We start from the raw sequence: 60,948 nt of genomic DNA on the forward strand, positions 1-60,948 counted from the left end.
TGCTAGTCACAGTAAGACAATGTGCAATAGCACTTTCTGTTAGTGGAAGGAGCGTATTCCCTTTCCATCCAAGTCTATTTTATTCAGCAGGCTCGGGTTGGATGTAACTCTCACAGGCTGCAGCAAGGAACCCAAGGACAGCGCACAAAGAGAGAGCAGACATCAACATTGACCAGCAGCAGGCAAACAACATTTCACACAATCAAGCCATGTGCATGAGCCTGAACTCAATTCCATCTCCCCATTCACCCACAATTCTCATTGAGCCATGGCAGCTCTGCTCTTTGTCAAGGCCATTTCTCTACCTTTCCTTTTGACATCATCACAAGACATCATCCATGCCGTCTATGTGGCCCTCTGCACTTTGAAGGTCTGTTCATTTTCTAGTCTTACGGCACGGCCACAGAGAGCGGCACACACTGATCTTACCATTAGTAATTATTTTGCTTTGCTTGAAAAGGAATGAAAATCAACAGAAGAATTCAAAGTGTGTATACCTGCATTTGAAAAGGTTCAAAGTATTGATATATTGATGTACTACTAAAGCTACTGTGTTGTACAACTCTCATAAATCAAATCATCCAAACAGCCACTGCTGCCTCTAACATGACCAAATATTACAGAGAGAAACAAAAATAAACGGTAACACTTTATAATTACTGCACGCTATGAATCATAATATAATACTTCATTTACAAATGGTGAATCCATCATTTTTAAAGTGTGGATAAATGCTTTATAAATAATGAATTAAGTGTTTATTTATACTTAACTAATGATTCATAGCGTGCCGTTATTATAAAGTGTTACCGGAAAATGAAAGTCCAACCGCTAAGATAAATGTACAATAGGTTTAAATAGTTAAGAAAACTCCCTCAAAGTGCAAAGTAGATGGAGAGCAAATTAGGTTTAGGCTTCATACAATTGTTTGACATCCCATAAACAAGGGGATTAATCTAAAATAAAGGGGAAAGCAAAGAAAAGACGGTGTTTCTGAGAAGGGCTTAGAGCACAGCTGGATCATCTTGGCTGGCCACTGACCTTCAGGTGCCATTTGAGGGACAAGTCCATGATGCTACTTTTATAGCCAAACCCCCCTTCCCCTCTCTACCTCTGCCTGTAATAGCATAGCTTATAGTCATTTTCAGGCATAGGACATTTTATGACAGCCATAGCTATGATTGTAGAGCGGGCCAGTGGCAGCAGTAGAATGGCTGAATACGTGAAACAAGGTGCAAGCTGACCCTGAACCAGCAACCACACTATTGGCTCAGTCATGTAAGGCAAATATTATGGCAGGAGAGGTGCAAGTGTGGGTTAATCTCAGGTGTTGTGAGCAGGTTTTAATATAGATGGTCAGCAAGGTTGTGATAGGGGATAATTGCTTCTGGGGATGTCACAGATGGTGCTGGTTGATCTGTTAACTATGGCCAAGCCAGAGAGCTCTGTCAAGGACATTTTTACTGCTCTGATCTCCTTATCTCACCCTCACAATGTCGATCAGAACTAGTCCTGAGGTATGGCTTCATGTCTAGTTCATTCCATTTGATGTGGTATTTTCTTCGCTGAGCATTGACCTAATATAAATATATATTTTGAAATGGCTGATAATCAATCCAATGCGAAACAACATCTTGTTCAACAACAAGTCTCATAGAGCAGCAACGATTTTGAATGATATTCCCATAATAATTGGATTGTTCTTTCTCTAATTGACTGATCATAGTAAATCATAGTAATTCTAGAGACCAATGTCCAAAAGCTGAAAGTAACTGAGTCAAAAAAACAAGGTACAGACTAAATTGAGCACATCTGTCAGATATCACACGATTTACCAAATGTTGGCATCTGGTGAGACTACAAAGCAGTAACTGTAGACAGCAAAGATGTATAGATTCTTCACTGATATCCGTTTAATCCGTTTAATCTATTTAAATCACATGCATATCACATGCATATCACAGGGAGGGAGAGCGAAAGAGAGAGAGAGGAGAGAGAGAGAGAGAGAGAGAGAAAAAAGCTTGTACTAGCTTGTTTATTTTCAGTGATGTTGCTCATTACACACCTTTTTTCTACCTGATAATCAGAGGCACTAGATACTGTTTTAGTCACGTTGTGTGTTTGTGATAAAGGTTTCACATAAATCTGACTAAATTACATTTCTTATTATATCACTGGAGGTGCACCAATTCACTGGCCGCCAATCAAAACTGGCTGGTTTTCAGCTGGTCAGCCATGACGATCATATTACCTTTTTTTAATTGGCGGAAACACTTACACACGTGCCGCCGCATGATAGTTAACGTTGGTATACAACAGCACAGACAGTAACGCCACAGCTAAGATCAGAAAGCATGTCTGTGTGAAATAAATGAACGTCATCAGAGTGCTGCTCAGAGTAATCACATGTAAATTATAACTATAATGATGTGTTCAAATATAATCTTGTAATTGTCGAGAAAACTTCAATTAAGGTTTGGAGGAGATACAATATAAAATAGATGGATGACCTGTTCAACTTCCGAACACTAGCAGCTTTTAATACATAATTAAAACTACCAATGCCAAGATCTTTTTCATTCAAAGCAAGTATTTAAAATGATGTACAGTCATTTATTTCATAATCATTTTTAATTTAGTTTTTAAAAGTAAAAGGATAACATTTAGAATTTTTGACAGTCAAAACAGACGCTAGTGAAAAATAGAGCCTTGCTGTCAATTACAGTACTTGTTGTTGACATAATCGACAAGTCAGACTTTTAAATCGGTGCATCTCTTTAAATACAATTTGATTTGTTTAATTTTTTCATATAATGTTTTCATATTTAATATTTTACTCCAGATACATTTTCAACATACATGAATATAACCATAGTTAAACCATATCACATCAAACACTACAATTAGTAAAAAAAAAACATTGTATCGGGGACCCACTCATATGACCAGTCCCTGGAACTTACTTCATTGAAAACCAATCAACATCAGTGTAGTTTATTTCATCTCATCTGGAGAATCCATTCAGCATCAATACTGCTTTCCAGGGACTCCTTGGTACATATATTCAAAATATAAGTAAGCCCGTTGCATTCACCTACTTTGATATTGCAGTATTGATATACAAGTTAGACATAATCTGGCATGTAATGGTGATTTTCTTTTTCATTTTCTTTTTGCAATGATCATAATCCTTTTATCTAGTTTAGTAAATCACGCCTTTTATGTAGTTCATCAACCATGATTTCTCTCAATTGTTGTGCTCAACTGTACATGATTTACATTTTAGTAATGGCATTAAATAACTCCAGTGAAAATCTATCTATATATTTGTCTGCATGTAAACTGTGTTACTGTATAAAGCAGTTTTATTGTGTTTTTTGTGCATTATCACAGCTTTTTTTCCAGATGCTATCACAGATAAACCAACAAGAGACACACAGAAAAAGAGACAGAAAGCAAGAGTGACAGGGAGCAGCAGCAGAATGATAAAGGTCTATGCTTGCCTCTCATCAGAGCTATTCCAAGCGGCCGCCCTGTCAGAACTCGCCCCAGATGAGGTCTCTCTAGGCGGAGAGAAAGCTGTCATAACAGGACGCCTGGAGGGCCGTTCGATCAGACAGACAACTCTGAGAGGTGTGAGACGCACACACAGGACCTGTCTGCATGTGAGAGGTCCTGGTTATAGCCACAGAGTACAGATCTGTTGACAGACAGACATCAGTCAGAGGCCTTTATCTTTCTCTCTCTCTCTCTCGCTCTCTCTCGCTCTGCCTTTTCCCCATTTTCTCTCTTGTTCTGTCCATCCTCTGAGGGAGCACGGCGAGGGAGGCAACACTGACAGGTTTACTTAAATATTTATGCCGACAGGAAAAATACAAGTATGTTATCGCCAACAAGACGTGCTTTCATATCAACACATGCTCCGTCTCAGCCACTCACATGAAACATTTGCTTCCTACAACCCCTCCACCTTCTTTTGGAGCTAATAAAAAAGGTATGTGCACTAGTGAAAAGATTGAGGATCCGAATAAGACAACCCCAAATGTTGCTGCTTTCATCGGGTGCTGTGAATATTAGCAAGCCTATGTTATAAAATGACTGCAAAAATGTCAACGCAGGAATCAAGACACAATATTTTAGAACACACCTCCGAGCTCCACTCTCCCACCCTGTGAAATGACCTGCACCACGTTCCCCTTAATTCAGGTACACTCCGTCCTATTGTTGACTCTTTGAGTTCATTTGGCTGTTCACTTACACAACACAGATGGGCTGGCGTTACAGTGCGCTGGGCCCCGGGGACATGTGTGCGAGAATGAGACAGCACTATAGACGGATGTCACATTTCATGTGATGCACGTCCCATTAAAAAGGAGGCTGGACAGCTTCTCCAATCAACAGATCACCTTTTCAAACAGCCCTTTGTTCTCGACCCCCAGCAGCTGGCAGCAATTAGCTGCCAGGACAGGACACAGCAGTCCAGCTTGCCCGCCGGTCCATTATGATGCAGGGTGAATCACAAGCACCAGAAGCTTTGCATTAGAACTGTGATAGAGGCTGTGCAACTCTACTCCATAATCATACACACCTGACTTGGACATTTTTCAAGGCGTGTCATTCGCAAAGCAGGGCAACGAACATGTTTAGTCAACCCAAATGATGCTTCAAAGGGGTTTTCTGAATACCTTAGTTGAGATATTAGTCTTCATACACAACTGTATTTTGCTTTGTCACGTTGGCACAGGAAAGGTGATGAGTTCAGTTTACCCAGTGGACTGCAAAGTCTCCCCTTGAAAAGTCTTGTTGCTGACAGCAATAATAAATTGCAATCTGACCAATCAATTGTAGACCAGCTTGAACCCCTTAAGTCCTTAAGAATGAGAGGCTGGGGAAAAATCAATTTGCAATTTACATCAGGCTGATGAGCGTTAAAAACACTGAGAAAGAGACAGCTCCGAGGATCCAAGTATAATTACATCCCAGCCAGTGCAAAGCTGTGGCCCTAACATCATCATGGATTTGATAAGCATTGGTACTGATTAGAAACTCACAGTAAAAAAAACTCCTTTCATTCATGCAGACAGCTCACTACACTGCCAAGTGTCACACAGGGGAAATAATTTGTGTCGCATCAACAAGCAGCAAGTGTGTGATGACAACCTCTCAGTGGCCTGGCGCCCTAGAAACGTGGCTACCTGGCGGAAACAAATGGTGCTGGTGGGAAAAGGACACCATTGAGGTTAAGGAGCATATTGAGCCGGGATGGTGTCTCAAGTGCCAGAGGCTACTGCCATGTTGGGCTGAAGCCAATGGACTCACATGTCATGTGGCGAAATCAGATCTGTTGAAGTGTTAAGGGAGCACCGGATTGTGAGGCTTTTATTTTATTCCCATGCACAGAACAAGCTATGGAGTGCAGTAATTATTTCCATCCTCTGTCACTCATTTCTCTCAAAAACACACATGCAACACATAAAGAGGCTTCTCAACACATTCATACAAAGAGCGTAGCTAGAGACAGAGCCAAAAGTCATAATGAAAAACAGAAACAGAGGGAGGTGAATAAATAGCCGCGGATTCAACTATGTTTTGTTTTCCAGTGGAGACAGAAAGAAGAGGCAGAAAAAGGAGCAGACTCGAAGGGTTAAACGTTGGCAAAAAGAGGGGAGGGGACAAAAGGCCTATTGTAAGGGCCAGAAGTGTCCCCGGAAAGGAGGGGAGAGAAAAGAAAGCCACCACTGGCTGGTCCCCGGGTCCCATTGTAAGTGAAGGGGAGTGCATCCACGCATGACAGATGTCCCTGGCCATTGTTTCCCCCTGCAGCCTCCTCTCTGCCTCCTGCTTCGGCGCTGGAATTCCATGAGACGGCCTCAGCCTGTGAGAGTCGCTCCACACGCCTCGACTCCCGCTCCACGTTCCCCACTGCCATCCTGGCTGTGTGCAGTGGGGGTGTTAAGATGGGGATGGGGCAACACTTCTCAGGAGAAGCTTACAGTGTGGTGCCAGAAGTTATCGGTACTAGACGCCGCTGTTCCCACAGGCCTGTCACTAATAGCGCTGCACTTACTAAGACGGGTGCGTGCACAAACCTATAGTCATCACTGGGTACAGAGCAGCTGGATGTACGCACACACAAAAAAGAAATTCACTTGTACTACATAAGTCACTAAGACCAGAACATGAAATCTGACATTCACAAACTTGGAAATCAATAAAACAATCAGATCAATTGTATTTGTAATCTGAATGGCTTCAAAAAACCACAATCACATTTTATTTTGGCCCCGGGACTGTGAAGTAAAAGCAATTACTAAAGTGTTAAGTGAAGCGCAGGTGAAAAGCTTTTTGCAACATAAAGAGTTGAGGTAAGCTGTTTTTACAAAGCACTGACGTTTTGCATTCCCCATTCAGTGGCCCACCATGTGGCAGACCTACAGAGGCGGCTTGTCGGGCTGTCAGTCACAGCAACAGTGTGCCAGTGGGAAGTGAGCGCAACAATGGCCGTGTCTGGTTAATGGGTGAGAGAAATAGCAGACAATCCTTCATTTCTATACCTTACTACCACACTGTCTGTTTTCTGTCCTAGTAACCAATACTCGCTCACTCAGACTCCAATCAGTTACCCAACCCCCGCTCTCCTGTTAACATTCATTTCAAAAACACACACACACACACACACCACACACTCACATTCCAATGCTTAAGTATGAGAATACCAGAGAGAGAGAGAGAGAGAGAGAGAGAGATTTAAACAGAGTGGAAAATCAGTTTGAAAGCAATGAATGTTTACCAGGTGGATCAATGGGTGGCTGTTAAATAATTTGGTGAATCATAACAGTGCTGAAGAGTAGCTGCTGCTGCAACACCCAGTAACTGCTGCACTGAGCTGCACAAACTAAACACAGCATGGGTAGAAAACTACCAACTTTGCCACTTGTAGGAGAAACTTTCAGATCATTATAATAATAATACTTTAATTTTATATAGCGCTTTTCAAAATGCTCAAAACTACACTTGCAACTTAGGGCTGGGAAGTCGATATTCTAGGTAATAGAAAGCTTTCTGACAATGCAATAAATAAATAGTCTATATGAATTAACCACACGGTAAACCCTCATTTTTTATACTCCTGTGTGAATTAAATACTACTAAAAGTAGTGCATATTTCCTCTTTTTTTAAAGAACTTAAGTACAAAATGATCAGCTATTCCGAGAAATTTGAGTTAGTATGTGCTTTTTGACAATTTAAACAAAGTAAATTGGGTATCACATGATTTCATCACAATACATGATATTGAATGATAACTACACATATGAGCACAATAGTCTACACTTCTGACACAGACGCTTAAAGAGAAACTGCACTGATTGAACACATCCTAGTCAGTTTATAGGTCTTGTGGAGTTCTTCTGCTTATGTAAAAAAAGTTGTACATAGCGGTTTGTAGCTCCAGAAAGAGCTGCATGAAATCTGATGAATTGCCTCAAGTGATGTCTCAAACCCCCATGTCAGGTGGGGTTGAAGACTACATGTTTGAAGATGATAAATCTATCGTGATTCCAAGAACAATGCTAAACCGGTGGAGTACTCTATTAACAGCTACATACAGTTTCAGTCTTCAGTATTTTTGTCTTTGTTTGATAGCACTAGTGGAGAGATGATAGCAAATGAGGGAAGAGAGAGGGGAGGGGTGACATGCAACAAAGGTCCCCGGCCGAACTTGAACCGGAGACGCTCCAATTATTCCAATATATTGTGCTGTGGAAATGCTTAATGTCTCTGAACAATTCCATGAAGGTTAAGATATGTAAAAGACATGAAAATAAAACTGTTATTGAATTAATCCGTACAGATAGCACAAAGTGACCCCACAACTGAATGTAACTGCAGAACTATACCCTATAACTATAACTGGGAGTAATTACACCTCCTCTCAGGCACATTAAGTAACGCATTATCTAATTTAAAAGTATTCATTCACCTGTTGAAATTTATGAAAGGGATTTTTAATTAAGAAAAAATAGTCACACTTGCAGAAAGTATCACTGAATTATAGAAGAATGGATGTTTCATATGGACCAGAAAACTCAATGTATGGCAACTTAAAACACAAGCACATTAAACCAAATAAAGATAATAAAACATGTTACCACTTTGACTACATTATACGTTGGCATTCATGTGCTTGTGTTTTCTTAAAAACACACCCTCCACCCACCTTTCTGACATCAGATTAGGGCGGGCTATTTCAGTTACTGTCTGGAAATGTGTGCCATTATCCCCATATTTAAATCATAACACATATTTCCCCTTTCTCTATGATGGATATCTTTCACTCAACCTTTGAATGTAGCCCTTCAGAACAACTATGTACCTTCGACTTGGTTAGACAAACCAGTTCTGATTGAGCATCAACACGAACCGTCGTCAGAGGGGACTTCTAAAGAAATACTATCTTTAAGTATTTTACTTTAACACATTAATCCATGTTCAATAATGAACGTAATGAATGAATGTAAGTGACAGTGATGTAGCATTGTTTGACTTTTCACCTCTACCCTAACTTCAGAAAACAGATACGTTACGTAGCCCAACCTTTTATACCTGGGGCTCTTTTCTTTTTAAAGCTCAACTATTTACCATTAGTGCATCTCTCTTCTTTACTGTCACATTTGGCTCCCCATAAGTGCATAACTGAAACACTCTGTATAATATGGAGGACTATTTTTCTGTCATGATTGTCAGGTTAATCTCAACGTAGAAGCAACAATAGTGTCATACATGTTTCTCAACCCCATCATGTTAAGAGCCACGCCTGGTGGCTCAGCTGAAAGCTCAGAGCCAAAACACAAGGGAAGGACCTGCCCACAAATATTATGTATTCTTCCTAACTACCCTCCATAACCCGGTGGGTCTGACCTTGAAACCAGTGGTGAAGAAGAGCATGACATATGGCCTAGCCTGCCCGTCCACAGGACGACCCTGGATTGGGCCAGCAGACCCCTGGGTAAAGTCAAATGAATGCATGTAAACATTTAGCCCCCTGCGCACTGTGCCGTGATCCCCTGCATGGGCTTAGGTGACCCTAGTCAACATCAATCAGAAAGAACACAATGGGAAGAGGCACACGGAGCAAAAAAAAACGGGGTCAACCGCACTTTAAATAAGCAGACATATATGGCATTGTGGAAGCAGATCGGTCCAGTTCTCCTGATCTTGGGTAAGCTGGGCACTCCTGCCCCTTCAACCGCAAGCGGCAATTATGAGGAACCCTCAATGCATGAGCTTTGGAGATGAGTGGATAATCTACTTGGGCGGATTTAAGTCTAATCTGCCATTTCTGTTGTCCAAATCAAATCACAATAGGATACATATAGGGCTTATGCACTGATATTATGATTTCAAAGTATGGACAGCAGGAGGGCGACTCACCGAATGGCCAGGGGAGTTTAGCAAGGATTTGGCAGGAATATGATATAACAACAAAATGAGATGTTTTTTTTGTTTTGGTTTAGATAGCCCAAATGGTCACCACTTCTACAAGAGCCCAGTACAAATTGTACTACGACGATCCATAACCTCTGTTTTACAGCTTAGCTAAACTCCATCTCCCAGGAAAATGCATCAAGTAAACAGACAGGGAATGACTGTTTTGACATCTGCAGGGACAGCATTACCATATCGATCTGCCTTCTGAGATAAGAACTATCAGTGGAGTGGAAATGCAAGAGCTAATCACGTCTTCACCGCTGTAACATGCTGCAGTTATGTTGTCATGCTGGGGTTTCAATCCACCACTGCGGCAGAGCAACAAGCCCACAGAGCTAATGACAGTTAGCAAACACTAACTCCTGTGATCCTGTCTGACTGGCAGCGGGAGCAGTGACTCTGTGAAAGATATAAACACATGAAATCATATGCATACGTTCCCACACGTGTGAAAAGAATGTACACAAACGGCACACTAGATGGTGTGTGTCCTCTGATGCGGGCGGCTGTCAGTTGAAATCTCTCGCTCTGAATGCCCTGGCCCCTCATTTCATTACCACTCCTCCTCTCTGCCAGACACTTACAATCCCATCACATTACCTTCTACAGCTCAGGCCTGAGCCACAGCCTCCCTACACAGACACAAACACATTGATCCAACATCTGAACCAGCAAACAAGCAAGGGCAGACACAAGACATCCCAGATTCACAACCATACAATCAATAGGAAAGGAAGTGCGGACATCTTCAAAGATAATTCAAATCAGTTATATCGCACACATTTTGTAAGAGGATTTTACTTATGATTAACTGCCTAAAACAGACAGAAAAGATGATTGCCATACTTTTGGAGTGCTGGGAATGAATGGCACAGAATAAACTATTTATTACTCTTTCCCAACTCCTGTTGACAGATGCTTTCAAATATTCAAATCATAAAGACAATCAAAAAATGAATTATCTTAAAATTCAGTGAGATGAACATTCAAACTGTTCTGAAATACCTTCCCTTACTCTCTCTTCGCCCCAAGGAAATGACATGAGGCGATGAAAAAGTGCAATGCAATCACTTGTTGTCTGAGGTCTGAGACCACAGTTGTCCACAAGCATTCTTCAAAACTGCTGTAAATAGACTTTCTCAGCTGCACCACAACCATATCCACCCAAGCTGACTGCTACGCCACACACTCCAACTCTCCAAAGGCCTGACTCCATGCTGCAGAGCATTGTTGAGTATTTAAGTTATAAGGAAGAAATCAATCAAGCCCCTTCAGTTCTACTCTAAGATGGCACAAGACCACCAGGTCTGTCTTTCATTTCCATTTGCAGGGAAATTAAAGAAAGAGGACAAGAGATGGAGTAAATGAAAATGGAAATGGGAGGCAATAACATTTGGTGTGGACGCAGTGCATGGAAGCAAATAATGCACCGAGAGAAAATTCACAACTACGTGAGCTGCTGTGTTCTTGCAGGCTTCCTTACGTCTCGTCCTCCTCCCCACCCCCGCTACCGGCCTTGCTTTCTCCATCAATCGAGGCCAAGTGTCCATGCCCCGAGAGCGCTCGCTGGAGCACAAGGCCCTTCAAGAATGGAGCCCATTCAACAGCCTGCCTCCAGATGCTTGCCAAAACAGTCCTTCAGGCTATAGCAGGGAGCAGAAAAGGGGAGAGAGCAGGAAAGGGAGATAGGAATCTGATAGCCTATCATTAACAGCCCAAATAAATGGAAGGAAAAATCTCAGGCTAAACCACTGCCCTCAGTCGTGATGTTTATAGGTGATAGCCGTATTGTTTTGTCTCCTGTGGCGTTTCAAAGACCTGCGATGCTTCGCCAGAGAAGTTGTTTATTGTTGCAGGTAAATTGTCTAATGTGTAGCATCCACTGTGATTCACAGACCCTCAAACCCCAAGTGAGGCATGATCTATATAAGAGCACTGTGTGAGAGTTTATCTTCAATGTAAACTAATCTTACATCGTATGTAACATCCACCCGGCTGATAGGTATATTCTTTGTCTTTTCATTTAGATGTAGTTTAGAATAATGAGAAAGGGCAACTTTTAAAATGATTGACTGTCTCTCGCGTTGTGTCTCGCGACTGTGGTTAGCATCTGAAACAATATTTTCCCAGGAAATTAACTTAATGAGCAGGATCAAGCTCAACATAACCCGAAACTCACTGGGACACTCTGATGCTGCATCAAAGATCTCCCCTTACCGTAGCTTTTATGTGATGTGATGTAAAGGAGTGCCCCTGAGTCAAAGAAAAGGCACGGATCAATGCAATATTAATGTATCAATCAGCACCAAGTTATGAAGCAGCAGCTGAGAGAACAGCAGTGCAGCCCATGTAAGCATGACCCTCAGCTATATGATCCGGCACTGAACTCCCTATCTTCTGATAGAGATAATATATATAACGAATATAGACTCAAACATTTATACCCCTCCTCCCTGGGGGTAATGTCGGAGGAGAAGAGTGAGAGAGAGGTCAGTGTGTGTGTGTGTGTGTGTGTGTGTGTGTGTGTGTGTGTGTGTGTGTGTGTGTGTGTGTGTGTGTGTGTGTGTGTGTGTATTCCTGCAAGGATCCAGCACATTCCTTATTAATACTACATGACTGCACCATCCCAACATGCTACCAGCTTCTTTAACAGACCAAACTGACCAGATACTTGCCTCTTCCATCAGCGCCTTTATCTCATTATGTCAGGCATCTGAAAGTCTTTGTACCTTTTAGGCTGCAGATACAAGAGCAGAGTTTCTCATGCATCAGGTTTGGCATCCACATGGGATTGATTGAAAAGTGGCAAAGATTGTCGAAAATGTTTTCTTTTTAACAACAGTAAGTGAGATGTGGAAATGTATCAATATGTGTTTCTAATGTATCTGTAGTATCAGCTAGATTTATAATCTGAAAATATAAATGACATAATTAAATAATAATTAAGATTTGCCAGGTTGTTACAATTGCTAGGGTTTTAGTCTAGAATAGGGTTAAGCAACTCTAGACAGGAGGTCACTTTGAAAGGCTCCTCAACATGATAGCGGAGGAGACCTCACTGCAGTGCTGAGCTCAAGTCTGACACCTAGTGGCCAATGCCTAGAAGTACGCCACATAAAGACAGCAAACATTTGAAGCAAGAATGGAAAATGTCTACGATGTATGTCAATCAAATACATAAAAGGGTGACTATCTTTTGCCAGAAAATGATCTCTGGCTTATAGCGTATTTCCACCATCTCCTGGTGTCGTTCAACAGACAGCAATGACTTGACAAGATCTGAACAACTGTTAACCATTTAACTTTAACAAGGCTAAGTTGATGGTTTAAAATGTTGCGAACCAAAATTAAGATTAAAAAAAAGTAAATCTTCAAAGTGAATAGTCAGGTGTAGCAACTGCCCTCACAGGCTAGCCTCGGTAGAACTGTGAACATTGGATAAATTATATAGCTAACCTTATATTATTGTGGAGATTTCACTAAGTTTTAGTGTATTTTGGACAGAAAAGTCACACAAACCAGAGAGGTAATTTGCAAAGATCAAAAGTAGTACAAATATTGAAAATATGCTGAAAACGCTCAAGAAACCCCAATAATTAGGTCATTATAACTTTCTGCAACTTCTCATTGGAGTAAACAGTATTTCTTTTTACAATTTTAACCATATAAGCAGTCAAACAAAACCATGATGTGATACACTATAATTAAAAGTAAAATCAGACATGACAAAGACAGGGCTTTGTATCTATTGCAGATGGAGACTCAGAGAGTGCAACTGAAATGTGATGCCTTATTTTGTCTTTTGATTTGAATGGCCTTGCTGATTCCCACTCTTCTCTTCTTCTCTCTGTCTCTCTCTCTCTCTCTCTCTCTCTCCTTCTGTATAAATGCATGCCCTATTAATGCACATTACTAACTTTGCTTCCTCTCCAGAGTCTTTGTGCTTTCTTGCCTCACAGGTTAGATCTTGGTGATATCTGGACCGGATTCCTGCCTGCCACCTTCTGCTACTATCAGTATTAGTATTAGTTGCATTGCTATTATTTCCAATAGCATTACTGCTTGTGTTATCATTATTATTCTACTATATCCACTGTTGCTGTTTTTGGTAATTGTAACGTTTTCATCATGCCAACTACTCTCATTATATGAATAATGTATTACATATGCGTTGAATGTGTTATAACTGTTATGTTGTTAATTCTGTACACATGACATCTATTTTGTACTTCTGTCCATCCTGATAGAGGGATCCTCCTCTGTGGCTCTCCCTGGGTTTCTTCCCTTTTTCTCCCATTAAAAGTTTTTGGGGGGGAGTTTTTCTTGAACCGATGTAAGGTCCCGGGACAGAGGATGTCGTGTGTGGCAAATGTGAGCTTTTGAGATTGCTGAGTTATACAAAATGAATTGAATTTAATTTAATGTAAACGTGCAAAGGGTATGCATGGTAGAGCATGAGAACACAAGTGAATTGGGCTCGCCTGCTAACCGTGGTACTTACACGGTCCAGATGGGTTGAGTGAAGGTTTTGGAGGCTCGATGAGACGTCATCCGCCGCCAGGCTGCGTAGGAGCAACATCACAACAAAAGCATGTCCCGCTCTTTTAATTGTTCGCTGATTACCGGACCGAGCCGTTAACGCAACATCGGTGTTTTCTTGATTACTCGCGTTATCGTTAAAGATGTCAATCAGTTCCCCAGAGCGCACGGTGCGGTACTCAGATGACCAAAACCATGTTTAGTTTATTTCACAATGAGAGTCAAACTAGTAAAAACTATCAGAAGTCTCATTGGTTGAGATGGAACCAAAACGTGTTTAAAAAAGCTTAAATTTATAACTACCGCTAGCTCCAATCCCATGGGTCTGTTGTCTGTTCCGGGTTCCTTTTGCACTCGTCACCATTGATTCGTGCACGAGTGAATATCGGTGGGACAAATGTATAAGCTACAAGAGTTTACAATATGCATTTGTGAATGTAAACATTTGCAATGTGGGACATATTTGAATGACTTTATTATCTCCGACTTGTTTTGCTACCCTGGTTGTTAATGTTACTTATCATAAATATTGCAAAACCACTGTGCCAAAAAACTTCACAAAAAAACGATATATTTATTTCATAGAGAACAAAAGACACACTAACTTTCAGATAGGTCGGCCTACAGGTGAGCTGGTGCTGGTGGAGAAGAAGTGGTCTATGGGACAAAGAAGGACAAGAAGGACAAGAAGGAACTTTATAATTAACCTATTCCCCCTGTCAAGAAAAGGTCTGACTCCATGCCGCGGAGCTTAAGGATATTCATCCTTATAACTAAGTATTTAGTTATAAGGAAGAAAGAATGTTCTGGTCTAAGATGGCACACGGCCGCCTGCTGGTTTCTGTCACCATCATCACAGGTGAGGCTGGGCTGAGTTTCTTACATCAGGCCAGATCCTGGGCTTGAATACCATTGAGTTGCTCCATATGTTGTCCTTTGTACCAGAATAGCAAATGATGAAATCACTGGAAAAAAATATTAAAAGCAGCATGTTGCATTTCATTAATACAGGACCTATACAATCTAGTTCAGAATAAATTAAATTAAAACTAGTTAACTGGTGTATGTATTACTGTAAGGTTCTTAATAGAGTATATGTTGCAAAGATAGAACTACATATCTACTTTATATTTTCAAATGTTCATCCAAATAATAGCCTAAAGATATTGCAGCTGAATGCACTCAATGGCCTGGATTTCAAATATTAAAAAAGTGAACAATACAGTTTAGGATTAATTGTCTTGACCTCAGACACCAGAACAACATTTCTTCACACCTGCTACCATCTGAAGAAGGGAGAGGGCTCTGACATATGAACTCTCCAGAGAGCACATATCAAACGTCATCCTAGTTCAGATCAGCTATGATTCACACCACCCTAATGAGGAAAAGGGTCATCAACTGTGGGAGGTCACCGACAGTAGATGTCACAGTGGGACACCTGCGGTCTTTATAAGATGACAGTTATCCGTACTTGCAGTTTAGTCCACTCTCAGTTTTTCTTCACAGTGTAGAGGGGTTTGTCTGTGTCTTCATCAATAGTTCACTGCATGTGCTCCAGACAAGCATTTACAGCACTTAATCGGACACGTGTCACTGTCAAAGTTACCGAAGGTGAGTTTAAATTTTCTTAAGAAATGCAATGTTTTCCTATCTGATATAGGAGGCTAAACAGTGTGTTTGTACTCTTGGTTATGTGTTGACTAGGCGACCCGAGGATGAGCCTACACATGTGGTATATGTTGGTCCTGTTTCTCTGTCCGAGCACTAAAGAGATGGTTGTCGACAAAACCAGACCAACAAGGTGTGTATTCAGTATGTTCAGACGTTTAGCAGCACTTTAGTATTTATATGATTCCGCAAACTAGAGACTAGAGATTCTGATGAATAAATACTTAATAGAAAATGACAACTCCAATACATTTACTGTAGCCATTTTACTGGAAAAAATATCAAATAAATGTACTCTTGTCATAGATATTTTTGCCTGAAGTCTGTGAAATCTGTATATGAAATATGCAACGTGATGTTTAGCACTGAAATTGACTGAAAAAAATAACTTCTGCTTTTCATCAACACCGCTTTTCTTAGATGGCATTCCCATCAGATGGAAAAAGGACGAAACATTATCCAAAACTTTAAAAGGCATTCAGAAGGGACATTCGCCAGCGACTTCACCCACTATCTTGATAAGATTAAGGCAAAACATTTTGTGGAGTGGCTGGCCAGCACCAAACGAGAAGGGTGAGCTGAAACGCAACATTTATACCATTAGATGCTATCAAACAGTTACAATGTTTGAGGACTCACTTTACCAGTGGTGCAGGGGGACTACATTTCCATCAAAGTAAAAAGTCAGTATTTTAGATTAGATGCATGTTGTTTTTTTGTTTGACCTTATTTCCTTAATTTTTTACCTGCAGGTGTCAAGAAGAACTGCTCTGCCTTGCAGCAGAAGTTTGAAACAGATCTCATGCGTTGAATGCTTGATCCTGCTTTACGTTATCCAGCAGCATAAAAGAAGATGAATCCTCCGTAACAGAAACAATTGGTCAGTTTTGTATTCTACTTATTCTTAAATAAAAAGGACATTTCGCACTTTGCTGTTCCCAAATAAGCAATAAAGTGATGAAAAGTAATCAAGATGTTACATTTTTTATCTCCTCTTGCATGTTATTTTGAAATGTTCGTCTTCGGGCTTACTGTTGTTTAAAATGCAGTCATGTTTGGATACCCACACCTGACAGAGAATGCAGGTGTTATTGTTTTGCCTCTTATTTTTTATTTTCTATGCAGTATGAACAAACTAAGATGCAAGACGAAAAAAATAACTGAAGATAATACATTTACGGTCTTTTTCTGAATGCATTGTGAGTTAAAATGTATTTTGTGATATTGTGATGGGCACAAATGTATTAAAAAAGTTTTTGTATTGACATTGGAGATTGATCATGGTGCTATCCAAATTAAATGAAAAGATGGGGCAATATTTAGTAATATGTATAAAAAAGGATACTTGATACATACAGGGGGATGACCAGAGGTGGGTGCTGTTGTTCAGCAAATCAGAAGAATCAACCAGCCAAACATGTCAGTGTTCAGCGCAGGCTGATTGGGGAATCTAAAAAAAAGAGGCAGTGTGTGGGTGTAAGGGCATCTGTTTTGTTTCTTTTTGCAGTGCAGACTGTATAAAGCATGCACTTTGTTGACAAACATGTAAGTTGTTGCACAATATGGTTATGCAATCAGGCAAGCAGAAAACGCAATAAGTAATGGAGTTAATGTTTAGAATAAAGGAGAGCTGGTGGACTTTAGGTACAGGTGGAGAGAAACGGTGGGCTATTACCGGTGTGGTGGTGGTGTAGGTTTATGTAAATGTGTGTGTGTGTGTGTGTGTGTGTGTGTGTGTGTGTGTGTGTGTGTGTGTGTGTGTGTGTGTGTGTGTGTGTGTGTGTGTGTGTGTGTGTGTGTGTGAGCTCCCTCTTTTGAGGCTTCATCTGGGGAGGAAGGAAAGGAGGAAACACCAGCAGAGCACACACAACCCTCTGGTCTCAGAGAAGGGTTCAAATGAGATCAGATAGGAGGAAACCCCCCTTTGACTGCTGGCTATTTGCACTTACTGCTTTGTCTGACATTTACCAACAGGACTGCAGCTAAATGGTACTCAGCATCCGAGCATTGTGTAGCAATGGATGAATAGTCCTTGTAAATGATGTAATGCTCGAATTAGTGATTAAATTACTATAATAATATTCAGTGTCGCTATCATGTGTATAAAAAGCCAAAGCCTCTCCTTAAAAAAAGCTAATACTGGCAACGAAAAACGGTGACACGTTTAATCGTTATATTTAGCCACGTTCAGATCTACCCACAGAGAAGCCACATGCTATGTGGCAGCATGTTCAGAAGGAAGGGAGGTGGGGTGAGAGAAAAGCGATGAGGGGAGGAGGAGGAGAGTGTAGGTGTGGCTGTCTAAGAATTAGGTCGCGCTGCTCAGCACACTAAACACAAATACTAAGGCTGGGTTAAATTCACGACAACCTGCGCTGTCATCTTTCCTTCCGACCCCAACCAAGGAGCCTCAGAACCGGGCAGATGATGTTCGTCGGTCCCGGGACCACCTCCAGCACCAACAACATCAGCTCTACATAGCGCGCAGCTACATCGGCTGCCGTCGGCTGGTTCACGCTTAGATGTCGTCAACGAGCCTGCATTTGGGTGCGATTTAAAAATAATAATAATAATAATAATAATAATAATAATAATTTGAGCGTGGGTAGCGGTCTCCTAGGCAGCCGTGCATGGGCACACACTGATAGCGGCACTGGGTCAAACTGGGAGTGTGCTGCTGACTCAGCCTCGACTGCTGCATTCATTTATCTGCACTGCAGTGCTCCAACACCTCCCTTCCCCTTCTCTTTTCCTTACCTCCCCCTCTCCTCTCTCTCCTCTCTCTCTCTCTCTCTCTGTCTCTCTCTATCGCGCGCGCGCGCTCTTCCACCTCACTGCACTCTCACACACAACCATTCTGGAGCATGGCAGCCAAACGAGATAACAGAGAGACACATTGATTTTAAAATATTCTACAAAAGTGAAGTCGAAAGAAGTCCATGGGACTTGAGAAGCAGCAAGGGAGTCAACATTTTGTGGTGTGACAAAAAAGGAAAGGGAGGGTAGTCCATAGAGAATTTGCCATCTATTCAGTGTCTGAGAACAACTCCATGCATCATTTACATACAATTCCAGCTACTCCAAAAAGGGTTTATTATCCTCCTCCCAACTGAGAAGCACCAACAGATCAATATCGCCCAACATGATCATTTCCGCCCTGTTCTCATGAGGTTTTGTGTGACCACTGTAATATCACACCTCGAAGCTATTTACTTTACAGTAGGCAACAAACAAGAGCATCACATTACAGATGGACTGCATAACGATGGGGCTATAGTACGTCTTCTGCCTATGAGGGGGATGTTAACATGGGGCTGTTAACAAATTCAATAAGTCCATTACATTTGAAAGGCTGCCTTTCATGACCCTGTTACCACAGCGCCACTCAGCTCTATTCACAGGATGTTTTGTAATCCACTTGCATCCACATACAGCACCACAAAAGTAAAATAATCGGCACAAAATGGTGACCACTCATTAAACTGAACACGATGTAACTGAATTAAGCCTAAAGGAAAGTAGAGATTGTAAATGTAAAGCCAACAAACAGGTTGTAACTGGAAGGCTGCTTTATTGGTAATAAAAAGGTTCGTGCTCAAATGAAGACAATCTTTCATATATTCTTACCAAGAGTCCAAGTGGTTGTGCAACACACCATCATATTGTACTGTATATCCTCTTTTGTCATGGTGTCAAATGATAACAACAGTTTGAAAAGCACTTTTCAATTTTTCAGCAAAAAGAAGAAGAAAAAAAACATAATCAACCATGCTAAAAAAGAATGAGTCCTATAATCAAATATTAATACAAAAATAAATTTCAAATGGAGTCAGAAACATTGAAGAACTAGAACAGAAATATAGAAGGCAAGCTGCTTTTTCACAAGCCAAGTGGGTGACACACATAGCACTAAGAACAGGACATTTTTGAGTTAGCTGATTCTCTGTTAACATCACACACTGTTGATTATTAAGATGAAGTCGGGTGTCTGGATGATCCTCCGGCAGTATTTCTGACTCGACATCCCTGATAAATGTTGTTGCTCACCCCCAAACCTCCACCCTCCACAGTTTGGACAGTTTTGTTTCTTTTATTTTTTTCAGTGTGAAATTGACATCCAAATTTTGCAGAAAAAGCAGAAAAAAGGCACATGCCATTGAGTGGAACACCAGAAACAAATCATTTAACAAAAAAAACGTGAGGATGAGAAGCAAGTACATGGTTGTATGCATGTTGAGCTGTAATGGCACTGATGTGTGGGTATGGGAAAAAGGCCGTTATGGGGGTAGGGACCATCTCAAGGAAGAGTTCACTGGTAAAGTTGGTGGGCAGTGAGGAGTCATCTGTGTGTGTGTGTGTGTGTGTGTGTGTGTGTGTGTGTGTGTGTGTGTGTGTGTGTGTGTGTGTGTGTGTGTGTGTGTGTGTGTGTGTGTGTGTGTGTGTATGTGTGTGTATGTGTGTTTGTGTCCGTGACCGTGGGTGTGTCCTGTATACTCAGTGAAGGTGAGAGATATGACAGTAAGTGAGAAATGTGCTGGTAACATTATCCTTTCATCATGATCAGGCTACAATCCATGGCAAGCAGCTCCAGTAACATCGCACATAAGCTATTCCCCAACATAGAAGGGTGCTGGAAACAAACAGTTTTAGACATCCACTGAACGTGTTGCACATAAATCAAATGTGACAAACAGTGTTCTTCTGTTTTTTATATATACATATAGACATATATGTGCACATGTATATATCTTTTGTATTATATAATATCTATATTTCATTCAATTTTTGTCAACAAAGTGAAAAGTGTCTCAAAAAATCCAAAAGGTAACAAATGTGACAAAGGGCATAGCTGGAAGCCATTCTATATTATTGTTATTATTCCTTTTTTTTGATTATTAGTAGTAACAGTTTTAAAATTCCTTATTTACATAAAAACACAACAAAGCATGCCGATAAAATAAAAGAATATAATACAATATTTATAGTTTCTCTCAAAAAGTTCATTCTTTTTCAGCAATTGTGCCATTTACATCATAGCCTGCACTGTACATATATATGTTTTTGTCTTTTTTGACTTTTTTTTGTTGCTTTTTTGACTTTTTTTTCAAGTGTGAATGTATCATTCTAAAACATTACATCCAAGATGAACATGGATCAATTGGATGACATAACCCACTCCTCCTGTAGTTCTCATTGGGAATGTATTTGATTTCAGTATGCAGCAGCCAAACTGATTTGGAGACCTCATATTGTAAACAGACCTCAGTTATTGTTACAGACAGGGGCTTCTGGTACAGGCAGTGTTAAACACACCAAATGGCATTGTCGGTGTGACGAAGGATGCACGATTTATGTCCAGTCATCCACTTATAAATAGGACCATCACTCCTGTGTAGAAAAAAAATGGCAGGAACACTTAAGGAGGCAGTTGTGTCTCGTCTACCACTTGACCTCAAGCCTCAGGTTTTTTTTATGAAAAACACCCACAAAGCTTATTATACAACATAGCTGTGTCGATGTGAGGCCTGCTGATGGATAATCTTGGCAAGTGTTTGCATTTCTCTCTTCATCTCCGGCTAATTATTTTTGAAGTGGGTGACAGTACTTGAAAGCCTGCAAGTAGGTGAAAAGATGGTGCGAGCCTGGGTCCAACACCACACAGTGTTTAAGAGGTCCCACAAAAGCACAATGATACACTGACAAACATGGGACTTTCAGCACTCCGACTCAGACCAAAGCACTGTTCTCTTCTTCAAGTCTTCCTTTTGTTTCCTGTTGTCATGGCAGTCAGTCTAAAACCCTGAAGGGAGGGGCTCTACCTATCTATTGGTCCACGTTTGAGTTATTTAACATCCATCCACCTCCCTGAAATATCAGACAAAATCCCTTTGATTCTACAGTCCAAACCACAAGCCGTTCTTAGCCATCCACCTTCCATACATGCTAGGCACGACAAGGCATGTCCGTGTGACAATTCTCTGCTAACTCTGCTGTTTCAGATGGTCAGTGTCACTCTCACTGATCGAATCCTTTTCTGAGGATGATTGCATCACAAGGATATCAGAGAAAGACTTCAAGGCTTTTTTTCTAAAGCTGGCAACTGAAATTGTCCGAAAAGCACTACTTAAAACATAATTCACTGGGAAATTCTGATGTGGGTCTTAGTATAAAAGAATGAATGTAGAAAATGAATGAATCATCTATCTAAATGCGGTTCAGTTTTTCCACTAGCCACAAACAAATCAACAAAAAGAGTATCAAAACAAAAAATAAAACCATATTTCTGTCCTTTCTCATAGAACTACAGCAGTAGAGGGGCTACCTATTGTCACACTAGACCCTCACTGGTGCCGGTTATAGATTCCTTGGCGTGAAACATCATGAAACGGGGACCACAGAGAAGTAAGGAAAGTGACTGTATGACGGATGTAAGTAAACAAAGAGATATAAGCCCCAGATTTGAATCAGGGCAACTGTCATGGCCCTTCAAATCTGTGCATCCTCATTGTGAGGATATTCTGCTTCCTAATACTCATACACTCCACACTCTCTCTATACTACTAACATTCAGAGCAGCAAAAAAAAGTTTGTGTTGTTGGCTGATTTGACTGAGACTCTGCCTCTGAGTGCTTTCATTCTTCATTCACCTGATATATTTAATGAAGGGCTGTATTAAAAGGTTCGTCAATTGAAAAGTAAAACTAGTGAAGGACAGGATTATACGACTATCATTCCCCCGATATTCTATGAATCCTTATCCAGAATCTTCATCTTCGATTCCACAGTGGACAGCCTCAAACTAGTCAAGCCACTGCAGTGGTCTAAGAGTGTGTGTCTTGTGGGACTATGAGTACTCATGCATGATTCCTGATGAAAACATACCTTTATGCAAGTCATTTCTATGCATTGAACGAGTACAATAATTATTATTTATCTGTAACTCGGCCTGAGCGAGTCTCCCTCAGCCCAAGTCAAAACAATGACTAATGGCCACTATCCAGTCAGTGTGAAAGCCCATGTAGAATGTGTCTTTTACAATGTCAGTACAGTATAACAAAGAGGATATGAAAAGACCAGTGACATGGGCTAAATGTTATCTTTTTTTGCTGCTCAAATAATGTAAAGATGCAAGTCTACTCAGCACAAACAAACAAACAAAATATTTGTCAACAGTTCTGGGTTTCCCCTTCCTTCCTTCCTTCATTTCTTCCTTCCTTCCTTCCTTCCTTCCTTTCTTCCTTCCTTCTTAGTGTTTTCCTTTATAGCTAAAACTTGCTTGGTTGATTATTGTTTTCTTCTTAATCAAGATGGTAAACTATGCTACAGGCCCTCCTTTAGACTGATAGTACAGTTCTAGTGGGATCTGTATGATCCATTCCCGTAGCATTGGAGCTTTGCAGCGGGTGTCCACACTCGGTGGTGGCAGGGATTTTGCAATTCTTCGATCATCTAGCAGAGATTTCGGTGCATTGGCAGTTGGTCCCCAAAAAAATTTGTCATTGGCCAGCACACTGTGAGTCATTTTGTATTTGTTCCTCGTTTCTCATTTTTCTGAACTTGGTCATTATGCAGCAAAGTTCCGTGGTGAACTGATTGTGTTTGGTTCAGCTGTCTTTTACGACATAAGAAACCACATTGCCTCAGTAGTATTGAGTCTGTAAACATTTTTTTTGTATGTTTTTTTTAGCTTTTTTAGTTTTTCTTACTTGCAAATGATCACTTTTTCTACATTTGTTGGGTTTGGGCTCAGAGTCTCATCTCCCTCTGTTTTATTGGATTTTGAGAGTCACTGAACCTTAACACTTGGATTCCCACTCATCTTTTTGGTTTTTGTCCTTGTCTTTCCTGTCCCACTCGTCCTTTTTTTCATCCTGCTTTTCCTTGTCAGGTTTGGTCACGCTGTCGTACGAGGGGAGAGAGGCTGTGGATGGTGTGCTCTCCTTCTTCTCTTGGTTGGTCCCACCATTCTCAAACTTATTGTTAGTAAAAGTGAAACGCTTGAAGATGATGCCGCGCCGGATGAGGTGGATGCGGTAGGCATTCTGGATAATTCTGGCAGAGACATCCTCCTGTTTGCGGCGAAGAGTGGTGGTGATGGGTTCGTACGACACCTTGGAAGGATTGGCCTGCACAAAACGCTCCTCCATCTGTTGTCTCAGCATGTCCAACTCACCACTGTCACCCAACACTCGCTTTGTGAAGGCAAACAGGATGTCTAGGCAGTGAATACGATCGCCGCTCACCATGGGCAGGTCCATGGCAATTAGTTCTATAGTGTTGGGCTTTGGCACACGAAGTGGGTGCTCCAGCGCGTCTGCAAAGTCAGACAGCTTGGCAAAAGTAATGAACTGAGAAGCAGTAGGGTCAAACTTCTCCCAGATCTCGTAGAAGGTCTCAAAGTCGTCCTCACTGAGTGGATCAGCACTTTCCTCTGTGGCCACGCTGAAGTTCTCCAGGATGATGGCAATGTACATGTTGACCACAATCAGGAAAGAAATTATGATATACATGACAAAAAAGAAGATTCCCACTGAGGGGTTACCACAGTCGCCCTTCACGTTTGTACCAGGGTTCTCCAAAGTGGGGTCACAGTCTGGTGGGTAGTTCATGATTGGCAGCAGCAAGCCGTCCCATCCAGCTGATGTGGTGATCATGAACAGAATGATCATGCTGTTGCCAAAGGTCTCAAAGTTGTACAAGTCGTCAATTCCGGCTCCATGTTTTACGTAGCCAAAGTTAGACATGCCGAAGATAGAAAAGATGAACATAACCAGGAAGAGCAGTAAGCCAATGTTGAACAGGGCGGGCAGTGACATCATTAGAGCAAAAAGTAAAGTCCGGATGCCCTTGGCTCCTTTGATAAGACGCAGGATACGTCCTATACGAGCCAACCTGATCACCCTGAAGAGTGTTGGTGACACAAAGTACTTCTCAATTATATCAGCCAGGAACATGCCTGAGAGAAAATAGAGGGAAATAGACAGAAGAAAGGAAGTGAATACCATCAGAAAACAACAGACTTGTTATTCTTTAGTTCTTTTCTTATTGCTTTGTGTCATCCACCTCCCTCACTTACCGACAATAGACAGAATGACCACCACCACGTCAAAGATATTCCAGCCATTGGTGAAGTAATAGTGGCGAAGGGCAAAAAGCTTTAGCAAGAACTCTGTGGTAAAGACTACAATAAAGATGAAGTTGACCCAGTAGAGGACGTTCTCCGTTTCGTCTGACTGATCATCTGTTTCCACCATCATGGTAACCATGTTGAGGCAGATGAGAATCATGATCGAGATGTCAAAGACCTGCTGTGTCACAAAGTCAAACACCATGCCCTGGACCGGGTTCTACGAAGAGAGATAACACAGAAAGAGGAAGTTGAGTTTTCAACCAAAAGCGTCATACTTACCCAGAGAAAAAAGAAAATACCTGTGGTCGAGGAATAGGTTTTTGTGGCTTTTTGGACCCCAGTTTTTTCATGGCATTGTAGTACTTCTTCTGTTCCTCTGTCATGAATATATCCTGACCTCCAAAGTGAAGGGATGAACAAAGATTTGGTTATAATCACATTCTGACAATAAAACTGAAACTCCTAAAGCAAAATAGAGGTTAAGGAGGCAAAATGTGTCTTATCTTTTTCTTCTGCTGGTTGAAGTTGTCAATGATCACACCAATGAAGAGGTTGAGGGTGAAGAAGGACCCAAATATGATGAAAACCACAAAGTAGATGTACATGTAGATGTTGACTTCATAGTCGGGCTGATCTTCCACCTAGGAGGGAGGCACAATGTTGAAGCTATTAACCACATTTAAAAAAAAAAATGTACATTTCAGGAAATATTATTATTTACTTTCTTGAGTTAGATGAAAATATCAACATCATTCTCATATCCACACAGTAAATATGATGCTTTCAACAGCAGCACCTCCTAAGTTTATGTATTAATACCAATTTGCTTATTCTGTACTAAAATCAAAAGGTCCTGGTCAAGAAATAAACTCTTACTTAAAGTCAGTCGAGTTTCTTATGCTAAGTTAAGTTAGCTTCATACTAGCTCTCATCAAGAAATGTAATAGGTATATTTCCTAGGATGTCAAACTCTTCCTTTAACAGTCTGGCATACAGTGAAATAAATTAGCATTACAATATTTATTGAAGAAGCAATGAATATACCTCTCTGGAATCCACAGCCGCGTACATAATGTCCATCCAACCTTTGAACGTGGCCTTTCAAAAGAGAGACATTACTAAATAAAATTGTAAAAACACAAAATTGTAAATTGTAAATCAAAGAAACTCAAACCGAAACTGATGCATGTCCTGCAGTACAGCTTTTGCATGGAGAGAAACAAGTATGTGAAGGAAAGGGCATGGAGAAACACCAAACAACAGTCTCAGAGTGCTGTGAAAGCAAATGGAGTTTGAAGCAACAACAGACCCTCAGGTGAAGCACAGAATGAATAGAAAAAAACAGAAAGGTGCATGGGAAAATGAGAAAAGAAACCACGTTAGCATGAAATAAGAACTGGAGTCAGGAAGAGAGGAGAGAAGGAGTGACACTCTCACCACTTGAAGCAGGGCCAAGTAGCCGGCTCCCACGTTGTCAAAGTTGATCTTGACGTTCTTCCACCTGACCTCGGTAAAGTTTTGCTCCATTAGGGCCACACACTGGGTCTTGTTGTTGACCACGTCGACGGAAAAGTATTCCTCTGATGTCTGATTGAAACAGTAGTAGTACTTGCCCGCAAACAAGTTTACCCCCATGATACTGAAAATCAGCCAAAAGATGAGGCAAACCAGCAACACATTCATAATGGAAGGGATGGCACCCACCAAGGCGTTGACTACCACCTAGACCAGACCAGGGAAGACAAGATATGACATGAAAACCAGGAAACAAACGCAGCTCTTTCAACCCCTCCGATAAGACACTACATACTGGTATGACGTTACACTGAGTACTTTAAAGAATTGTTTAAGCTTGTGTTACAAGTGGCGTTACGAGCAGCAGTTCAATCCATATTGTGATTTAATGTAGTCAAAAATAAACAATTCACACTACTGGGATAACCATACTGAAGTGTGGGAAACCAATGGAAGGGAGAGCTGCATGAGTCCATTTCTAATTAGAGCAGCACTGATGTGACTCTGAGATGCTCTTTGGTCTACAGAAGCAAGCAGCTAGAGGTGCTAAAGGGATACTCAATCACACACGCACACAAACACCAAGGCAAATACAATCTAAAAAAATTCTATGAGAATCAAATGTGTACAACGTAAAAAAATACAGAATTTCTCTCAGCATTTTGTGATTTCATAATTATAGTCCCAACACAGGCTACTATTTTATGTTTTATACATATGAGAATAGTACAATTGTATTATATTGTACGTGACATGAATGTCATTGACATGTAGTGTGTGATACTAAACTAATAGTGTTGTAGAAAATGTGCATGACAGTTCCTATGAATCATATAAGAAGAAGAAAAACAGACAGAGTTCATGTACTGAAAATTATTGGAGCTATTGTACATTTTACAACATATTTAATCCCAATTTTGTTGTTCATTAGGTGACAGACACACATACACATACATACATTAAACACACACTCAGGTGTATGTACATACTGCATCCCAGTGGTCGTTTAAAACGGTATCTCTCCTAAGAATCACAAAACTGCTAAATGCTCCTATTATTATTATTATTATTTTCTTTACTTATATTTCTGAAATAAATGTATATCCCCAAATAACATGAAATAATGATGGGAGCATTTGACAATGTTGTGAGAAATACCATTTTTTAGGATTAATAAATTTGGAAGAAATTGATGGGTATGTTTCTACATATTTACTTAATAAAGCTTAAATGTCAGTAAAATATTAAGTGTTAAGTGTTTGCCATACCACTATGAAGTGTCCACTCTTACCACCCCAACCTAAGACAGTCAATATTCTTAATCTAAGTTAAACAATATAACACTATAGAAGTAAAAAAAAAAGAAAAAAAATATATATAGTGTTATATATATAGTATATATATAATAGTTCCCACCACCACCCAAAACTCTAGCAATCCAATTAGACTTCCCGTAGATTTATTATAGCAAGTAATAAGCTCAGCACATAGTGAACCGCTCACTACCAGTGTTAGGCAGGCCGACCAGCAGCTCTCAGGCAGACAGCTGAGCATGCATGTCTTTGGCAGACTCGTTTTATGGAGCCATATTCCCTCCTCATTACATACAGACAGGGAGGAGCTTGAGAGCAGGATTTTCTCGGCATGGACACGACCTCTACAGGCTGAATCTTAAATTTGTGCACACTAGTAAAATATTGTGTCCGATTTAAAATGCTAAAAGAAAATGTCTTGAGGATGATGTTTTTCAAATACAATTATAAGCCTTGTGTTGCCATTGCACTTGCTGAGAAAATGACTCTTTGCTCAATCTGAGATACAATTGAACCGCTTTAAAAAAGTCTGTGTTTAAAAAAGTAATTAGGCCATGCTGTGGGGAAAGCATTCTCAGAAAGAGGGAAAATGGCTTTCAAAAATGCATAATGTGCATCGGCAGTAATAGTACATGCGTGTTACATGGCATTGTGCAATCTCAAGAACCGTTCAACTCAATATATAAATAAATAGAGAAATATGTGGATAGAGAGGTGGCGGCAAAAGAGATAACGTTAAAGCTTTGCTTGCTTGAGGGTCTGATGTTTACATGGTTTGTATGGGTGTCTGACAAATATCTAGAGCACAATATTGCTGAACTCGAATATAATATGAGTTGGCCTGCTAATTGTGAGGAAGGGCCATTAAAGATTAATAACTTTAATAACTGGCAAAGATAAAACCAACAAAATCTCAAAATCTTTGGTGCAACTAAAATGACAGCAAGTTCGTCAGGAAAGAGGGGATTTACTGTAAATGGGGTAAAGATGGCTGGAGATGTTGTCATTCCTGCACAATGTATTGCTCAAAAAAGTAAGACCGAGATTACAAAGCAGCATTATGAGAAAGAGAGCAAAGTTTGACGTCAGAGCAGCCAATTCACATTGCATGTTAAGCAGTGTAATGTGTCCAACTGAAGCTGCACTATTCTCTCGGCCCTGTTGAGTTGTGTCGGCCTCTGCAATGCGTCGCGCCGCAACACTCAACCAGTGGGGATATACAAGTGTTCCTCATTCTAACTCTACAGAATCTCTTTCATGCCGTGTCATCTCTCCATTCTTGAAATTCCCAATTCATTTATTCATTGTGTTGACCTACAATTTTCCATTTTTAGTTAAAACAAAATGGTAACTCAATTGATGAACATAGACATTATAGTAGAAAATTGATACAGCAGGATCAAATTCTTCTATTTGTTTCCCTTTGCGTGACTAGGCCACCCTCACCTCTCTTACCACCCAGTGAATGGGGTCATTCATAGGGACACTGGTATTGGCATTATTACACTCTACTAAAGCAAATGTGCCATAATATCCAACCCCAAAAATGACATAACAATGAAAAGGTCTATTTGCTATCCCAGTGTGTGTTGTTCATGACAGCATCCATAAAGCATATCCAGGGCCTAAAAGCATTGATGCCTGCTCATGTGCAACGGCATCACATTTTAGTCACTGGATATCTAGTATGAATGAGACTTCACGATACATTTGCAATCAGTCCACCCACTAGATAATTGCAAAGGCCTTCTACTCCTGCTGGTCTGTCATTTTTGGGACGTACTAAAGAGGGGCAACACATTGTCTGGTTGAGAGTTTTGTCCTAACGCTGTTGTCTAAGTCAACCTATGAGCCACCACCCACCCAGACCCAGAACTCAAAGTCAGAGTTTAACTGGGCCCGTTGTAGTTTAACTTCCTGTGGGAGTGGAAGGCAACAGGAAGCCAGGGACTGCTGTATGCACGACAGCATGTGGTGCCATGACATGACAGCATTAATGCCTTGAGTGAAATAGCAGCCTAGCATATTTGCTAAGCTTCTGCCTGCACTCCAAAAGGAAATTATTTAATATTGATGAATGTTTAAAAAACTTTACAGCAAAAACCTGCCACCAGAATGGACTGTTAGCAGATCCATCGGTCAGATGGTACAACCCAAAGGGCTGCAGGTGGCAGAAGCTCAACAAATAGTTTCATCCCAAAGCCACAACACTGTGAGTGTGTAGTTCATTCCCTGATGTAGAAATATCCTGGACAGGCAGGAGACTGTGGTGACCCTCCAGCGGTCTGGCCCAGCAGAACCGTATTGAGGTGGAGTGATTAGTGGAGGGATAACAGGGTGCGGAAGAGGAGGAGGGGGAAGGGTGGGGAGGTGTGGTTGCAGCTCAGTGCTGCACATGTGGGACTGAGGAGGAGGTGTGGAGGGGCTGATGTGAAGAGAAGAAGCTCAAACTAGAAGACTAGGGAACGAGTCCAAGAGTAGTAAGTATTAAAGAGTATAGAGAGAAAGAGACAGGGGGGACTACATGTGACAACAACCAGGTGCAACCTATTGCTACCACCAGTCACAAAGATAACCAATCAGGAAGTATATTAGGAAGATATTTTAGGAAGTAACAGCTGAAGCAACCAGAGGGCGCAAGTGATTCCTGCTCTGTAAACCACATCTATTACGAGTGGGACAGATTCCTCTGAGTGGTTGTTTGGCAGCTGTCCTGCATGCAGAGTTATGGTGTGACTGGTTGAGCAGAGGTTTTTGTGTCCTGCAGCTCCCTGGTTCCTGCTGGTTGTTCTCGATGCCAGATGCATTGGGATGTGATGTGAGCTGGGGAAGGGAGGGTTATGGGAGCAGGGGGGGACGGGGGCATGTGTAGGGGAGGGGGGGCTTGGGGGTCTAAATTAAAAGCAGTGGTTGAGAATCAGGCCAAATGAAGAGCTACCTGTTGATTTGAAAGCTCTATGTAAGTTTGGTTAGCTCTGACCAATTTTGCATTCACTTTGGCCAATCAAGGAGAAGAAACAAAGTAAGATGAAGTAACCAGAATTTCTAGTTTGTCACTTATGTGATGAGGCAGCTTTGTGATACAAAATATTTCTATTGCACTTTGGGTAATACACAAATCAATATCTGTATAGATTTTGTTGTTTAAGAAATTCAATTGAAATGTATGTTGTTCTGCTGGCAATACAACTTTACTGTTACTTTACTCAGTCTCTCAGCTGCATCATGACTTGTTCATTCACTCTAAAAAAGGCATGGTACAGGATTGTGCATGGAAAGGTAACTTATTGACTTTCATTTCCTGGTGTTAACCCCCCGCCCCCATTTTGGAGTTATTTGTCCTCTTAGTTTGTTTTTTTAGATCAGCTCTAGCATGCTTTAAACTGTTGAATGGGCATGCGGAAGGATCAGCTGCTTAGCTTTGGATCTTACCCTCATCCCTTCAAAACGTGACAAGGCTCTGAGGGGTCTCAAGGCCCTTAGTGTCCTGAGTGATTTAATGGGCCCTAGATCGGAGTAGCCCAGCGCATTAGCTACAAGGCTGACTATAGACACCTACACAAAAACAGAGAAGCAAAAGAGGTTCCAAACTGTTAGAAGTGAGAATATTCACTCGGGAAGAGACGGCCCTGGCATAGGCGGAGAGTTGCTTGACATACACACATAAATCTATGCATGTATATGCATGTATAATATTGCATTTATACATGTATATACACTGAGAGAGAAGGTAAATGTTTAGTATAGGTCTTATGTGTGTAGTATTTTTAGTAGCAGTGCGCCAAAGGGATTGTTTGTATGTTATTTGGGGCAGTTGACGAGAAGTGAAAAGTCCTTTGTACCTGCAAGAAAATTTGTGGTTGAGAGAGAAAGAGAGGAGATAGAGACATAAGACTCAAATAGAGGGTAAATCAGGCAGAAAAGAGTGCTACATGATTTAGTAAAATTACAAGTGAAAGGACTGGGAAAGCAGAGGAAGAGGAGTTGGGGAGGGAGGTAAGGAGAGAGGTTAACCTGGAGAAGCTGATAAAAACCCAAGAGACTTGAGAGCCTTACCCTTGCCCCTCTAACATTGTCTCTCCATGTCGCTCTTGGGCTGAGGCATAAAATCCCATATAATCTAAGACAGACAAACTAATGGAACCTAAGAGAAAGAATACAAGTAAACATGTACAAAGTGTGTCATTTTGCCATTTTCTTTCTCAGACATCAAATCAAATTGTCACACAGCATTTAGAGTCAAATAGGAGAGCCACGGTCACATGAACTACGCACAAGAAACATGGATGGAGGTTAAGGGCAGACCGGATATAGTTATTAGCACTGGATGGCACTGAAAGGACAAAAATACACAGTTGTGTTACAAACAGTTAACAATAACAGCACACAACCTCAAAGAAACTGGTGCAGCCCCTTTCACATCCGGCAGCAGCCGTAGAGGCATTGCTGCAGCCAAAGAACACTTCATAGTGTGTTATTAATAAGTTAAAAACACTCACTAAGTCCTTACATTATGTAATTCATTCCCCAAACTGTATATACTAGCATTCACAGCAACATAGTAAATCTGCTCTTATCGCCATTTTATCGCCAAATTAATGTAAATGTATGAGTTCTGGTATGAACACATATACATAATTGCATTGTGACCTTTAGAGGAAATGGACAATGGGGATTGCGCTAAAAAAAATGCGATAATGTTCTTTAAGGGGTTGTAAAAAGTGCAGGACGGTCTTCGCCTTGAAGTCACCTCAGGTGTGTAAAGACGGCCGTTACAGACTGTTTGCTGCACAGGGAAGTTTTGATATGAAGGATTATTTGGCTGAAAGCAGATTAATCTAGATGCAAAGTACGAGAGTGGGCAGTTATATTAGAATTAGGTAAAATACAGAGACATTTGCTTGTTCAAGAATCCGTGCATGATCACAGGAACTGTATCCTCAGGAAGTCTTTTAAAAAAACTGCAATCCCAGTCTGGATGCTGGAGGGTTTAAACAGGGGGAGTACCAGTTTCTTACAAATAAGGAAAAATATCAACAGTGAACACAGGTGAGTACCTCCAACCAGCCACCGACACCAACTGGTCAAACTCACCGCAAGAAGTACACAACATCCAAAGCTTACCAAAGTCACGGAGGGAGGTTTGTAACAGGCAAAATCTTCATTTTGACTGATGTCATTATCCACATGAATTAAAAGGGACCAACTTTTCAACCATTTAAGGGTGGAATGAATCAAAACTATGGAAAGAATGGCAGAAAATGTGGCACCATGGATTCAGACTTTTTACTGTACATGTGAATGTTCATCGGGTCCAGGATGTCCTCCTGGACAGGGCTTTAATTCGATGCTGTTAAGATTTCTTCAAGTACTTACACGCGTATCAATAACCTTTGCCTCTCGAAAAAGTTTGCAGCTGTGGTGGTGGGAGACAGTAAAATAAAGATTTTGCCTTGATCTACACTACAGTGTTTGGGGTAATTGTCACCTTCAGCCTGACCCCTTGGAGAGCCCCCCTTAGGGGGACCTGGCCTCTTGCCCCCCGCTGGGCCAGCTGTGTGGTAGTGACCTCAGCGCCTCAACGTCCTTCTCATAGAGCTCTGCAAGGCAAGGCCAATGACATCTGGGGCTGTGATCCCATGATGACGACAGCACAAACCAAACAGAAACAAACCAAACTAAAATGAAAAGAAAAAACACAACAAAACAATAATAATAATCTGAGTGAAAAAGAAAAATGAATGGAGTATGACACCTATCACCCTCACATTCGCACATTTTAGTATCACTATCAAACTAGAATGACCTATTCTAGCTATTTTGTGAATTTAAACAGCCTATATATGATGTATATGGATGATTCCATCTATAATATTAATTATTATTCCTACAATGTAAGAAAAATACTGAAAATATACTACTTTGCAAATTTCTGGTTGTGTTCTCCAGTAACTATGCTGTAAACTGAACAACACACTTTCTGACATTACATTTCTTGCCCTGTGCCATAATCAAACGGGTAACAGAAAGATACAGAAACACAAGGGCAATGAGGAAGAACACACTCACACAAAGAGTCAAGCACATCCACAATCAGAAAAAATACAGGCCGGTCTAATGATGGTGCCCCCCCATTCTGAGTCCATGGCAATGGTTTAACCTCACAACACATGACACAAAGGCACAGCCAGGCCACAACACAACCCAGACTCATCAAGCACAAGTCTCTCTCTTTGTTTTTTGGAGGGGGAGCGCTAGTGAAGACCAAACTTACCGCCGGCCGCCTGTCACCCACCATCATTACATCTCAGCACAATGTCACCACATACCTGAGGTTACACTTTCAAGAGGGAATGGAAGGAGAACAGGGAAAGAGGGGAGGAGGCGAGGAGGGTTGTCACTCTCTGTAACATGTTCACAACTTGGGAAACGTGGCACCCTGCACTGAAGTGTTGGGCTTGACAACACACCCACAGGCAGGGATTCTACTAAGGCACTAACCAGAATCAGTAAAGGGTGGTGTGTTTTTTATTTGCTCAAGGCTCTGTGTGTGCTGTATGTGTCAACTGTGACAATATGGTTTAAAAATAGCCGTGTAGCGAATCTGTAGGAAGTCTTAATAAACTAATGCCTTATTGTATGCCTTAAAAAACACAAACATATATGTGTGAATGGAGAAAATGAAGTGTACTTTGTATGAAATAAATAAATGCATGTTTGCTGCATGGAGTCTGGGATAAAGAAGCTTATAATACATCAACATGGCAACCTCTGGCCATTGATAGGAATCCATTCACGGGTAATAGCTGAGGTGTTGGACACTGCGGAGAGGCGGTTAGTTCAAGGAGAAAGACAGAAATCAGGGAAACTCCTATTCTATCCCAATTCTGCCAGCATTTATGTAAAATGCAAATGCGTCAAGCTTATAGCTACTAAAATGGTGCTCCACACATTAGCATATAATTGAAATAACCTCACAGTCTGAGGTTATGTTGTCTTAAAATAGTCAAAATAAGACTAATTTGTGGTGATATACGTATATAACTAACAAAGAATAGGTGGAATAATGTTTCCCGTTCTAGTCTTTCAATCTTGAATGACACAAGGAGCAGAGAAGTACACAGAGAGAGGACATAGGCACATATCAAACCTCTTACAGCTCAGAGACACAGGCAGAGACGCATCTTTAACATGTCCCATTGCTCTGAGCATGACTTGAATATGGTTGTAATTAATGTGCTTGGTTATTGATTGGCTAATTCTAATATGACTGGCATCAATGCTTAAATAGCTACAGTATGTGTTCAAATCGGAATAATTTCTATCAATTCCTTCCTCAAACAGTAAAATTGGCATCTGCACCAAGTAGGGAAACAGACAAAACAAATGTGTTGCTTGTGGCAAACCGGAGAAAGTGTTCATATTTGAAAGCAGATAATTGTTATATTATTATATTTATATATATATATATATATATATATATATATATATATATATATATATATATATATATATATATATATTCAAGCATCTCAGAGTGATAAACCAAGTATAAAAAAAGGATTGTTGCTTGATGGAGTTGTAAAAGGTGACTGGCATGTGTACACTTGAAATAGACAGACTGCAGTTCAGTCTTGTAAAACACTGTCCTGATAGCACAAGTGAGCCAAAACAAGAGGCTTCTTATGAAACAACATGCCCGCTCACCAAATGCAGACATTAAGCAGAGATTCAATTATTAACCTGTCCACTCAGACTTAACCACACCTAACAGACACTGATAGGGGCAACACTTAGTATTATAAAAACATCATATCCTGTGTCCACATAGTGAATGTAATGTATCTGACGTGGTTATTACCAATCTAATAAAGCAAAAGACAAATTATCACAGCAGAAATTAGCCTTAGCTCTGCTGCTTAATAGACTGCATTTATCTTTGTACCTGTGTGTTGCTGTTGGACCAGTGTGTGGTGAAAGACCAAATAACTGCTCTTCTTCTCTAATCTACTTCACACAATAGAGGAAACAAGAGCTGGACTTACATCCACAATGAAGAAATCCAGCCAACACCAGGCATTGGTGAAATACTTGACAAAACCGTAGGCGACCCATTTCAGCAACATCTCCAGGATGAAGATGTAGGTGAAAACCCTGTCGGCGTATTCCAAAATGATCCGAATGGTCTTCCTCTGCTCGATGTACACATCCTCAAAGGCCTGTAGAGAAACAGGAAAATTGTCAGCCACGACAAAGACGTAAACATTACACCTAATGATATAATTCTCCCAATGAAATTGTATGCAGCACTAAAGTCCGTTAATTGCTGATCACTAATGGTGATACTGAATAAAAAATAAATAAAATCTGAATTAAATATTCCACAGTTAATAGGGGTGAGGGGGAAATAATCGATACAGCATAGTATGGCAACATTTTGCGTGGAAATATTGTATTGATACACAAATGATAAAACACTTCAATCACTTTGGTCACTTAAATCACTTTAACTGGTGCAATATAAATACATGTTAAATATTTTTTTGTATTCTGTTTGTATATATAAAATTGCTATTGTGGATTTCTTCTTTACTGTTTTTATTACTGTTTTTACTGTTTATTTATATTACTTTATTTTAATTTTACTATGTGTCTCTGGTGTGCACTGCTGCTGTAATCATGCAATTTCCCCACTGCGGGACTAATAAAAGATTATCTTATTTCATCTTATCTTATAAACTATTAATATTGCAATCAGAACATTGAAGAAACTATGATATCTATGGTGTCCTGATTCCTGCATTGAGACACATTGTTTGTGTCTTTTGCGAGTCACGCAAGTGTGTGAGCCAGTTTGTTTCATGTGCTTGAGAAAGTCTTGCCACTCACCTGTAGCATGCTGTAAACTAGGGGTATTCAATTAAAATTCAGCGAGGTCCAGTTAGAGAGAATTTCCACATGCAAAGGTCCGGAACATCACAATAATGTCTAACTTGCGCTATGATTTAGTCCCATGTATATTGTAGTAGCCTAGAAGTTTCAACGTCTGTATGTAGTCAACAACTGACTTTGGATTTCAAATTGAACTGGATGAATTATAAATAATACATACACTATTAATAAATACATTTTCTTAAAAAAGAAAAAATGTAATACATAACAGAAAGCTTTTGAAAAATGTATGGACAGTGAATTAATGTATTAGGATTCTGATCATATTGGGCTTTTAGATTGTTTATTTTCTGGGCCTTCATTTCGGATTTGAGTGGGTACGTTTGCTCAAAGGAGTTATTAACTAACTGCATCATTTAAAGTTAGTTAATATATCTCAGTAATTGATATCGCCATACTCAGCATATCGTAAAATGTTTAAAATCGCAATATTAAATCATGACTTGAATATGCGGAAATTATCGTATCGTGGGGCCTGTGGTGTTTCCCACCCCTAAAAGCTAATGTAGATTTGCAGTCTTTGCTCTTTAGTAGCATTTCATATGTTTGAGAACAAGGCCCACTCCAACAACAGGAATAGATCCCCCATTTGATATACGTAGTCCATTAATCACAGGCGATTCTTTCCCCTCCCCCAACCGTGCTGCTCTGAGACTGAGAAACCAACCACTACTGCCATACTGTGTAGACACACACTAGTGCCTGTTAAGTGCCTCCATTTTTAATGAGTCATCTTTATTAAATCTTTATCCAGTTTGGAAATTATATTGCTTTATGTTTCGTTTTATTTTATGAAACAGCCACATAGTAGCTCCTTACCAGGGCACCGCTACTGAGGAGGATCATGAAGATGATGAGGCTCTCAAACCAGTTATGTTCCACAATCAGGTAGCAGGTTTTTCGCAGGAGCCACCAGTTTTTCCACCAGCCCGTAGTAATGTCAACTTCACAGCACTTAAACTTGGCTAAACATCCTGAGGACACACAGGAGGAGAACCGACATTTGATATGGTTAGATAAGTTACAGTCTTGTGTTTAGAATTCAAATTCAAGTCTTTAAATGAATATATGGCTTTTTGAGGAATTAATAGATAAGAGCAGGGCTCTCAAGTGTCACGCATTGAGCGTGACTGTCACGCATTTCGGTCTTAAGTCACGCCCTCCCGCCACACATCGTATTTCTCACGCTGAAAAAAAACTCTAGGCTATTTAATGTGCCGCAGCGCACAAATATGACCTGGTCGCGCTGACCTCACCATGGAGGAATCAAGCACGTCTCCCCCGAATCCCCTGGAGCTCTGCCGCGAGGTGCCTCTCATCAGCCAATCAAAAAAAAGAAATGGGCTACACAAATAGCCAATCAGAAAAACGTATCTGTTGTATCTGGGTGAAATGTAATCCAGCAACCAATAAAAATAAAGCTAATAATAATATGGGGGGAGGGGGGCTGGTCTGTGGGCATACGGCATGGGCGGAGGCGCGGCCGGGGCGGGGGGGTTTACCTAACATTGTTTTACCTATTTTTACCTACCGTGTTTTACCGAACATTGTTTTACCTAATGTTGTTTTACCTAACATTGTTTTACCCAACATTGTTTTACCTATCTTTACCTAACATTGTTTTACCTAACATTGTTTTACCTAATGTTGTTTTACCTAATGTTGTTTTATCTATCATTGTTTTACCTATCTTTACCTAACATTTTATCGAATGTTGTTAAACGTGCTAGGTAATGGTACATAAGCGAGTATGCTAAAAGGGCGGTTGTTGTTTATTTACAGTAGTTATTTTCTCACACTTGCTACATTATGTTGTAACATTACATTTTTACGTTATTTTAACACCAACCTTGATTTTTTTCTAACCTTTACCAAGTAGTTTTGATGCGTGAACCTAATGAATGTTTCACAATGTTGACGAGTCATTATGCATTTCTTTGTCCAGAAACATTGACATTGAATGTATCCGATGGTTTGCAGGATGTCAATGGGAGCAGTGGTCTCACCATCTGTCCAACACGCCTCTGGGTCCAGGTATTCCTCCACCGGCTCCACCACCACCACCTCCTCCACGTCTGGCTTGATGTCAATAGTGCTGCCTTCCGACGAACTGGTTTCATCCAGCTGCAGAGATGCAAACATATGAGCACACACACGGACACAGTTCCAGACACACAAAGGAACAAAGGAACACAATTTCAGAGATTCAGAAACACATCAGTTTTTATGCCTATAGGACCGCTAATTTTGAAGAAAGCTGAACTCACGAGGAGCAGTCTGGACCTGTCATGTTACCCTATTTCTAATTTGTGTTGGCTCAGTCTAAAAAAGGAAAACACTTTGAGGACTACTAGATCAGAGTGTTTTTTTTTCCATATTGAAATAGATGTTATAACAATCTTGAAAATGAACACTAAAATGGAATATCAAATGGCATATCATCTGCTCTGAAAGTCTTCTTAATGCATTTTATCAAAAGAGATATATCTATTTCATCCACGCTGCCTGCCTGCTCCAGCCACTCTAGATGACTATTGAGTAATGGAGTTATATTAGTGTCTGGACAGTGTAGTAGCCAGCCACACCCATGGCTTTACTGTCCTTGAGTTTTGTTGTTAAGTATGCTGCAGTCTGTTTTTCTAACATTGCCTGTCTGAATACTTGTGTGATAAACTATTAGAAGTGGATGATATAATGTAATCATCGAACTGACCTCTTTGCTGTTCTCGTTTTCCGACTCGCTGCTGAAGTCCTCTGTGTTGAGGTTTTCAAAATCAGACTCTCCCACAGCTATGGGCACGCAGACGGTCAGGTTTGGGTTGTGGATGAACGACATGTGGTCCTCATCGATCATATACTTGCCCACACTGCTGCCAATACCGCTGGTAGTGCCGTTACCATTCTTGGCATAGTCCAGGTCACGGTTGATGTCCACCCCGGTGTGGTTAGCAATGCAGTTTAGCTTCTTGTCATACATGTCATCCAAAGGCTTCTGCTCATCCTCCATCTGTGGTTTCTTCAGCAGACTTGCCATCAATATCCGCATCTTCACTTTTATCCATGCAATGCCAATCTTGAAACGCTTGACGGATATCTGCAGGTTGTTGGGTTCACCATCGTCATCTGTCGCAGCCAAGTTGTCAGCACTGAATGAGCTCAGCAGCAAGGCAAGGAACAGGTTCAACACCTTTGGACACAAAATGAGAAATCAGTAACGAGATGCTGAGCGCACATTTTCTATTCTCTGACCACATCATACTTATTTAAAGATATTTTTGAGAGCCAACAGTCAACTGTTTCTCTAAAAGAATAAATGCACACCCTTAAAGTCTGGACACTCACCACCAGGTTACCGATAACCATGACCATCATGAAGACAAGGAGGCACATGCCCTGACCCGCCACCTCCATGCAGTCCCACATGGTCTCAATCCATTCACCGCACAGCACCCGGAAGACGATCAGGAAGGAGTGGAAGAAGTCATTCATGTGCCAGCGGGGCAACTCACACTCAAGAGAGATTTTACACACACAGTCTTTGTAGCTCTTGCCAAACAGCTGCATGCCCACAACAGCAAAGATGAAGACGATGATGGCCAGCACCAGAGTCAGGTTCCCCAAGGCTCCCACCGAGTTACCAATGATCTTGATCAGCATGTTGAGGGTAGGCCAAGACTTGGCCAGCTTAAACACTCTCAGCTGAAGGGGGTGGTTGAAAGTACGAGGGATATGAATTAGTCACACAACATTTTAGCTACGCTAACTTGCAGCTTCAATTCAGTGAAGTAAAAACAGTATGAACATGCAGGTATGTTGCCTGCAAGCACACGCAGTGAATAAAGTAAACTCTGAGCAACACAATTTGCATATTCCAAATGCTAAAATGCTAACTCCATGTGCTTTCTTTATTTAGAGAGGAACTAATGTGAACATTTACCAATCGGAATGACCGCAGCACAGACAAGCCCTCGACGTCAGCCAGAGCCAGCTCCACTAAACTCAGCGTCACAATGAAACCGTCAAAACAGTTCCAGGCCTCCTGGAAGTAGTAATATGGATCCATAGCCACAAGCTTGAAAAGCATCTCCCCTGCAAAGATCCCTGTGAATACCTGGCAGGTTGGAAAGGGAACAGATTTGAACAAATGGCTTTGGCTCAACACCATATTTCACAAGAGATGTGAGAATGTGAAACATGATGGGTTGTGAAATTTGTGATAGATATTGTAATCCATTATCTGCGTTGTGTGCATTATACATGTTAAAGAAACATCGTAATTATCCCAATGGTAACTGCATGCTAATGAATTACCAGTAGGATAAATCTATTTATTCAATAATAATTATAAGAGGAAGCACATCTAGTGTTGGTGTTGTGTATGTATTATGTGTATGCGTATGTATCAGCTGTGTTTAGTTAAGGTTTAATGGCACTTTTAGACACTGTGGTGTCTTAACAGCCCTAATAAATCATTGAGGGTTATCCTCAATCATAGAGCTTATATAATGAATAAACACACATGTATGTCAGTATGTGTGTGTGAGTCTGAGATAAGGACTCATTGCATGAAGGTGATCGACCAATTTCCACCTGTGCCACACATTGGCCTTTTCTAGTAAATTACTCTGGAGAACAAATGGCACTATGCACTGCTTCAATGTAAATTCAAACTTTCCCAAAGTGTGTATCCAAACACAAAACCATAAACTGAGATTTGTGTAATTTGTGAAACATCTCATTTTAGGACACTTGCACAAAATATATTAACACATGTGATACTGAAAAGTAAACAATCATGGTGCCACAGCTGAGATTTGCTCAATATTAAAGTGAAAATGGCCAGGTTGCATTATCCAAGCCATGATTCAGGCACCATTTTAGAGCAGCTCATCGATCAAAAAATATTAATGCAGGCCTCCCACTAGTCAGCAAACCAGCAGAGAGGCAGGCTGATCCCACTGAAACAAACAGCAGCTCAACACAACCAGAGGAGAGAAAGAGAGATAACAGAAGAAGACAGGGAACATGTGTGTCTGAAGAAATGAGAAATCATGGATACAAGAAAACAGCAGGAGGTTTGATAATGTTTTTTTTCTTTCTTTCAACTCTGAATCAGCAAGGAAAGAGCTGCCAATTACGGTCCTAAAAATAACAGCTCCCTATGAGCTGCAAAGAAGAAGCAGAGGAGATTTTTAACCGGTGAATCAGACAAATACATTTTAAAAAAAGAACAAAAAGATTTTCTACTCACCAGATTGCCTACAGACAGCATGTCTTCAAAGTCGGTGGTCATGGGGTAGTGCTCCATGGCCATGAAGAGAGTGTTGAGCACGATACATATGGTGATGGCTAAGTCCACGAAGGGGTCCATGACAATCTGGTTCACAATCTCCTTGATCTTAATCCACTTGGGGGAGCACTCCCAGATCAGGAATGTGTTAGAAAACTTATACCAGCATGGCGGACAGTTTCGCTGAGAATCCTCCAGTTCTGAAGACATAGCGCGGATCACACATCAAAACCAAACATACTATCGTGCTTGAGCATTCCGCATGCAATGGTATCAAATTATAGACAAAATTGTATGCATTGTATGTATCTGGTACTGTTGGATATGCAAAGCAGATAAGCAGGAAATTCATGTCAAACTAATCAACCAATGGGAGCAGCCTAGTTAAAGAATAATGAAAGAGCAGGTTAAATAGCTGGGTTAAAGTGGCAGTACCCTCCACTAGTGTGTTGGTAATGACGCTCATGACACTGTTGGCCCGCTCTTTCCGCCCAAAGGAGGTATTGAGCTGGTCCACAGACACCATCAGGGAGCCCGACAGCTTCTTCTTCACCTCAACCTCAGTAGTCGGCTGTCAGGGGGAGAGGAAGAATCAAGCACCCATGGAGAGCACATGAACACCATCCCACATCACCACCGGTGGCCGGCGGAGGGAAGTGCACAACAGCATTGGCAGGAAAAAGTAGTTGATGATCAGATTTTTGGGGTGGGGGCATGTTCCAATCCTTTCTATATCAATGCTGGTTTCAAGGAAGATGTGTGTATGCTGTAAATGCATGCAGGTCTCAGCCAAAGTGGGAGCAGTGGTCTCGGGCTACTTGACCTAATTGTGTTTGAATGTAATTAGCTCATCCCGATTAAATAATAAATGGATTGTGCGATATTGTGCAGGAGAGAACTGCCTCTGCATGAATGCATTTGCAGTCCTGACATGCAAAAATGGAGGCTTTGCTGCCATTGCAATATAATCATTCGGTTATTGTTTAAAAAAGATCTCCCAAATCTGGCCATTATAATGATACTTGCAAATTGATGCTACTGTATTTTCCTACTTTGAAACCATACAACTTATATTGCAACCATCAAGTCAAGAGCACTGTAAAGAGATCATATGGAGGCAGATAGTTCAGATCCATCCAGTTGTCATGCATGAGCATGCTCCAAGTAAAAGAGAAGGAGAGGAAATTACAGACACCATAGCCATTGTTCTACTGTCTATTTCATGCTTGTTTCTAATTTTGGATTTAGTAAGTAAAATGAGTCAAAACTAATTCACTAATGTTGACCAGGGAGATTTTGGAAAACAGAGAGAGGTAAAGACAGACAAGGACAGCAGCCCTCCTTTTTTCTTGAATTATATATGACTACGGTCTGATTGGATGGTAAGTGTTACGTGTGTATCTGCTTTGGGATATTAACAGTGTATAAGTGAAGCAGATAAAATGTCTGTGGTCCCCTCTGTTTCCTCGGCCTCCTACTGTAGATCTACCCACACAGGCTAGCATAGGACCTGGATGCCTGGAGGAGGAACACATCAACACACTAGAGCATGTTAACTCATCATTATATGCTGTTTGTTCACAAATGGTGGTTCATTACAAGAGTGTGTTAAACAGGAACTTGACATACCACATACCACTCTGTATTATATTAATCAGGCTTTGATGTTTGTGCCAAAATCTAATGTGCCAATGCATGAAGGACAATAGTATCATGTCTGTTTAATTAGTTCCTGTGAGTAGTAAGTATGATTAAGGTGCATGTAGGAATAAGTAATTTGATATGAACATTCAAAACATTAACATTCATTGTTCAAATCAAACAACAAAATTGCCTGGAAGTCACTGATAACCCCAGTTTCACTGGCTATAGTATATTCACTATAAAACATAGCTATTTCTCCATCCTTTGTCTACCGTCGGAGGGCAGCATACATTGCTGGGGAGGGGAGGAGCGAGCGCTTAGCCAAGAGATACATACGGACTTGCAAAGATGACAGAGTAGAGGATAGAGAGCAAGAAAGAAAATAAACGGACGAGAGGGGGCCATGCCTAGTCAGGTCTACTCATTGACTTCCTTACACTGTCGTCAGTAGCTGCCTTATCTATTTTCACCTCAGGCAGAAGGCGTCCACCGGGCCCAGGGCCGATGAGCGACACCACGCCGTTGCAATCCACCGTGCTGTTCCTCTTTCCGTGAAAGCCGCCGTAGCTGTTCCGGCGATAAGGGCTGAACAGGGAGCCCCGGCGCTCCTCAAACTCCTCCACCGTGCTGTGTTCATCATCGGCAAACTCATTCTCTGAGCCCACGTCTTTACCACGGCCCTTGAAACTGAAGATGCTGCTCTTGCTGTTGTGGCGGGACAGGAAAGGCGAGCCGGGTATGCTGAGGAGGGACTGGGGGTAGAAGAAGGATGTGCAGAGGAGACGTTTAGGCGTTTCTGAATTACAATTGATTGCGTCATCATTTTTATGCTGTTTGTCATCAGTTCTGGAGGTCATGATGAAAGGCAACATCTATGAGTTGTGGGAAATGTCATGCAACCAGGACGCTTTTCCCTCAGGAGGCATATTCTGCTGGAGCAATCATGTGACTTAATAAACAAGAGGGAAATACATAATTAGGTCAGTGATATCCTACACTGTCAAGGTCACACACAGGACAGAGATACGGGCAGCTGAAAAAACATGGAGAGAAACATGAATCATGACAACATCAATCTGGGCTGCTTCTAGAATTGATCCAAATATTATTATATTGCTGTATGCTAGCTAAATTGGAATCACTTTTTTTTTTTTACAACAATCCTCTGTTAATATTGCCATTGTGCTTTATCTTATTTGCACTATAAAACACATTATAAGAGCCAGTGGAGCCCTAGTGCGGCCTAAGCAAAGGTGCAGGATTGCTCCATTTGAAACATTCATGTAATCGCTGTGAATAATTCAGGACCTGGACATGTGTTTCTATATCTCTGGCCACTATATGCTCCTCTATATGTGAGTTCGTGCAACGCCACACTATACAATAGCAGCACTCTCAATCTAAAATAATCCTCGCCTGAAAAAGTACAAAGCCACATTTAAAGCGACATTTTTTTCACTGACATTTAGTTTTTATTCATAGAGATAAAAAGCATCTCTTTTTCAATTCTGTGGCTCTGATGTTATGGCATCTTGTTTCTTTTTGTGTTTGGCACTAGTAATTATCACTGAGCCTCAATCAGCATAAAGGGTCAGTTTATCTAAGCTATAAGTGGTATCGAGACAGCTAGCGAGATAGTTTCACTTATATTTGCTGTGAGATTTATGCCACCAACCCATTTCTATGGAAGTAAGCAGAGTTGTGGAACATTAAAAAAACACTGAAAAACTCATTAGGATTTATTTCCAGAGAAAACGTCCCAGTGAAGTTTTTTTCAACTGACCCTTCAGTTGATGCTGAATTGATGCTGATTGCTTTACACAACCAGACACACTATCCTTGTTTTCCTCACCTGGTTCATGATGGAAGACTTTCGACCAAGGCGATTATCAGGGAAACGGAAACGGCTCCTCTTGCTGCCGTCGTCCGACTCTGACTTGACAAACTTCTCGCTGTCGCCTTTCTCCTTCTCCTGCTCTTTCTGCCGCCACTTCTTCTTACGGTTACGACGCTCTTTTGCACTCTTGGAGCTGAGCTTTGACATCTCAGAGGAACTGCATGACAGACGCCCTCCTCCATCATCCTCCACTGCGTCCTCCGACACTGTACCCGCAGAGGTTGCCATGGCAGCCATCTGCAAAGAAACAAACACGTGAAGGAAGTCAGAACAATGATATAACACGACGAAGGAATCGTTCTGTGCTCAATTATGCAGAGGGCTGACCTGGGCGTCTTCCTGATGTCTCTTGAGCTGATCCAGCATGGCCTTGAATTCCTCCTCTTTCCGCAGGCTTTCTTCCATGGTGGCCTGGTTCTGCTCCTCGTAGGCCATGGCCACCACAGCCAAGATCAGATTCACCAAGTAGAACGAGCCCACAAAGATCACCAACACAAAGAAGATCATGTAGGTCTTCCCTGCCGCCCTCAGGGTCTGTTGGGAGGCAGTGGAGCAGGTGTGAGGGTAGAGGGGATAGAACAGCAGAGACATTCATGCCATCTGATACTGAACCCGCTGAGTCAAGCACATCTTTCACAGTGACTCATCAGAAATAAACAGAGGCAGCTGTTGGTGGGGGAAAGACAAAGGGCACAAAGGCCTAATTGGGCATTTCTGGGTGCAAAATGAAACTCAATGTACACGTCTGTGACTTCCTCCAAATAAATGCCTATTTCTGCTCTATGAGTGCTAATATGCTAAAATTAGTTCTACTATCATTTCGTACAATGATGATTTGAAACAAAACCATTCGTTCCTGGTCCACACAGGAATAATCGTATACCCTGTGCCTGTTAAGGTTCTCAGCACCCCTAGGTTGTGCTTGTTCATCAGGGAGAGCCATGAGATATGCATTTTGACCTACTTTTCCATGCACACTATGCCAGCCAGTGCACACCCACTGTGTGTTAGTAGATGGTGGTAACCTTCATTTTAATGCAGGTTTAGAATAATTAATTTACATGTTAATAGAAATGTTCCTCATTTTGTTTTATACACAAAAGTATTTAATGAAACAGAAGGATCCCACATTTGAATTGTATCATTCATCAGCCTCCTTTGGTTTCCCTTTCTAAAGGCAAACTATTGTCATCAGAGAGCAGAGCAAAAAAGAGAGGGCCTCCTGGGATAGAAAACTGAAATTGTGGTTGACATGTAGTGCTGGGAAGTGTATATAACACAACAGTTCCAAGAGAAGTCAAAATGATTGTATTTTAGTCCCACATCAAATCCCATGTGGGCAGGTAAAAAATCCTCAGTTGATAAGATGTCGGATAAATATTTATTCCTTTAAATAACATCCTTCCTAAACACTCCTCATTCTTCTGAAGATACACTAAACAATAGCAGTGAGAGCCTGTAGTTGGGAGCTGAATGTCAACGATAGGAGCAAAAATAGAATTATGACCTGCAATGTTCCCATCAGGTCTCATCTCCCCCATTGGTCATCCTGTAATCCTGAGCTGTTAATATTTCATACTTCCTTCCTTTCACTCTGGAGTGTATGCACAGACTTTGTGTGGAACAGGCTGACAGACAGACAGGATAGAAGTGGCCTGGCTACTGTATGCAGATGAGGTGAATCAATCAAAGAAAATACTAGAGGCAGAATAATCCACCATTTTATGTCTGAAACGTGTAATTGTGTCTTTCACATAAACAGTGAACAACACACATTAGAATGAAGAATGTCTGCCTTTTCTGGGAAACTCAAGACCCACTCACTACCTTGCTCTGTACAACAGGGCTGCAATGATGACTGAGCAATCGTTACAATTTTCATTATTGATAAATCTATAGTGGGTTGATCAAAATGTCAAAAGTTCTGAGAACCCAATGTGACGGCCTTAAATAACTTGAATGGGAAGTCTAAGAATAGAGGGTGGTGTGTGTTGTCCAGATTGTACAGATTGTGTGATTTTGGGCATTGTAAATAAAATGTAATTACATTGTTTTGTTGTATTTAACCAACAGTCTAAAGCTGAAAGATACTCAATTTGCAGTGATATAAAGCAAAGCTGAAGCAAAAGCAGCTATTTTCACATTTGAGGAGCTGGAAATATTTGGCATTTTTGCTAAAAAAGAAAAAAAAAATCACTTACATTCATTGCTTTTCAACGGATCAATGGATCAATTAATCAACTAATCATTGCAGCATCACAATGCAAAATGACTGCTTTAAGGCAGTGGCATTTGAGAACTTGTATTTGTTGTATATGCCTCCTATGAAAAAGCTAAAGGTTTTGACAGCTTTACCAGCATGTAAAGGTTTTCCCAGAAGTCCTGTGTCATGAGTCGGAAGAGAGCCAGGAAGGCCCAGCCGAAGCTGTCAAAGCTGGTGTAGCCGTAGTTTGGATTCCTCCCTGCTTTCATGCATGTGTAGCCCTCCGGGCAGCGGCTGTGGGGTAGCGAAAGAGGGAAAAGAAAGAGAGAGAGAACGGGGCACCCGACCCGAAAATGACTCAGCACTATTTACTTATAATGTAATCTGACTTCAGGCAAATAGAAGAGCTGCAGCAGGTCTTTGTGAGGATCAGCAGCATTCGGAAGAGGGGAGAGAAGGCAACTCACCCAGAGTCGGAGCTGTTCCCACAGAGAAGAGCATCCAACTGGCCAGGCAGGAAGTAGAAATTGGCTGGAGAATAAACAAACAGCCATGGTGAGTAATTTCACTCACATTCTGACGCAGCCACAGTTGTTTATTCTGCAACGGCCTGTACATTCATTCAGACCAATTTATGGCTTCAGTTTGCACATACATTTTCAATTCAATTAATTTAAAACCAATAATCTTTGTCCACTCGGTGCCAAAATGACATATTGTTTTGTCGTTCCAGCATATGGGCTGACTCATGCGCTTAGATTGCTGCCAGCTCACCATCGGTGAAGCCTGGTCTCTACTTACTGTCGTTCATGATGTATTCTTTCCAGTCAAAGCTCTTGGTGGTGTTGATTGGCCAGATTACACACTTGTGGCGCAGGTTGCCCATGAAGAGCTGGAGACCGATGAGGGCAAAAACGCTCAGGCAGAAGACAGTCAGGATCATCACATCCGAAAGTTTCTTCACAGACTGGATCAAAGCGCCCACAATGGTCTTCAGGCCTGGAGGTCACGCACAGAAACCACAAGATGATGCAGGAGATGCTGATGCCACAGGTATGAATATTTTTGAGTAACTACTTCTACTACAAATCTGCTTTAGCAACTAATACTGCTAATATGTTAATCCCTTTTCGGAATCTATCACTGAGAAAATATCCAGTTTTGACTGGATTGAGGTCAAAAGCTGGCAGTGGCAAAACTGTACTGCTTTCATATTAAATTTTATGAAATATATATTTATAACATTTGTTATTGATTTTACACCTTAATGTTATATTGTTTTTCTATTAAATTAATGTGCTGAGCATCTAAACAAAGGTTCGGATTTATATGAATTACATTTAAGATTTAAAACATTTTAATATTAATTTAGTATTAATACATTTTGGACAAATTGACAGATTACAAACACAACATCTGTAGAAACAAAACAAATAGGAAATATTTAGGAGCCTTCCCACTCTTTTCAGATTAATGGAAAATATTGTAACAGATATGAAATCAAAAATACTTTTTGACAGAATAAATTTGCATTTCATTGCCAATGATGGACAAACTGAAAGAGGGGGAAGACTGTAGAAAAGTGAGAGGAAATCCGTAAGGAAAAGAGCACAGCAGCACAAAGAGGGGCCATAAGGAGGACAGAGGCACAGGCAGGGGGGCTGGAAGCCACATGCAGGTCATTTAAACTCCAAGGCTGAACAGGAACAATTCAATGCCGGTGTGGGCACTTTCTTGAACTGTCTTGTATAAGGTGTCATCAGGAAAGCACTGACTCCCCATGCCATGACCCTGCAGCCTGTTTCATTCACACCTTCACTAAGACAAAATAGTTTTACCTTCTGGAATAGGCATCCTCGCTGTGGCAGCATTTACTCGGACCGCGAGGAACTCGTGGTCTCTAAAGGTACAGTGGGCTTTACCAGCTGTACATACTGTAACTTCTTGTAAAATATGGTCTCCATTTTTTATAAAGGATTACAGATTTTGACAATCTAAGTAACACCTCAATTTGCTCGGCAGAGTCAATTAAGAAAAACATTTATATCAAAACAACTTTTCTTATCTAGAAGATGAAAAGATTTCATAGAGCAAAATAAATGAATAAAGTATGTTAAAATAGCAATTGTGGTATTATATTAATGCCCACATAACTTTGTTTTGTAATCTTCTGAATCATGCCCTCCACTGCACTGAACTATTCTCAGATTAACTAAAACTACCTAATACAAGATACATTTTCTCCACTACAGTGCTATGGTCCATCATGAATTATTAGAATAGTTAAAGGAATAGTTCAACATTTGAGAAATGTACATATTCACCCTCTGGCAGAGAATTAGATGAGAAGATTGTTACCACTCACTAGCATCAAGACTGGAAACAGTTAGCCTGGCTCTGCCCAAAGGCAACAACATCAGCCTCATACCACCTCTAAAGCGCACTAAATAATGTGCTATATGTTATTTGTATGTAATTCGTACAAAAACAAAAGTGTGAAATCAGCAGTTCAAAGTCTTACAGAACGCTATGTGTTTCTGGAGCCATGATATAATCCGGCAAATAACCCATTTTAAAAAGGGTTACTGACATGTTGACTCTTTAGTATTTGTACAAATTCAACAAACTTTTTCATCATTGAATCTTAGAAGAGCTGGGAGATGGATTGTTGGACAGAGCCTGGCTACCTGTTTCATAAATGAGTGGTATCAATCGAAGATTATCAAACTATCTGCTAGAAAGTGAATAAACATATATCAAAGAATATAACTATTCCTTTAACAAATCCAAATGTCACCCCCTTTTTGTTTGCACTTAAAGGATTTCCTTTTTCATATTTCCAAATGAATATGCTGTAAAAAAAACAAACATCCACAATGGTTCTTTTGAGTAAGCAAGACATCTGTTCCACATCCTCTATCAATAGATAGGTAGATGTGTGGTCAGTGTCACTCAAAAAGGTCAAGAGGTCATTCAACCATCCCATCTGCGTGCCCAACCTCTGCAATGTCAGCACACAGTTTATTTTTCTCTGTAGTATATCATTCAAGTAAGTCGCAAAATAAAATCAATAATCAAACTAAAAAATAAAGTGAAGGCAAATCAAACTTTCAATGCCATTTGTCAGCCAAGCTCTTATAGGCTAATATTGTAAAAGCAAGTGACTGAAAAGCATCATGCAGCATAAGAGATATGTTCACAAGCTAGGCTTGGCAGTCTTCATACATAAATAATTGGTGTATGCTGTGGATCTCTCTAAGAGCTATGCCATTTCTCATATGAACATCAACATACAGTATACAAGGTGTGTTCTGTATCCCAAAACACATAGAATCCTTTATTTCCAATTAAATCACTAGTTCTAAATGTGTTTTAATTTAACTTGCACTTTCATTTTGGTAATAGTAGAACCTGAAGGCAAATTTCTGAAGGTATGATCTATTTTTAGCTGATAAATATACCATGTATATTCACTTAATTTTTGTTTTTCTTAAAATGAGAAGATTCTATCAACAATTGTCTTTGCAACAAAACAGGGCATTTGCTTATTCTTCAGGCTGGTGATGAAGAAGTGAGTTAAAGCTATTTCTGAAGACACACAGCGGCCTTGGAAACGGGCCTCATAATGAGAGTGCTACTAGGGCAGAAGAGAGTGCAGACACTTTGGAGGGCCCTAGAGGAGACTGCAAAGCCTATCAAAAATGTATTAGTACCATTTTTGATAATTTTGGAGGAAAAATAAATCAAAAAATGGTTGTCTCCAATTATTTTGCTGTTGCTTAAATCATAATTGTAATCATAATAATAGTGAGTAGAAAAGAAAGGGTGAGAGGATCAGCCTTCGTGTTTAAACTGAGTCTCACCTGGAATGACAGAGATAGTTTTCAATGCTCGGAGAACTCTGAATGTTCTCAGCGCAGATACATTGCCCAGGTCCACAAACTCTGTTATATATCTGAAATAGGGGAAGGATCACACACAGAACAAACACGATGACAATAACCACACACGCCAAGAGCACAACACCACCGAACCAGGAGGAAACGACGCCACTCACAGAGCCTGTCCACTGAGGAGAAGGGTGGAAGGTAAAAGGAAAGAAGACACACACACCTAACACCGACCCCAACCCAACCGTCCCCTGCCCCATCCTGTCTTACCTGGAATTACAGAAATAGTTTTCAATGCCCTCAACACCCTGAACGTGCGCAGAGCTGAGACATTGCCTAGGTTTACAAACTCTGTTATATACCTGCAGGATCAAACCAGAGTTACAACAGCTTGTTATTTACATGAAGATATGAGGTGGAAAGGTAAATTCACACACTGATGGGCAATGTGACAGCTCTACAAACAATGAAGACGCATTCTAGATGCTGGTGATCATTAATTGGAATGTATATTTAATCATGTAGAAGAAGGTAAATCTGTATTATAAATACTGGCTGGTATATAGTCGACGGGGAACTCTGGGCCTTAAATTGAATGTTGCAGACTGAAAGAGAAACGGTGAATGAGAGGTGAGAGTTTGAGGACGATAAATCGGATGAATGGGACTGAGATGTGGGTGTTGTTAGGGAGGCCGCAGAGTGTCGAATGGAAACCTTCAATTCCCAAAGAGAAAATCTCAGATCAATGGAGGAAACACAGAAGATGGGTTATCAGACAGAAAGAAAGGAAAAAGTAAGAAAGACAGAAGGATGAACAATCATCTATAGCACTGAAAACTCAATTTCTTAACCCATCCTTTTTAACAAAATAAATGGCAATATATGTGCACATTATTTCATTTCTATAATACAGGGACAGTCTGAATTACAAGAAAAATACTTACGCCATCGAAATGACCATGAAATCCAGCCAGTTCCATGGATCTCTAAGGAATGTAAACCCGTCTATACAGAATCCTCGTGCGGTGATTTTTACAAGAGACTCAAATGTATAAATGCCTGTGAATGTGTACCTGCAAAGAAAAAAGTGTTGACAGAATCAGTTCACCAGGCTGAATCAAAGCTCCCTCACATCTATAAGGCTGCACCCTTAATAGCTGTTAAAAAAATAGAGATAAATACAGGATACATTTGGGATAATAAAGTCAGGTAGATTGTTACATATATTATGTGAATATTTGGCTAGATCCAGTTTGTGCCTCTCATATGTTACCATTACATTCTGGCCTTTTCAAAGATAGCTGGGGTTTTTTCTTTGTAAAATTGGATACTCAGCTTTAATCCGATATATAGTATATTTTACTTTATTGTAATTTTATTTCATCCCTGTTGCTTCTTTATATATTTTATCTTGTGTGTTTATTTGTATCTTCAAGTTGTACGGCGCTACTATGACTATGGGATTAATAAAGTATCTATCTATCTATCTATCTATCTATCTATCTATCTATCTATCTATCTATCTATCTATCTATCTATCTATCTATCTAAGGTAGTAATAGACTGAGGCAGAACACATAGGCTAGCAGTTAGCATGCATTTAATGTGTTGGCTGAATATATTAAATGTGTACTTACTCTACTTGTTTTGACCACTCGGGAGGATCACTAAAGGTCATGAATATACAGTTGGTCAAAATAGTACACATAATGATCATGCTGAAAAGAGTGAGGAGTATGTTAAGGAAAATGTGGACGATAGAAGCAATCACAAACATCATAGATCTCATCAAACCTCATTGAAAATGTAAAACAGCAATAGAAAATATCTACAGTACCTACAGTATGCATCCAATGTGATTTCTGTGGTCCAGTGAACTTCAACTTCCCTCAACGCAAAGTGTTTATGTCACAAAACCTTCACATAGCACTTAACAGGAGGTGGTTTTGTTTGCTCGCTACCACATGGGCCATTATTTTACCCATGAAACATTTAAATAGTTTATATTTAGTGAAAATACAATGGCATAAACAAAGCAATAAGATGTTTTAAAGCTGCAATGATTTCAGTGCAGAGAGAAAACAAGGAAAACCTCACTTGGCTTTAAGCCTACGTGAAGCCAGAGGTTCGTAATAGCTGTGGCTAAGAATAGCAGGAGATTCGGTAAATAGAGGGAGAAAGCAATAAATATAGAGTATAAAAGGGTTTAGTTTTTGTTATCAGTATTGCTGTTTCTCCAAACAGTCACAAAGGGAAAATATCTACATTGCAACCAAATGTACATTTATCATGTTGGGAGGGGGAGAAAGCAAATATGCTGTTAGAATTTACTGAGACAAATGTGTCACTACATTATACATCTTTGTTGTATAATACTTCCACATTTGAAAAATAAAAATAAATAAATGTATGCTTTGATATTATATAACATTGTCGTGTAATTTCCATAATTAACGAGACATATTCAGCTGAAATAATATTTTAAAATAAAGATAATGCTGTTGTGTACAAACATACAGCAAATGCATCAAATAAATATGTGATGTATTAAGTTATATTATGTCATATCATATATTATAACTATTGGTATTTTATTGTCGCAAAATTATTTTGTTATCGTTTGGTGTTCTTGTATCAAAATCGTGCTCCTCGTCTCTCTTTTGATCTTTTTCTGCAGTCTAAATTTAGGATATTTTTGATGATGATGGGGGTGGTAACGTTAGTTTCTAGCAGAGATATATCATGGGAGGAGGAGTGTGTTTGAAAAAAAAGTCCCTTTCCAAGAATGTGTCTGAGGTCTAGCATTAATTCATCCACTTCTTCCTCGTCCTGGATATGTGTCACATAACGGACGGTAACTGCCGTGACTCAAGTTGTGACTGTGGTAAAAGCAGATATGCTGTCATTCATTAAATGTTAGACATGCTAGCTGTAGAGCCTGACAATAGCATTCTTGACATTTCATAAACCATCATTTTCTGTAATCTGACATGCTATTAGTTCTTACCTAACCTCCTACCGATTGTCTGCATCCTCTCCTGTGGTTATAGTCACAGGAAACATCAATTGCAGTATGAGCAGAAAGACAGAACATATCATCATGAATAATACACATGAACAGGAAACTATTTTGTCTTTGCCGTTAAGACACCATTTCAAAGGATATGCATGTATCAAAATTTTAATAGCTACTCGCCTAACCGGATTTAAAGGATTTATGAAGTACAAGGCAGATGTGGCACTAAAACGGAAGATTGTCTTCCCTCTATTTAGCACTATAAATGTCTGTGAAGAGAGAGAGAGAGAGAGAGAGAGAGAGAGAGAGAGGGGGGGGGGGGGGGGGGGGGGGTGGGGGGGAGAAAGAGAGAGTATTAATCACTTAACAGTCAGATAAAAATACACATTTCAGCAAATGTACAATAGTATAGATCTCTAAAACATGAAACAAAAGCAATTGAATTTGATTCAAAAATAAATATGTCATCCTTTTTATGTATAGCAAGCTTCTTCTCTGCATACATATATGTCAGCATACATAACTCATAAACATGTGTAGATAATATGTAAAAGATAATACGTGCATTTGCTTATAATGTAAATTGGGCATATTCTGTCGCATAAAAATGATCTGAACACGTTTAGACAGAGTGAAAATGGCTGCCAGGATGTTTCTGATGTTGGTATGTTGTCCCAGTCACTCAGTGCCATCCTGCACATTACAGCTTTGGTGGTTTTAAGCGAAGGAAACAAGCAAAACCAAGAAGGACGGACAAGCCTCTTTCTGTGGATAACCTCGTAATTGTTTAAATAAAACATGGCAATTTGCATGAAACTTTAATGAGACTCTGTGATATGGGCCCTTGTGCTTTTAACAAGGCAACCCTCACTACATTAAGCCCTGCAGAGCTACCAACTCACTAGTGCTGAAGGCTGGAGACAGTGAAGTCAAAAGAGAGAGGAGGAGGAGGAGGAGGAGGAGGAGGAGGAGGAGGAGGAAGAAGAATGGGAAGGGAGACGTACAGTAAGAGGTCTCGTGGTAGTCACATGACTACATGTAATTTGTGCACTTCTAACAGAAATTAAGTGCATGTGTTAAATGTTGTTAACAAGAAACGTAAACATCTTAAGAGAGGAGCATGGAACCGAAACGGGGAGGCTTTCTTCCCGGAGGACGAGACACAGATCTGTCACATGACCTCCCAGATATTAATTTGACAACTCAGAACAAGCCAGTAAAAGCTAGATATTACTCTCTAGTTACTATTATAGGTCAGAGCAGCAGCCTCTCCCAAGTGCTAATACTCTCATATATACTGGAAATATTCCCAGTCTACACCATGGGCACCAATAATGACAGTGACATACATGGATGTGTCCCAGATGCTGGTGGCATGTCATGTTTGTTAAATACAACCATTTCACACATATGTTGTGTACATATGCACAAATATATACTGTACACAAACGCGTGCACACGCACACACGACCTGATATGTGCACACAAACCAGAATGCACAAAGCTCAAAAATGAACAAGCGAGGTTAACATCCACACACATGCACATGGCTGCTATATATGCCGGGAGTCTTTTTTTGTAACGCATGACTAAACTGCTGCAAAGCTACTGAAAATTTCATAATCCAGAGCTGAGCAAAGAGGAGAGCAGAGGAAAGGAAAGGCAGAAAACGGGGGAGATGAAGAGCGAATGAAGCAGGCAGGCAGGCAACAACTGTGGCAGCAGCAGGCTGAGGAGAAGCAGGGCGGAGGCAGCCAGAGCGAGAGAGCTGGGCAGAAGACAGAGAAGAGGGTGGATGGGCGTGTGGGGGGATGGGCGGGAGACAGAGAGGTAACGAGAGCGGCTTCAGCACAGACGCGCTCCAGCCACCAGGCATGGCTGCAAGGGGGCCACAGCAGCAATTCAATGAGCCCCCTTCTTTCAACCCGTGTGGTAAATGGTAAATGGACTGCATTTTATGGCCCGAGAGACTCACATTCACACACACACATGAATACAGCTGGCATAGGGCTCAGCTGCCATGCCAGGTGCTAACCTGCTCATGTTTTCCGTGTCACTGCCATTTTACATCCAAAAAGCCTGGTATCTTTGTGGGTGAAAATAAGACTTTCTACATATATATATGTGCAAATATCTGGACACATGCTGATATATTCCCTACACTGATCTACATATTGTTCTTTTAGATTACTAAAATAGTAGATAGTACTTTATCATTACTATACCATGGTCCTTCACAGTCATCTTTGACTTTTGAGATAATATCAGCATAATGATTCATCTTTAATCCACACAAAGGAGAACAGATGAGCACATATTGCATATCCTCCGATACACGTACACAGGTTTTGTGGAGGAAAGCATTTATGTCCCTGATTTTATTCGTGCACATCTCGTAAAGCTCTTTTTCTGTGAGAAAGTTTTGCACCTTCAGATCTTCCCCCAGCAAAACACATTTCAGTGAGCCTGGCTGCAGCAAGAAGGAGAGCAAGTGTGCTCATGCATCCTTGCACATGTCGCCCATTTCATTCCTGTCCTCACTTCATCCCCCCACCCCCATCTCTATCACTCGTTACCTTCTCCTTGAAAAATATCTGTTTCACCGGCCTTGTATATTGACACCGGGCTTGGCCTGGCTCAGCATGGCATGGCATGGCCTGGCCTGGCCTTGCCCGGCTACGACCACCAGCCAAGTGGGGAGGGCTGAATGCTGCGTCATCACCCAGCCAGCCGGGCAGCCCTCTGTACCAGCTATGAGACAATCTAAAGGAGCCACAACTGAACATATGTGAAGAGGAAGATGAACTGCTTTCCTTTATAGCCCGACCCTGCGAGAAATACATCCCGAACCGGCTCGCCACCTCTCAGTGACAAAGACATAGAGAGCAACGTTGTTCCATCAAGGTCACCACCTGATCTGATGTCATGGCCGCTCAAGCTGCCAGAACCAAAGAAGCATTGGCTCCCTTTGGCAAGACTAGATCGAGGGCCATAATTAGATTTCCCTGAAGCTGAGAGCTGACAGGACTGCTGGTAAAAGCTAGCGCAGCAGAGACCAGGAGCCAAACACAAGATGCACAAAGAGCCTCGCATGACTCGCATTTATCGGTGACAGTAATGCATGGACGTGTGTGGAGAAAAAGACAAGTGAGTTGTGTGTCAGTATCGATGGAAATGTTTACCGCATGTCATCTGAATCGTGTCTCCTTCTTGTGAACTGGACTGGAGAGTTACATAACAGTCAGCGTGCACGGTGTAAAGACAGGGAGTTATAAGACAGAAGCAGATGGAGAGACAGATACAGTGTACCTGAATGTACACACACACACGCACACACATTCATTCACACACACACACACACACACACACACATATCTAAACAAATCTGTTGAGCGAATGATGACGACTAACTAGATTATCACAAGCTTGTTTCTTTAGGTAAGACTTGTTATATTTTAATGTACACTGTGGACAGGCACTGAGTTATACAACACCACGAAAGTGCAGCAGTAGTTAAAAGAATATGTGATTGGAGATACCATTTTGAATAGAAATGCCAATTTTGTTACATCATTCTTTGCTAAAAATAGATACCAAAATGACGTTAATATGCGAGATGATTTTGGCCTTACTCAGTCCTGTTTATAAACACACCAGTATTAAACTGACCTCAGTACGCTTAGCAATTAATTAATGCTTCAGTAAAGATGGACTTTTATGATAAGATGTCTTGTTTATTTCTAAAGAAACAAAAGGGTTCCTACTGTTGAACACAGAATATAGAAACACTACCGTGCATAGATGGCGCAGATTTCAAGGACGTTTTTAACTTTCCTGAGCTGTCATTTCACCCTCTATCAATACCTGGGCGTTATGGTCTTATATGTTATATGTATAAATCATTTTTATTCAGAGGCCGACTGGTTCGACAAGAGCAAGACACAGACATAAATACAGTCTCCTTTAACAGTTTTGGTTGACAGGTACACAAGATGGAAACTCTCAAGGTCATCCAGCCGTCCTCACACTGAGTATCAGGGATGATAGAAACCCCAGAGAGACACGTGTCTCATCTAAGACAACCAGAGTTCTCTAAGCCGATTGCTGCTGCTTTTCTCTCCTGCCAGAAATTAATTGTTGAGCAATTAGAAAAGTCTGTCATGTGGAACAACGGTCTTTCAACAGTTACAGCTTCTGACCTTTTCCCCAAAGCCCTGCGAGCACATCGGAGATACAGCAACAGCCCCCTCAACAGCTCGAGAGCTCCATGATTCTCACACTCCCCAAAGGTCTTCAAGTAGGAAAACATAATTACATTCTGCAACCTAATCATGAAATTAAAATAACCGTAAACACAGCACAGCCGTAAGCCAACCGTCACAAACCAAACAACGTCTCGTCCTTGTCTGAGTAAATTCCATCCATAATGTATGACTCACCTCTACATCATGAGGCTACTCATCTACTGACCATTGTGTGAGAAATTAATTAGTATGTTTGGACTCGACTGATATAGTAGAACACCTGTCTATCTGTGTAAGCATCGAAATTGGTGTGTATGCTGATCAATGTGGGGAAAATATCACCAGGACCACATGTGCACTATGTTCTTGTTGCAGTTCCATTTAAATGACAACCATCTTGATCTTAATATGTTCTAAATAATATCCTTCTGAAGCAAATAAGTAATGAAACAGAAATGACTCAATCTGAAAAACCACACCTCAACTGACTTTGCTATCAAAATTAAGAGAGGCACAAGAGACGAGTTGTGATGTAATGCAATGTAATTCTGGCAATATAGAGATAGTATTAGAGAGGATTTTCACATATACAGTTTTTATATGAGAGTTTGGACGCCTGAGTTAGAGGGCCAAATAGCATCGTAAATAGGACTGGGTATCTATGGAAAGTTTGTGATACCAATACTTGAGTAATATTACTATATTTTGGATTCTACCAGAAAATACTGAGGTTTGACACCGAGACCTAGTCAGAAACATCCTTTGGTTTAAACAACTCTGCTAAATGTGTGTTGATAACATCACTGCGCATGATCTGTGTGTGTTTGCAAGCTCACTTTCTGAGAATTCAGGTAGAATGGGTCCAGATCCTCCAATGGTACCGCCACCAGTCCCTTAGGGATGTCCCCATAGATGTAGGGCAGGCTCTTCCCAGCCTCCAGGTCGCCGTTGGGCTTGGGCTTGTTCTCGTCATCATCATCGCGGTAGCTGCTGTCCTGCTTGGGTGGCTTCTTGTTCTTCTCCTCATTGATGCGCAGCTCAATAGTCACCAAAGATTCCAAAGTAAACTTCTTGAAGCTATTAGGTCCTGGCGGTGCAATAGTGGGTGCAGCCATGTTTTCATCCTGCAGCTACCTGGTCTTTAGGTGTGTACCATCCACAGTAGCAGCTCTGCAGGAGGTGCAGACAAGAGGAAAAGTTAACCACAATATTTTTTTAAAGACCTATTACCTGGGATGTTAAACAAGTGAACACTATAATCAAAATGTATCTATAAAATTGTACTTTTCAGCCATAATCCTAGACTTTTTCTTTGAGCATAGGAAGATGTTTGGAATAAGTGACCAGATAAGGCCGGGTCACAAACACACAAATGAATGCATGTTTATGCAAACACGTTTCCAGATTGAGATCAGACGTTGTGATGTTAAAAGTGGAGAAAAAAATGTCCTCTCTCTGGTTTTGTAATAGTAAATAAATGACTATAGATAACATAGAGTACTACAAAAAAAGTGGCTGGCTAAATGTTGTAGCTTTGCCAAATTATCTATTTATAATTTTACCATTTATCAAACTGCTTTGTTTTCCTTTATCCAAATGAATGTTGATAAGAAAAAGCAGGCGATAAATAGCAGCCAAGAGCAAAAGACTTTTGCACAAAGAAAAATGCTCAGACGCCTATGAGTGTAGTGTTTACTTCAATGTTTACTTTGGTCTCCAACACTTGCCACCTATGGACAAGTATTCATAATGTCCAGAACAATGATACATCTAATACATGATATGATATATCTAACTGGTATCTTAAAATAGGCTCAGTGACTTGAATACATGTATAGATAAATTAGATTTAAGACTATACTGAGGTCATGGCCAGTGGACCTTAGGTATGTTTATATAGTTTATATAATATATTGTAGGTTTGGGAAGAAAGATGTAGTTATGTTCCTTGTCGCTATAATTTCTTCTTTGTCAGATATTTTTGTTTTGATGCGAATCTTAAGATCTTTCAGGGACTTTAAAAAAAGCAAAATGTATGTATTTTACATACCAGAGACATTCAGCTTTGCCATGTCTTATGTTCAGGCAACAACAGTATATAGTCAAGGTGTAACTAATTATTAGCCAATACTCCTCCCTCCAATGTTTGAAACT

General features: G+C 40.7%; 1 protein-coding gene across 9 annotated transcripts; it reads right to left on the minus strand.

Moving 5' to 3' along the window:
• Positions 1-23,496: 23,496 nt before the first annotated feature.
• scn8aa (sodium channel, voltage gated, type VIII, alpha subunit a) lies at positions 23,497-59,909 on the minus strand (the record flags this gene model as incomplete). Of its 9 annotated transcripts, none has more annotated exons than XM_079226809.1 (26): positions 23,497-24,656; positions 24,777-25,047; positions 25,130-25,234; positions 25,334-25,471; positions 25,875-25,928; positions 26,268-26,552; positions 31,091-31,213; positions 35,704-35,877; positions 37,430-37,584; positions 38,617-38,734; positions 39,324-39,797; positions 39,953-40,309; positions 40,548-40,721; positions 41,862-42,100; positions 42,336-42,471; positions 43,982-44,296; positions 45,397-45,678; positions 45,769-45,975; positions 47,797-47,938; positions 48,112-48,175; positions 48,446-48,643; positions 51,805-51,896; positions 52,479-52,607; positions 53,172-53,252; positions 54,686-54,819; positions 59,634-59,909. In XM_079226809.1, 26 exons carry the CDS (start codon positions 59,907-59,909, stop codon positions 23,497-23,499), a joined length of 5,883 nt encoding a protein of 1,960 aa, XP_079082935.1. The 9 variants fall into 9 exon arrangements, with proteins under 9 accessions (XP_079082935.1, XP_079082936.1, XP_079082932.1 ...); XM_079226810.1 differs by lacking the exon at positions 51,805-51,896 and adding an exon at positions 51,508-51,599 and having other exon boundaries at positions 42,336-42,468; positions 44,015-44,296; positions 59,631-59,909; XM_079226806.1 differs by lacking the exon at positions 51,805-51,896 and adding an exon at positions 51,508-51,599 and having other exon boundaries at positions 42,336-42,468; positions 59,631-59,909.
• Between the last annotated feature and the right edge of the window lie 1,039 nt (positions 59,910-60,948).

Source organism: Taurulus bubalis (genome assembly GCF_910589615.1).
Source record: "Taurulus bubalis genome assembly, chromosome: 11".
Classification (NCBI taxonomy): Eukaryota; Metazoa; Chordata; class Actinopteri; order Perciformes; family Cottidae; genus Taurulus; species Taurulus bubalis.